We start from the raw sequence: 71,886 nt of genomic DNA on the forward strand, positions 1-71,886 counted from the left end.
ATCATAAAAGAGGACCTGATCTGGGGCACTCACATTGCAGCACTGATCAAAAGGACCCAGCAGAGATTACACTACCTGAGATTTCTCAGGAAACAACAACTGAATGCAAAACTGCTGGTGACCTTCTACCGCTGCACCATAGAGAGTATTTTAACTTACTGAATCTGTGTATGGTTTGCCAATTGCACAGTGGCAGATAGGACAGCACTCCAGAGGGTTTACGTCATTGCCCAGAGGATCATTGGTTGCCCTCTCCCCTCTTTGGAAGAGCTTTATAGCTCCCGCTGCCTTAAGAAAGTTCAAAACATTCTTAAAGTTCCATCTCATCCTGGGCACCCTTTTTTTTGGACTTTTACCATCTGGCAGACATACAGGATAATAAAAACAAGGACAAATAGGCTGAAAATCAGCTGCTATCCCAGGGCAGTAACTATATTGAATTCTACTGTATAGTGCAATACTAATGCAATATCAGATTTTCAGTTCAATTGTATAGAATGTGAAGGATGTGTGTTTGTTTTTTAATTTTTTTATAGTTATAATGTACACTGAAGATGGCATTTAATTTCGTTGTACGAGGTGCAATGACCTTAAAGTAAACTTAACTTGTCAGGTTGAGAAAATGTTGGAAAGACTACTAGATCCTAGCCTGGCTGATAACTACAAATAAAGAGAGTTCATTAAAAGATTATGATGGATTTAGAGGCCTTGAATTAAACCCTGAACTGAAAAATGACTCAGTTTTCCAATATAGAAGCTGGAGAGTTACAATAAATTTATAAAACAGAGGTAGAGTACTGATATTTTTTTCTCGCAAGACTGTTTCTACCAGGCCATCTTTCAATCTTTCCCTATCCTGCATTTTCTATCTAACAGTGTTAAGGAACCCCATCTTTATTTCTGCTTAGTTTGTTTTTCAGAGGGTTTGAACAATGACACTTTTAGAGATTACTATATTTCCTCTGCCAAGAGCTGGCCGATCTTGAAAAAGCTGAGCAAATTAGTATTCAAGTTACCAGGAAACTTCTGATTTAAGGGCAAGACTGAGCAGTTCTGGAAAAGGTGATGTCACAACGTTAACTTACTGTTGCCATGAAAAATGATTTTTTCTTGTTTCCTGTTATAAGAAACAGGTCTCTCTACCCTCTGACTAATTATGCATAAGGGTTAAGCATGCAGCACAGGAATTCCTGCAAGTATTTCATATTCAAATGAGAAATTACAGATATTTTAAGGTAGTAACATTCTGTTTTTCATGCTTTGTTTGGTACATAGGGAAGGAATTCTTCCTTTTTTATGAAGGACAGGTAGACCACAACTATTGATTATTTTGGGGTGGTTCCTTTTTATCAACAAAAGAACTGGCTTTCACAGATGTATTCATAAAGTCACCAGGAGTTGAGTTCAACTAAAGAGTTCATGTTTAAATATATTTCCCAGTGTGTTGATGCCAATGAGCTGTATTCAAATGCGGCCACACTATGCCACAAATCAGTTACTGTATTACTGAGTTAGTCTAAAAGGAATGTTTCTTCAAATGTGATCCAAGGATGTGGGGGTAGTGGGAATTGGAATCCTCCAAGTCCCTCCCCGGGTTCCCCATAATCAAATGCCAGTTTACATTGAAAAATAGCACAATATTAAAATTCGATCAAACAATAATGAGAAGCAGTGCCTCTGTTTTACTTCTTAATATGGTAAATATCAATAAATATAATCCATACAAACAAAAGCTCTTTGAGGGTCTTCCATAATTTTTACAAGTGGGTTGCAAGAGGAACAAAAAGTTTAAGAAACTTTGGACAAAGCAATATCATGTTAAGTGCTGTTAAGTAACACCAGCTGCCTGCAATTACTGCAAGTTCAAATCTCACCAGGCTAAAGGTTGACTCAGCCTTCCATCCTTCCAAGGTAGGTAAAATGAGGACCTGGTTTGTGGGGGCTATAAGCTGACTTTGTATAAAAAAGAACACCGCTTGGGGGGGGGGGAAAGCCCTACTAAGCAGGTATATACAAAAGTATGAAGGCTATTGCTTAACGCATTGTAAGCCGCCCTGAGTCTCCAGAAAAGGGTGGCATATAAATCGAACCAATAAATAAATAATAAATTAATAAATAATAAATAAATCAAGCCAGCTCTAGACACCTTTGATTTGCTAGATTTCAACACTCATATTGATAGGGGCATAATCAGGGGGGTCCAAAGGAGGCAGGAGGAGCTCAGCTCCTTAGGCGGCTCTGGTATGTGTGTGGTGTGTGTGTACATACGTGTGCTCGCAGGTGTGTACGTCCACACCTCTTCCCCTTGGTCCAGGTACTCTCCTCCTTTCTCTCCTTATAGCAAAGAAGATGGCAGAACTCCTTATAAGCATGGAGTTGTGTTGGTTTTATGTTGTGTTGTTTTGATGATTTTTATATTTTCTAACTGTTTGGGAGCTGCCAGAGACTAAATTTAGCAAGCACAGTTCTGTTGTAGTCCATCATATGAATCCAGTTGAAGGATGAAGAACAGAAAAACTGAGTCCAGATTTCTTATATTCACCAATACTGGCTGAGTGATGACAAAATGGTGATTCCCTCAATCATGCGATGAACATATTTGCACACAACTAAGGGAGAAGGGACACAAATAAGGAATGCGGTGGCTCAGTGGCTAAGATGCTGAGCTTGTCGATCGAAAGGTTGGCAGTTCAGTGGTTCGAATCCCTAGTGCTACATAACGGGGTGAGCTCCCGTTACTTATTCCAGCTTCTGCCAACCTAGCAATTCGAAAGCATGTAAAAAATGGAAGTAGAAAAATAGGGACCACCTTTGGTGGGAAGGTAACAGCATTCCGTGTGCCTTTGGCATTTAGTCATGCCGGCCACATGACCATGGAGACGTCTTCGGACAGCGCTGGGTCTTCAGCTTTGAAATGGAGATGAGCACCGCCCCCTAGAGTCGGGAACGATTAGCACATATGTGCGAGGGGAATCTTTACTTTTACCTAAGGGAGAAGCAGGCCACCTTTTATAATCCAATAATTTCAAGAAATGGAGTGAGTATAGGCCCCAAACTGCTGCCAGAACAGGCAGAGCTATTGGTAAATTGAGATAAACTGGTAGTCTGCCCAGGACGTTTACTACCCCAAAGGGATATTTTGGGGACTTAAAAGCATCACTGCAAATAAATGTACTAGAAGCTTGGATTTTACTTTGCAGCATACCAACTTCAGATTTTTTAAAAATAGAACCTTTTAAAAAGTCAGGGCAATGAATTACCAACTAATAAGCATCCTAGCACCGCTCTTCTAGCCACCACAGAAATTCTCAGGCTGTAAAGTCCTTTATTCTCGAGTTCCTACTGCCACCTAGCTTCCAAAGGGAAACACTAAAGATTTAAGAAATCTCCGAATCGCATTTAATGTCAGTGCAGCGCTGGCATTCCTAGGATTATGAACCCAGCATCCCTTGGATGCAGAATATTTACTGTCATGGATAAGAGACGTCTCCCTTTCCCTGGTTTTAAATTACAACAGTGATTTGAGCATCTTAATGCATTTGTATTGAATACCAATTCTGTTGTTGAAAATAATTCTCAAACTACAGGAAGAAGTGAGGTTGCTGGGCCAAGTGGTCCTTAAAATGGGGGCGTTCTCATCTTCCAGAATGCCCCTAGGCCAAGATGCTTCAGAGGCAAAATAAAAGATAGCTGTAGCAGAAAATGGACAGAATGCAACCTTGCAGCTCTTTTATAGTCCTGCAAACGATTGCCATTTCTCCTTTTCTCCTCCAATAAGTCTCTGCCTCTCCCCTTCATTCACTGGTCCCTTGTGTTTGGCTGACTTCAGTTGATGTTGAAAAGGCAAGCAGAGATTGGCTGGGTTTCACCTTGGATGGGTAACCACTAGAAAATCCTCAGGTTGTGATCCAAGAGTTGAAAGAATGCAGCAATAAAAACACAAGCTCACACCCTGTGTGTGAAAGAAACAACAACTACAGGGAGTTTCTTGAGAAGTCACCAGGAGGTCAGCTTGATTCCAAGGAGACTTGACCTTGAACCTTCCTCTGCAGGTCATTTCCTCCTTTCTCAAAAGACACTGTCCCCCTTCCCATGCTTTTGGCCCCCAAGACCTGGAACGCTTGCAGGAAGTCATCTCAGTTGCCGCTGCCAGATTCTTCCTGACTCACCTTTTCCCATAGCAAAACCACATATCTTATCCTGGATGGACCTGATGGGAATGAATAACCCAAAGATCTGGTGGGCATCATTCTCATCCAAGTGGTGCCTGTCTCTTTAGGATAGGTCCATCTTGTCCAAAAAGGGTTCCAAGCTCCTCATGGTCTAATCCCCCAGGTGCACCACCATGGTCTAGCCCTCCATGGCTGCACCTGAGTTCTGCCAGCAAGTCTGCCACCATGTGCCACCAGTACTTCCGCATTTGTCCTAGCTGAACTTCTCTAGGTTCCCAGACACAAAATTTGCCTTCCAGGCTAAGCTGGTGACATTCATCCATCTCTTGGCTATCAGTGCACCACAACCTCTGCCTGGCACCCAGTCTTCACACCATCCAGGACCAGGCTTTGTAATGCTCGTGACCTCTCCAAGGAGGAGCAACTTCAGCATGGCTGTGTCACCCAGAATTGGGACAGAAACAGCAACACAGATGTCATCTGAGTGCAAAAAGACCTACAAAAGGATCAGTTATCTTTGCAGCTCTTACAAAGGAATCAGCTATCTTTGCCAGGGACTCAAATGGGTGTCAAAAAGTCAGGATGGAGGCCATGATCTTCTGATTAAATAGAAGATAACCCGCCCATCCATTATATACCTCTCCCCATCTTAGTACTGTTCTGCTTATCTTAATGTGATATTATTTGCCCTAGCCTAGTGTTTTAATCTTTAATGATATTGTTTTATCGGATTTTAAGCCGCCTAGGTTCACATGATGGGGAAATGGGTGGCATATAAATGTAAGAAATCAATAAAAAATACTTCTGAAGGACACTGTGTTCTGTGCTGCGGGGGGAGGGAGTTTTGCGGGGTCTCACACACATATACACACACCCCAATCTTGTTTGCGCCCACCAGCGATTCTGCCGCCCTTCCACTGAGAGGGAGACGCTCCCTCCATCCCCCAAGGAGGGTCGCCCGGTTCCCACAAAGCACAAACCCGCAACTTGACCCTCGAGGGGCATTTGGCCAACACCCCGAGCAGCGTTTTCTTGCCGCTGCCTGTCCAAGTGGTGGTTTTCTTTCGATTGGCCCCGAAATGAGCGCTTCCTTTCCCGATTCGAAGGAAAAGGCTCGCTTTCTGCTCGCGCCTGGCGCTCCAGTCCCAGGAGTGAGAAAGAACAGAGGCGGCGAAAGCTCTTTGGGCCTCTCTCGCTCGGCTTCCTCGCTCTCGGCTACCGCGACGGCCTCGGGAGTCCGAACTGGGCGCCAAGACGAGCCCGGCTGGGTGCTTGGCGCTCCTCTTCCCGCGTTGGACGGTGAAGGTAGGCAGAGGGCGGCTGAGCGGCTAAGTAGAGCGATTCCTGCTGGAGAAAGTGGGGAATCGGCGGCGGCGGGAGCAGCGATTGGCGTCCGCTTCCGCTAGGAGGTGCTGCGGGAGTGGCGAAATGCAATGCGGGAAACAGGGCGAACCGAACGGGGAACCCGGCTGGTGGGAGGGGGGGGCAACCTTGGCGACCCCCATCGCCCCCCACCCCTAAAAAAAAAAGGGGGAAAAGGGTCGTAAAAGGTGCTTTTGTGGGAGGGGGGTGCAAAAGAGTCTGGGTCTCGCTGTCTTGCTCAGGCTACGCTGCAGCGGCTATTCACAGGCGCTATCCCACTACTGATCGGCACGGGAGTTTTGACCTGCTCCGTCTCCGACCTGGGCCGATTCACCCCTCCTTAGGCAACCTGGTGGCCCTCGGCTCCCCGGGGATCACCATATTGATGCCGAACTTAGTGCGGACACCCGATCGGCATAGCCCACTGCAGCCCAGAACTCCTGAGCTCAAGCGATCCGCCAGCCTCAGCCTCCGGAGTAGCTGGATTACAGGCTCGCGCCACCGCGCCCGGCTGCTGCTGCCGCCCGCCCGAGTTTACTTAGAGAGGATTCGCTCCGTGACGTCACCCGAGGGTGGGAGGGCAGCGCCCGCCTCGCTCCTCCCCCTCCCTTTCTCTGCGCCTGCGCCGTTCGCCCTTTCCTTTCTTCTCCCCCCTTTCGGCGTCCGAGACACGCGACTGCCGCCATGGGACACCAGCAGCTCTACTGGAGCCACCCCAGGAAGTTCGGCCAGGGATCGCGCTCCTGGTAGGGCTCCCGACCTCCTCGCTCGCCCCCTGCTCGGCCTCCGACGGGCCCGGCGACAACCCCGCCTGGCCCACCCCGGACTCTCTGCCCCGGGGACCGCCGGGCCTGGCAGCCGCAGGAAGTGAGGAAGCGCCCGGCACCCGCGAGGGAGGGGAGAGGAGAGGGGAGGGAGGGGAGAGGGAGGGGAGAGGGAGAGGGAGGGGAGAGGGAGAAGGGGGCGCCCGGGAGCAGAGAGGGGAGAGTGCGGGAGGTTGGTGCTTCTGGGACGAGGGGAGCCGGGAAGCGTCTGGGCCCGCCTCACCCGGCCTCTCTCCCTCTCTTCCGCAGCCGCGTGTGCTCCAACCGGCACGGACTCATCCGCAAGTACGGCCTCAACATGTGTCGCCAGTGCTTCCGCCAGTACGCCAAGGACATCGGCTTCATTAAGGTGAGTATTCAATGGAACAGCTTTCCTCCCTGAGCTGTGGCTTCTCCCGACACTGGAGGCTTTCAGAAATACCGTAGATTGCACAGCCACTTGACCGGCATGGTATCAGGTCTCTTGCTTTGAACAGGGGCTGGACTAGATGACTTCCGAGGCCCCTTCAAGCTCTGGGATTTTATGCTAATGCACTTCTGGAAGGGTCCGCTGTTGTCGGTTGCAATGCCCAGGATTCCTCATCACTATCCTGACTCCCAAGGGCTGTTAAAAATACGATGGAAAAAGTAATGTACAGGTAGTCCTCGACATACAACAGTTCGTCTACTGACCGTTCAGTTGCAAAGCCATAGAAAAATGTGATTTATGATCATTTTTCAGTTAATGATCTTTGCAGCATCCCCCATGATCATCTGATCAAAATTCATATGCTTCACAGCTGCCTAATATTTACCATTGCTGTGTCCCAAGGTCATGTGATTCCCCTTTGCAGCCTTCTGACAAGCAGTGTAAATGGGGAAGCCAGATTCACTTAACAACCGGGTTACCTACTTACCAACTGTAGTGATTGAGTTAACAACTGTTTGGAGAACGGTTGTAAAATAGGGCAAAACTCATTTAACAAATGTCTCAATGCCAGAAATTTTGGACTCGGTTGTGGTTGTAAGTCGAGGACTGCCTGTATTGTAAAAGTTCAAGTGAGCACAGATAACAAGGAAAGATGTAGAATTGTAACCTCCGAAGAAGGAATATTAAATGTGATTATTTCTTTTATCTCCTTTTAGTTGGATTAATTCTACAGTAATAGTTGAAGATGGCTTGAAAAGACATAGCAAGAGGTTGGCACACCTGAGGACTGGACTGGATAAGAGCCGTCAAAACTTCTACTGTGCAACTGTATACAATAGAAGTACTGGGCTTTGTTTTATTCCAATTATGGTAGTGTTTCCTATTAATAAGTTACAATCACCATAATTCTAGCCATGTTGACATGTCATCTGTAGCATATGTATGAGAATCTATTTTTTGGAGTTCTTAAATAAAAAAAAAAGAGTTAAAATCCAAAGTTGTGTTGCTGAATGAATCTGTGACCTAAGGGGCATAAAATAAAGATAACTGGATATAGTAGTATTAGAAGTTTTTAAAATCAAAATCTGAAAATCAAGTGTAAACTCACTATCCCCATTGGTTTATCCCTAAAAGTTTGCTTCAGAATGAAATGTCACTGCATTGGGTTGAATTCCTTATGTACAAATATTTGTAACTTTTACTTGTCTCATAACTAATAATTCTTCCAGAGATAATGCACCATTTTTTCCTGTTGTTTTGTTTTTGTTCATGGCCATTATCAATTTAAACTGTCTTAATAATGATGAACTGTATACTTGTCCACCATGTTTCGATTTAGCGTAGTATGAGTATCTAACATGTATGGTTAATGTATGGTTTAGTAAGTGTATTGCACCAGTACTTATAAACTCTAGGGACTTTTGTGTCATCTGCACCCTATTGCTAACCTATGGATAGAAGTTTATCCTACTCACTGTCAGCCTATTTAATGTTTTTATACAACCTGGTAGACCTCTTTATTTCTCCTGAGGATGTTACTTGAGTTCAGGTAATTGGCTGCTGTGTTGGAAATAGAGTATTGTTCAGCCAGGATGAAAGAAACAAAGCCATACTCCAATTCTTTAAAAAAGGAACAAATGATAATGGTTCACTACTTGCATTAATCTGATTTCAAATGACATATTGGAATGTAGTTCAACTAACAAAAATTAAACCATGGTTATATGGTGCCATGACATGCTAACTCAGGATTAATTTAAACTGTTATACAAACCCTGCAAATTGAGTTAAGTATAAACTAACCCTCCTGCATAGGGTTGCAGAACATGTCAGATGTGGTTTGTTGGTGGGTTGGTACATCTTGTGAACCCAGCCATTGATTTAAGTTCTCAGCTTAGTCTGACTTATGATTTGGATTTAAACACTACAGTAAGCAAATCACAGTATGATTTAGTGCAAAGTTGATGAATTTAAGATTTCAGGGCTATGCACAACCCCCCGATCTTCTAATGGTTATTATCAAAATGCACCTGTTATTGTGAACTATTTCTCTTAGCTTTTGATTTTTAAAATTGATATTTTTTTATGCTTTTACATAATGCATTCAAGCAGTGATACTTTAAGATGGAGCCCCACAATGAACAGGAAGATGATTTGGCTGGCAAAATGACCGTTTCCTTTCAATTTCATGCTCCCTTAAATGTTTGTTCCTGTGTCATACCAGCTGCACACACAATATAAACTAACTGAAAAATGTGCAAGAGATTCTCAACTTCCTATTTATATTATCTGCTGATGAATCATTCATGACAATAAAGAAACCTGTGGGCATTATTTATCAAACGACAACTGCATCTAATTTTGCCACTCCTGTCACTGTTCAGGCTTTTAGTATATATTGTATCCCTTTTATCTCAAAAAATGCAAATGAACTTGGACATATTTCTGGAGTGGAGAAAAAGAAAGAGCATAAATATCTTAAAATTTGTGTAAGCAGGAATGATGCCACTAATTCCAAATAAGTTCTATTTATAATTATTTTATTTTTTATACCCATGAGCTTTCACAGCATCATCATAAAACAACCCATTTAAAATAATGTTCCTCCTTAAATAATGAACATCCTAGAGTTTTGCATCCAGAGCAAGGTCATGTTCCATAATGGAGTGAGGCAGCTAATTGTGAATGTCTTTGTACAGAAAGTCATGACAAAGTTACGAGAATTCTATATTTTCCCAGTCCAAACATTCAATCATTGAAAACCTGTCAGTACCAGACCAGAGAGTTGTGGCTTTAGAAGCCTCCATCTCCTGCAATCCTTCACTTCATCAAAACCATCAGAAGCCCAAAGAGATTCTTATGGCTGGCACATCAATTGAGTACTCCCAATTTCCCCCAAGTGCCCTTTCATAATCCAGTTGTTTACCTGGTTTTCTCTCGTGACATTGTAGTGAGGCTTCAGCTCATACTAAAATGCTCCCCACTTTTCCCTTTTACAGAATGAATTTTATGATGCTTATTAAGGGCCCCCTTCTGAATAAAGCTTTTCCCACAATCTGAGCATTCAAATGGTTTCTCCCCAGTGTGGATCTTCTGATGTCGGTTAAGATTTGAACTGCTACTGAATCTTCTCCCGCAGACAGGACATTTGTGCGGTTTCTCTCCTGTGTGGACTCTTTGATGACGGTAAAGTAATGAACTGGACTGGAAGGTTTTGCCACAAGCTGCACATTCATATGGCTTCTCCCCGGTGTGGGTCCTCTGGTGAATGATGAGCTTCGAGCTAGAAAGAAAGAATTTCCCACAGACCAAGCACTTATGTGCTTTTCCTCCTGTATGACGGTTCTTAACCATTGTGGAACCCCGATTCAAATTTCTACCATAAGCTCGGGAGGTATTTTGCTTCTTACCAGTGTCATTTCCTGCCTGGATTGTGGCTACAATGATAGCTTTGTAGTCTCCCACATATGGGACAGATGCATCAACTTGACCTGCCAAGGTGCTCTGTTGACATTCCAGTCTCTCCTGATTAGTTGAAGCCTTTTCCTGCACACAACAGCTCGGAGGAACAATCTCTTCTGCTTTCCAGAGGGACACCTCACAAGGCCCTTCTTTTGTAGGCTCTTCAGCCACATCTGGCTCTATCTTGTGTATAGTCATCCAGTCCTTACCTGCTGGAGAAATTAAGAAAACTCCAATGACTCACTCATTGAACTTGAGAAAAATCTAACTTGAAAACGAAAATTATAGAAAGTTAAGAAAAACTAGCTTCTCTCTAAGATCTCATTCAGAAGGAAAAATGGAAAGACATCACTGAAGAAGCCTGGTGTTTGCTTATTTCTAACAACCTCCTATTGAGCAAAATCGAACAGACAGTGCTAGGATCCTAGTTTAACGCATATATTTATGAGCCAAATTTAATATCTCACAATGCTTCTCCCATAGAACCATGTTTCCCTGATTCCTTGTCATGTTTCAACTTCTCATGTTCAAATCCAAGGCAACCCATGCTCTCCTGGGGGGCAGGTATTGAGAGGGACTTGCTGGCATCCTATATGAGGAAGAATCTCACAATTGACATGTTTACCTTTACTGAGTCCAAGTGAGAAGCCTGTTGGGTCACATGCAGCCTCAATTCTTTTTTTAATGACCCCAGAGGCTCCTTGGATCACACCACTGAATAAATCACTGTGGCTTCCTACTTTTTGAGGCATGAAGGACTCATGCAAGTAGCCAATAAACCTGAAAAATGCTGAACACTTAAAATCAAAACGAAGAATCCTCTCAATAAGGAAAAACAAAAAGACAGAAAAACCTCTGTTTATGTGCATGGTACATCACTATCCTGCCCAAGAGTACATCTGCCAGAAAAAATAAAATTCAGTTGTTGAACATTTTGTAACTACTGTGTTTACCTGAAAATAAGACCAGGTCTTATATTAATTTTTGCTTCAAAAGATGCATTAGGGCTCATTTTCTGGTTAGGTCTTATTTTCAGGGAAATACAGTACTAAACGCATCCATCTGGCTGACAATCTTAACTGGGGCTTATTTTGGGGGTAGGGCTTATATTACAAGCATCCTGAAAAATCATGCTAGGACTTATTTTCCGGTTGGGTCTTACTTTTGGGGAAACAATATAAGGAACTGGATTAAGAAACAAGGCTTTCCAGGACTTCAGGGTTTCTACCTCCAAATGTTGAGACCCACTTCCTCTGACAGGCAACTTTGACTATCTCCCCAATTCTTTTTCACAGTGGTCAAACCTCCCTCTATTCCATATCAGCCTATGGCCTCTCAGTACTGATGGAAGATGGTACCATTGAAGACTAACAGCCAAGTTGGGTAGGAATCTATTTAATGCAGAGTGGAAAGTATTCAGAACAATCTGGTGCTCTTAAGGCCACACAGAATGCTTTGAAGTGTGTTTCCAACCTCATTTGGAAGACTGCGTAGAAAAGGAAACAATTCCAAGAGAAAAAAGTTGTAGGATCATCTGCCAAACCTCAAGACCATTCCTTAGCTTTTCTCCTACATCATCCTTTTCTGAGAAAGTGATATACAAGTCACTAAATGTCAAATCTTTATAGTAACAGGACTGGAGAAGGACAGCCAAGGAACAATCTCTATAATCTCAAATTAATATGGTTTATTAGGAAGAGGTTGAAATAGGAGCACAATAATTCTGGCAAGTAACCTTGCTGTCAAATATGGAGGGTAAATATAGGCAATTCAAAGATGTTAGATTCTCCCAGTGTAACAAGGAAGGCACCACTCTCTTCTGAGAAGACAGGCCAGGCTATACTTTAGTTCAATATACTTAGTAGTTCCTAGCTATATTATCAGTGTGGGAATCTTCTCTTACATCACGCTCTCTGAAAAGAAACATTATCAGAAAGTACTCCAGCAGAGATTCAGATTCAAGACATTCTTCCTTACCAAATGGGCCAGCATCATACTCATTTTCCTGCTTAGATGCTTTGTAGAGCTGCTTCTGTTCAGTATCAGCTGCAGCACATTCTGCCTCAGAGAAATTCACAGCCACTTTCGCAAAAGCGTCCTGCAACAAAAACAATTTGTGTAGGACCAATATTTTTCAACCTGTTGTGGTCCGCCAGCAGCTTGCAGAGCTGGCAGCGGAGTCGGACAGCGATGAGGCTGAGGAAGAACATGGGCCAGTCCTGGAGGCTGGGGAAGGCCCAGATGAGGGTTCTGCGTCAGAGGCAGAGATGGGGCCAGGGCCATCGGGGAGTGAGGTGCAGAGTCCAGAGCCTCCAGAGACTGATAGGAGTGAGGCAGAGGAACAGGAGGAGCCTGTTCCTAATGCACACATGAGAAGAGCTGCCAGAAGGCAAGAGCAGCTCAAGCAAAGAGGACAACTCGGGACTAGGGCCAAGAGATGATTGGCCCCTCCCATAAGGCTTAAAACAGACCAGCAATGGCGTTTGGGCTTTGTTGGAAAACAACGTTGGTAGCTTTGTCTTCTTCGTTTACGTCTTGTATTTATTTTTGTATCTGGGATTTCTGAACGCTGGTGGCGCAGTGGACTAAAGTAATGTTAAGTAGCACTTAGCTGCCAGCTGCCTGCAATTTCTGCAAGTTCAAATCTCACCAGATTCAAGGTTGACTCAGTCTTCCATCCTTCCAAGGTAGATAAAATGAGAACCCGGATTGTGGGGGCAATAAACTGACTTTGTATAAAAAGAACACCGCTTAGGGGGGGCCAAAAGCCCTACTAAGCAGGTATATACAAAAGTATGAAGGCTATTGTAAGCCACCCTGAGTCTCCGGAGAAGGGCGGCATATAAATCGAACCAATAAATAAATAAATAAATAAAGGCCTTTGGCAGTTTGCCTAATTGGACAAGGTTTGAGATAGGACTGAGGAATTTGTGTTGGGAAGAATTTGCTTTAATTTAGTTGAATGACGCTGGGAATGAAGTAATTCTCAGCTGTTCGAATAAAGTTTGTTTGTTTTTTCACTGACTGATTTTCCTACTACTTACTTGGGCCTGGGTCACAACACAACTGTTTTTGCCACTGTTAAGCAAACCACTGCAGTTACTAAGTGAATCATGCAGTCGTTAAGTGAATCCAACTTCCCCCATTGGTTCTGCTTATCGGAAGCCAGCTGAGAAAGTTGCAAATGGCGATCACATGACCCTGGGACACTGCAGCCATCCTATGTACATTCTGATAGCTAAGCACCCAAATTTTGATCACAATAACTATGGGGATGCTGCAACCAGGCATAAGTCACTTTTTTCAGTGAGATTGTAACTGAATGGTCACTTAATAGTTGTAAGTCAAGGATGGCCTCTACAACCAAGTTAAAAAGCACCAGTTCCAAGACAGGATTTAAGAAATTCTACTCTTACTCCTCCCCACTGAGAAAACTGCCATTTTATTCCTGCTCTTTCTTTTCTTGTCAACAATCAATGAAAGGACAGTCCTCTTAATCCATAAAAGTTATGATACAGAACTTTTTCAAAGTTTTTTTTTTGAAAATCAAGGTTCACAATATCAACAGTCATTTCCATCTACATTCTCCAGGCTCATTGGAAGCTCAGGATACTTCCAATAAAATCAGAACAATAGTTTTAAACTTAAAACAGAGTGTTTCGAATTCAAAACATTTTGTGTACCATTAGGGACTATTACAAATTCACACTGGAGCCTATAGAGCAAGGGTGTTCAAACTCGAATTCATTGAGGGCCGCATCAGGGTTGTGTTTGATCTCAGGGGGTCAGATGGGCCGTGCGCGGCCCTCCCAGTCTCCGTTTTCGGCCACAATGGCTTCCTGCACCCCTCTCCATTTTTGCTGGCAGAGGCACTACACGCCGGTCCTTTGCTATTTCCAGAGCAGCTCTGCAGGTCAGATCTAAGCACCCCGCGGGCCAGATCCAGCCTTGAGTTTGACACTCTTGCTATAGAGGGATATTGACAACTTTGACAAAGTTATGTAAGAACCATGAAAAAAAATACAACTCAATTCTAGGGAAGAAAGTGAAAAAACTGAACATAACCTCAACTCTTAATCTTGATTGCTATATGAGGGGAAGGAGGATACTCTGGCAGACTTTAAAGATGCTATGATGTACGTACAATTCCTGAAATCCTTGCTCTGTTCTCTGACCTGGCCTCCATTGAAGAACTGACACAGCTATAAAGGTAGTAAAATTCTTCAGTTAAAATTGATGTCTATTTCCTGAAGCTTCCTTTCTCTCCCCTGAGATGAAAAAAAATCAAGATCTCAAACAGGATTTGTGCCACACAAGAGATTTATAAAGAAAAGGCCTCACCTGGTTTGCTTGTCTTTTAGACTCCTGCTGTTTACACATAAAATCTTCGGCAAGATTTACAGCCCGAGCACAAGTTTCTGGGCTATGCTGCCTCACCCAGCTTTGGATCTCTGCAGGCAGGATCATCAGGAACTGCTCCAGGACCAGCAGTTCTAAGATCTGCTCCTTTGTGTGTCTCTCAACCTTCAGCCATTGACGGCAAAGTTCTTGGAGTTGGCCATAAACTGCCCTTGGACCCTTGGCCTCCAAGTAGCAGAAACATCTGAAGTGCTGGCGACTTTTCTCTCTACTGACAGCATCTCCTCTCAATAGAGCTGCTTTGACCTTTCCATAATCACTTCTGTCTTTGCCTTCCAATGTATTGAAGGCCATCTCAGCTTCTCCACTGAGAGCTGGCAGGAGTTGAGTCACCCATTCTTCTTTGGGCCACTTACAGGCTTTGGCCACTTGCTCAAAGGAGACTAAAAAAGCTTTGGTATCATTCCAAGGTGTGGATGCTTCGGACAATTGAAGGCTTTTCAACCCAGAGGAAGGAAATTCCACTGTTTGCAGAAACTCTTGCCACTGGGCTTCCCAGTGATAGGCCAAATAGTCTTCTGGTTCTTCTTTTACTTGATGAGGAATTGTCCTTGTGGCACATCCTCCATTACTTACAGACCAAATGGCTTCTGGGCACTGATTTCCTCTCTCCATGCTCGGTTTGCAATCTAGAGCATCCTGGAGGATATTAAAGGCTTTTTCTGTTCCTGTGGATTCCATCCTTTGTGGGTTGCCTGTGGGTTGCTGCTCCATTTTCATCCTTGAACACGCTTACAAAAATGACACTGAGCTGTGGAATGGTGGAAAACAAGCCTTCTATGGTAAATGTAGTAATCTGGGCAGTTATGCTAAACTTTTGCCCAGAAATAAAGCTGTAAACAATAAGAAAAAATGAATGGCCCAGGTGCTACTATTGTTGATTAAATATACTGACTATAGAATAAATACATTTTAAAATTATATAAAAAATTATTTTTATTTAAAATTTGTAGAACAGTGATTGTGTGACCTCTACAGATGCCATATGCTAAATAAAATCAAAGAATGGGTAAAAAGTGTAAGAAATTTTATCGTCAGTATACCAATCCAGTTCCAGGCTATTACATGACATATTAGCAGTGTGATAAAATATTACCATCACCTTCTATAGACTGCCCTTAGCAGTCTTAGTGTAAATACAGTAATTTAAAACATTAAAATCAACAGAAACTCACAGTAAAACCATTCAACACCCATGAAACCACCTTAAAAGCTCAATGAAGTCAGTAACCAGGAATGCATGAAAAGAATACGGGGGAAAAAAGCATTACTGTACGTTTAGACGCCATATAGCAGTTTTTCTCAATCTTAGTAAGTTTAAGGTGGGTGGACTTCAACTCCCAGGATTCCCCAGTCAGTCCATCCATCTTAAACTTGTTGAAAAATACTGCGCTAGATAGACAGACATCGTCGGTCCTCCTCACCCCAGCCCAGCCCTCTCACTGGAAACCGCCCCCGTCATGCTCTCCTTTTCGCCCCTCCTTCTCTCGGAAGGCAATTCTTCCAGCTCACCTCTCCGCGCTACCGTCTCATTCAGATTTTCCTCGTCTGTTGCTCATTTTCAGACAAGACCCTGACAGCTCTTTGAAGCTTTTTTTCCCCCAATGAAACGGCATTCATTGGTGAACATAGAGATAGGGAAAATATAGTGTCACTGAATGCAGAGCTTGCCATTAAATTTCCGGTTTTCTATACACGTCTTTTCCTTAACTTCATCAAGGGCGGAAGTAGAGGCTGCATATTGAATCCCAGGGGGGAAAAGTGGATCTAACAGACCTTTTTCGTTGGTGGTGGGTTAAAATTAAAACAGGTTCTCCTGTACTGTTATCGCGTTAATCTTAATTTTCCTTATGGTGAATTAAGACCTTCATAATTGTGTTTGATTTTATCACCTGATATTCTAGAGTTTGATTTTCCAATAATTAAAATAATTTGCCTTTTTAACCGGTGAAGTCCTTGGTGCTCTCTGAGATTGGTTGTTTGCTTGCAGAGATTTCATTGCCCAACTAGGTAACAGCATCAGTGCCTATGTAACTAATCAGTACGCTTATTTTTTATGTTGCAGGGATTTGGATTGTACAGCATCACTGACTGGGCTACAGCATGCTTACAGGAACTCAAAAGTACGGGGAAAATAAGTTAATGCTTTCAGTAACCAAGGCCTCCTTGCATATTAGTTTTACCAGAAATTTATCAACAATTATTGATCATTATTAAGGATAATTAACAATTTTATTGATAGCAAATGGTTAATAATTGGTTCATATTAATGTTATTTGCTTAGCTCGAAGATTAAAACACGACACACGAATGAATAGGCTTTCATCAAAAGCTTCAGATTAAGAAGTGAAATGAGAAATACCAAGTAAAACTAACAGTATTAGAATGGCCACATTGAATTCTACTCAGCAGCTAATGTACTTTGGGAGAAAAAATAAAAGTGGTCTTAGCTGAGCCAGATGTATGCACCATACAGGTCCTGAGACTAACACAATGCAGTTTGTAAAGCATTCTGTATACTAATCTGAAGACAATTTAACAGTGTAGCCTACAAAAAGTGATTATGGGGAGAGTTTTGATCACCATGTTGTGGAGAAAATCGTCACTTTACCACTTTACACAAGGAATTGAAATGGAGATAAATTAAATGCAATGTTTTTAATTGACATGCACTTGATCATTGGGCTTCTGGCCACAAAAATAAGAGACCTGATATAAACAGATTATGGACTATATAACTCTCTGAGTTGTTACATGAGAAATTAAAAAAAGGCTTTGTAAATCACATTGAGCTTTATAGTGGGAATGCAGCATCTAATAAAAACATAGGGTGACCTTACTATGGTCTGAAGCATTGCCTTTAAATGCTGTGTAAGAGCTCCAAATCATCCACTTTTTCTGATATTAGCAACTTCTAAGAGTTTTCTTTATTGTACCCATGTATTCTCTCATTTCACATCTGGGGAAGGGCAGCTATCTGGTTTCTGTTATTTAGCCTGTTCCTTTTCAGATCATCAAGCTATTTTAGTTCTGCTTTGTCTACATTTCAGAACCCAAAGAAAGGGTGAAAAGCTAGTTATTGCCCACCATCCTGAGCAGAATGCAAGTTTCATTCACTACAGCATACCACCAAGAATATCCAATTGAGCAAAGTGAACTGGATCACTCAGTGTTCTTGGTCCACCTAGTTTTCTGAATCTCCATAATGTACCCAGCTATAAACTAATCCACCAGGGTAGGTTCACACAGCATGCTAGGCTATAATGTGGATAAAGAGTTATGATTAAACACAACCAATCACCCAAGAGTTTTGAGAAATGTTTTATCCCAGACCCTTGTTGATCCAAGGTTCAACAAGCCCTGGGATAAAACATTTCTCTATACTCTTTTGCAAGTATTTAATATGTTTATAAATGGCTATATTCAAAAGATACGACCAAGGGGTGCAAATGGGTATAGAAAATATTGCCCTAATATTTCTTGAAAAAAATGCATTTATTGTAGGTAACCTAGCCATGTATGCATTTTCATCCATAGCTACCAAATAAACTAATGGCTTATACTAGTGTGTCAACTTCTTTTATTGACCCCTCAAAACGAAGTTTCAAAAGAGGCAGCCAGTCAAAAGACAATCAATATGTATTATAAGAAAGGAACTAGAATCTGTCCCATCTATTTCAAGATCTGAGTTAAATTATTTATAAATGGATGCTAAAAGGTGTTTCTTATATGACTAAGTTCCCATAATCATTTCTGTAAAGCTTTCTAAAATATTAAGCTTGTTCTACAGCGAATATACTTTTTAAATGGAATGACCATACAGTATTTGCTGTTCAAAAATAAGAGCGTACTTCCTCCATGGTCACTAGATATTTACATTGAGTGTCAATGTAAATGTAGAGGAGCATTTAATGTTAGTTCAATAAAAAAAAGGTCTCCGAAAATATTTTACTCTTCTGTTTCTGTGCTCTACTATACAAAGACTACACTGGTTTCTTCTCAAATACATTTGAGGATGACTGCTTTTTATTAAAGAATCAAAGGAAACCAAATAAGCTTTACATATCAAGCTGTATTAAATATGACTGTCACATAATTAACACATCAGCATTAACAAACATAAATTACAATATTTGAGAGTCAGAGTGGACAACTCTCTACAATGGTAAGGATAGTAAGAACAGTTCATCCAGCCACATATTCCAGCTTGCCAGATGCCTCAAACCACTTCTGTAGACAGGTATTTAATCCAACTGAAATGAGAAAAAAAAGCTGTCAAAATGACATGTGATAGGCTTACCAACATAACTCACTCAGAACTTACACCTTCTCCTCTTTAATATCACAGCTATTTTGCATAAATAAGCATTTTCAGTTGTTCATTCCACTTTCGTAACAGCTCCATCCCTTTTTAAGCTACAATGGCTGTAATTGCACTCTCATCTGTGAAAGCCTGTCAGTATGCCAATCTTTCCCCACCTCAGCACACATTTCCTAGAATTCCACAGGCACCACTAGCATTATTGAGAGTATTGGGAGTTGAAGTCCTGATCTATGGATCTTTCTCAATCGCTGTTAAAATGCAAGCCCCAGCAGCAAAAGTAATATAATTCACCATTATGCAGACCATTATCAAGAACGGTTTTTCATGATGGGTGGGGGAAGTCCTTTCAAGTTAATTTATTAAGACCAGTGGTTTAGCAAACACGGGAATCATGGCTTCAAACAATATGAACAAACACTAAAAAAAGTGATAATTTCTATTCTTTACTATTTTTAGACACATGAAGTTGTCTTTTTCTTTCCTCCCTCACAGATCATTCCCCTATTTATTTATCCAAACATCCAAAATACACTATTTAATCATATCTATCTATATATCTATATATGTGCCATGTGTACATACATATTACATAGTATAGTGTATGTATAAGCACACAAAAAGATTATGTACTATATATACTGTACGTGTATACACACACACACACACACACACACACACTTCTACAACTTTACACATTCAATCTCTTACTTGGAAAAACACACCCGGAGTCCACTTTCTGCCAGACATTTAACTATAACTGCTGTACATTAGAACACCACAAACACCATCAGATTTACTTCCCTAGCCTGCACATGACTGTTAGAGCCAGATGTTGTGAGCATTGCCAGGGAACTCTGGGCAACAAAGAGGGCATCAGCTGGCAATGGGCAACCAAAATCGCATGGCATGGCAGGGAACTACACTGTAAGTTGAGGACTATCTGTACATTACTTTTTCCATCGTATTTTTAACAGCCCTTGGGAGTCAGGCTAGTGATGAGGAGTCCTGGGCATTGCGGGGCAACCGACAACAGCAGACCCTTCCAGAAGTGCATTAGCATAAAATCCCAGAGCTTGAAGGGGCCTCGGAAGTCATCTAGTCCAGCCCCTGTTCAAAGCAAGAGACCTGATACCATGCCGGTCAAGTGGCTGTGCAATCTACGGTATTTCTGAAAGCCTCCAGTGTCGGGAGAAGCCACAGCTCAGGGAGGAAAGCTGTTCCATTGAATACTCACCTTAATGAAGCCGATGTCCTTGGCGTACTGGCGGAAGCACTGGCGACACATGTTGAGGCCGTACTTGCGGATGAGTCCGTGCCGGTTGGAGCACACGCGGCTGCGGAAGAGAGGGAGAGAGGCCGGGTGAGGCGGGCCCAGACGCTTCCCGGCTCCCCTCGTCCCAGAAGCACCAACCTCCCGCACTCTCCCCTCTCTGCTCCCGGGCGCCCCCTTCTCCCTCCCTCCCCTCTCTCCCTCCCCTCTCCCCTCCCTCTTCCCTCTCCCCTCCCTCTCCCCTCTCCCCTCCCCTCTCCCCTCCCTCTCCCCTCTCCCCTCCCTCTCCCCTCCCTCGCGGGTGCCGGGCGCTTCCCCACTTCCTGCGGCTGCCAGGCCCGGCGGCCCCCGGGGCAGAGAGTCCGGGGTGGGCCAGGCGGGGTTGTCGCCGGGCCCGTCGGAGGCCGAGCAGGGGGCGAGCGGGGAGGTCGGGAGCCCTACCAGGAGCGCGATCCCTGGCCGAACTTCCTGGGGTGGCTCCAGTAGAGCTGCTGGTGTCCCATGGCAGCAGTCGCGTGTCTCGGACTGCCGAGAAGAAAGGAAAGGGCGAACGGCGCAGGCGCAGAGAGAGGGAGGGAAAAGAGCGGGGCGGGCGCTGCCCTCCCACCCTCGGGTGACGTCACGGAGCGAATCCTCTCTAAGTAAACTCGGGCGGGCGGCAGCAGCAGCCGGGCGCGGTGGCGCGAGCCTGTAATCCAGCTACTCCGGAGGCTGAGGCTGGCGGATCGCTTGAGCTCAGGAGTTCTGGGCTGCAGTGGGCTATGCCGATCGGGTGTCCGCACTAAGTTCGGCATCAATATGGTGATCCCCGGGGAGCCGAGGGCCACCAGGTTGCCTAAGGAGGGGTGAATCGGCCCAGGTCGGAGACGGAGCAGGTCAAAACTCCCGTGCCGATCAGTAGTGGGATAGCGCCTGTGAATAGCCGCTGCAGCGTAGCCTGAGCAAGACAGCGAGACCCAGACTCTTTTGCACCCCCCCTCCCACAAAAGCACCTTTTACCACCCTTTTTTTCCCCTTTTTTTTAGGGGTGGGGGGCGATGGGGGTCGCCAAGGTTGCCCCCCCCCCCACCAGCAGGGTTCCCCGTTCGGTTCGCCCTGTTTCCCGCATTGCATTTCGCCACTCCCGCAGCACCTCCTAGCGGAAGCGGGCGCCAATCGCTGCTCCCGCCGCCGCCGATTCCCCACTTTCTCCAGCAGGAATCGCTCTACTCGCCCGCTCAGCCGCTTCGCCGCCCTCTGCCTACCTTCACCGTCCAACGCGGGAAGAGGGTCGCCAAGCACCCAGCCGGGCTCGTCTTGGCGCCCAGTTCGGACTCACGAGGCCGTCGCGGTAGCCGAGAGCGAGGAAGCCGAGCGAGAGAGGCCCAAAAAGCTTTCGCCGCCTCTGTTCTTTCTCACTCCTGGGACTGGAGCGCCAGGCGCGAGCAGAAGGCGAGCCATTTCCTTCGAATCGGGAAAGGAAGCGCTCATTTCAGGGCCAATCGAAAGAAAACCACCACTTGGACAGGCAGCGGCAAGAAAACGCTGCTCGGGGTGTTGGCCAAATGCCCCTTGAGGGTCAAGTTGCGGGTTTGTGCTTTGTGGGAACCGGGCGACCCTCCTTGGGGGATGGAGGGGGCGTCTCCCTCTCAGTCGAAGGGCGGCAGAATCGCCGGTGGGCGCAAACAAGATTGGGGTGTGTGTATATGTGTGTGAGACCCCGCAAAACTCCCTCCCCCCCCCAGCACAGAACACAATGTCCTTCAAAAGTATTTTTTATTGTCTTCGCTGTCACGCGAAGAAGAACACCAGTTGGACAAGTCAGCGGCCAGAAAACCCAGATCGGTATATTGTCCGAGAGTGGCGAATGTGAAGTTGCGGGTTTTCGCTTCGTGGGAACCAGCCGCCTCTCCGCGCGGGATGGAGGGAGCGTTTTACTCCAAGGCAGTTGAATCGCCGGTGGGCGCAAACAAGATTGAGACGGGGTGTGTGTGACCCCGCAATCCATGTTCGGCCTCTTTTTCCTAGTAGCACAAAACACAATATCCTTCAAAAGAGGCGCTTTTTATATTTATTCATTAATTTTGCCGATTTATTAAATTTATATACGGTCCATTTCGCTGTCTTGCTTACAATCCAATAAAACCATATTTATAAACGATTAAACAGTAGGACAATAAATATACTGCTCAAAAAAATAAAGGAAACACAAGCAGAAGACCTCCGAGATCTGAATGAATGAAATAGCCTTATTAAATACTTTGTTCTTTACATACAGTAGTTTATACACTGCTCAAACAACTAAAGGGAACACAAAACTATTGTATGTAACGAACAAAAGTATTTAATAAGGCTATTTCATTCATTCAGATCTCGGAGGTCTTCTGCTTGTGTTCCCTTTATTTTTTTGAGCAGTATATAACCTTAGTTAAATGGTGGGGTATACAATGGAGTGGAGATGGTATCTTCTATTTAATCGAAGATCCAGCCTCCATCTCTGCTTTTTGATGCCAGTGGAAGTCCCTGCAAAGGTAGCACTCAGGTGACATCCATGTTGCTGATTCTGTCCCAATTCTGGGTGGCACAGCAATGCAGAAGCTGCTCCTACCAGGAGGGATGAGGGGGAGTGACTCTTATCATTAGAAAACAAAGAGATGGGGATGGCCTGCCTTCCTGGTCTGAAAGTTGTCCAACGGACAGAGGTTGTGGTGCACACTGATAGCCAAGAGATGGAGGAATATCACAAGCCTAGCTGGGAAGGTAAATTTTGGTGTCTGGGAAGCTAAAGAAGTTCAGGTAGGAAAAATTCTATTTCTCCTACTTGCTGGCAGAACTCTGGTGCGGTCATGTGGGGGGTTAGACAATCTGAATGGTTGTTGCAGCAAGCCTGGGGGTTTAGACCATAAGAGGCTTGTACCAGAGATGTCTTCAGCAGGTTCTGACCAATTCTGGAGAACCGGTAGTGGAAATTTTGAATCGTTCGGAGAACCGGTAAATACTACCTCTGACTGGCCCCGCCCCCAACTATTCTCTGCCTCTCGAGTCCCAGCTGATCAGGAGGAAATGGGAATTTTGCAGTAACCTTCCCCTGCCACGCCCACCAAGCCACGCCCACCAAGCCATGCAACACCCACCAAGCCACGCCCACAGAACTGGTAGTAAAAAAATTTGAATCCCACCACTGGCTTGTACCCTTTTTGGACCTGTCCTAAAGAGTTAGGGCCCAGTTGAATGAGAATGATTCCCACCAGGTTTTGGGGGCATTAATTCATTTATTCCGTTCCAACCAGGATAAGCTATATGTGGTTTACTAATGGGAAAAGGTGAATTGGGAAGGATCTGGCATTGAGATGACTTCCTGCAAATGTTCCGGGTCTTGTGAGGCCAAAAGCGAGGGAAGGAGAAGAGCGTCTTTTGAGAAAGCAGGAGATGAAAGCAGGAAAGTTCAAGGTCGAGTTTCCTTGGAATCAAGCTGACCTCCTGGTGACTTCCCAAGCAGCTCCTTGTAGTTTTCTTCACAACAATACAGGTGTGTGTCTCTATTTCTATTGCTGCTTCCTTCCAACTTTGGGATCACAACTTGGGGATTTTCTAATAGTCTCCCATCCAAGGTAGAACCCAGCCAATCTCTGCTTGATTTTTCAACATCAGTTGTGGTCAGCCAAATGCAAGGGACCAGTGAGCGAAGGGGAGGGGTAGAAGAAAGGGGGAAGCGGGAATTGTTTGCAGGATTGTAAAAAAGCTACAAGGTTCCATTCTGTCCATTTTCTAGCATCATTCTTTTTCCTTTTGCCACTCAAGCATTGGAGCCAAGGGACACTTCAGGAGATGCAGAACATAAGAGTGCCCCCCCCCACAATTTTAAGGACCATTTGGCTTAGCAGCCTCACCACTTCCTGTGCTTTGTGAATTATTTTCAACTGTGGAACTGATATTCAGTGCAAATAGATTCAGAGATGATGCTCAAATCGCTATTTTAAATTTAAAACAGGAGGAAAAAGTCGCTTATCCATTGCAATAAATATCCTGCAACCATGGCGTGCGCTGAAATTAAATGAGATTTGGAGTTTTCTTAAATCTTTTGTGTTTCTCCTTGGAAGCTAGGTGGCAGAAGGAGCCTAGGGTTAAGAGAATTTGCAGCCTGAGAATTTGGATGGTGGCTGGGAATGTTAGGTGGGGGGATGCTCCAGTTTCATGACTGATGTTTTGTGGCAATTCCATGCCTGCTAAAGAAGCAGTCATGAAATTGCAACCTGACGGGTCCCCTGAAAAGGTTCCTTCGATGCATTTATTTATTACATACATAATGTTGTCATGTACAGTTGTCCCCTGGTAGTTTGCAATAAAGAAATAAAAGGGAAGCTAAAACCAGTAGTAGGACAAACAATTCAAAATTAAAACCATCAATGCAGGGGTGAAATCCAGCAGGTTCTGACAGGTTCTGGAGAACCGGTAGTGGAAATTATGAGCAGTTCGGAGAACCGGCAGCAGAAATTTTGATTAGTTCGGAGAACCAGCAAATACCACCTCTGGCTGGCCCCAGAGTGGGGTGGGAATGGAGATTTTGCAGTATCCTTCCCCTGCCACGCCCACCAAGCCACCCCACCCCACCAAGCCACTGCCACAGAACTGGTAGCAAAAATTTTTGGATTTCACCACTGCATCAATGGTAAAAGCATGGTTAAGAAGTTGTTATAAAGCTAAGTTATAAAGATCTGGAGTGCCTGCAGGTAAATGCCAGTTGTTGATCTTGCTAGGGGTTTGAGGGATGGGGTGTCCCACAGGAAGAGATCTTGATCATCTTCAGAACTGACCTGCCTGCTGAATTAGATACTAACTGAAGTTTCCAGACTAGGGCCAAAGGCGACCGAATGCAGAATGTATGATAATCCTTTTGGGAAGGAAATTATAACCTATAAGAAGTTAGCCTGGGAAGTTGAGAAATATATGTTGGAAGAACCCAACCCACCCATTTCTATTTTTTCCTCCCCAACATGGTGATATATGCGATGCTATCAGCAATTGAGTTTTGCCTGAAGGAAATTCTTGCTTGCCATTGGGGGCACCTGCGTACTCCTTGCTGTCACGTTGTAGGAGTACCAAGTAGTCTTCTCATCTCTGGACTTGCTCCTCTTTTCCTATGAAAAATAAGATGCTTTCCTGTATAGGGCCAATCCAGAGTCTCCCCTGCCATTGGTTATCATACCAGGCAGCGATTCTGGTTAATTGAGCAGCTTCTGAAAGGCCTCTATCCTTTGCATGTCCTTCTCACCTGTTCACTCTTAGCCACAGCCCAGTCATCTGTTGCTGTGCTCTTCCAATTCTTATTCCCATCAATGTCTTTTTACACACCAAAGATGCCACTGGACAAAATATTTTAGCTGGACAGTGGTGCTGATACTGCATTCGAGGGCAGTGTTTGTCAACCTCAGCAACTTTAAGATGTGTGGACTTCAACTCCTGAAATTCCTCAATCACCATGAAATAAAGACATGGCTTTCTGATACTGCAGATATGTTTGGGATTGGCTTTACCTCTCTCTTATCAACTGATTGCCACATGGGCTCTGGGTGCAATTCCAGGTGAGGGTTATTATTTATAAAGATAATATATGCTCTCAGTATACATAAAAAGGCAAGATACATTATGATTCTTGACGAATGTATCTTGTCTTTTTATGTACACTGAGAGCATATGCACCAAAGACAAATTCCTTGTGTGTCCAATCACACGACTAATAAATTATTCTATTCTATTCTATTCTATTCTATTCTATTCTATTCTATTCTATTCTATTCTATTCTATTCTATTCTATTCTATTCTTTTCTATCCTATCCTATCCTATCCTATCCTATCCTATCCTATCCTATCCTATCCTATCCTATCCTATCCTATCCTATCCTATCCTATTTGCTGCGACATATAGCTTGGTTATTATTTGAGGGATTCCCTATGTTTGTCTACTATTGTGGCCAAAACCTGATTTACCTAAAACAGCCAAAAAATTTGAAGGTACAACATATAGGAAATGTATTAAACATGCAAATAACAATAGTGCATAGTTCCCAGCAAAGCATGGACTGTTTGCTGAACAGTCCTGAACAAAAGCAGAATCATAACTTATACCTTTGGCCAGTGGTGAAATGTAAAATTTGTTACTACCGGTTCTGTGGGCATGGCTTGGGGGGGGGGGTAATGTGATTGGGTGGGCGTGGCCAACTTTTTTTTTTTTTTTTCTTTGCCTGGCTGCTTGCCCCGGCATCCGCAGGGCTGCTGCCTACTCAGCGGGGCCCTGACTGTAACTGGCTACTTGAAAAAAAGCTGATTGTTAGCTTGTGGAAACAGCTGATTGTCGGAGCATGGGAGGAAGCAGGAAACCAAGTAGGATGGGCCGGAATGGGCGGCTAGGGGTATGGCTGGACTGCGGCAGCTGTATTAGTGGCAAGCAGTCAGTGGGAGGGGCTGGGTGTGCACACAAGGGAGGTGGAGCACATATAAGGGATGGGTAAACTAACCACAGTAGCACAAACTTTGATTCCTTTTGGATGGTCGCTTTGTGCCAGGTCCATGTTTGTTCCAGATAAACAATCTAACATCAACTTCTGTTGCTGGCTTTTGTTACGTGGGACACCGGAACATGACAGTGTGTGTGTGTGGGTACATGCATCCCCACTTGAGTGAGCAGTTAGCTAGCACGTGTCAACGCACTCCATTTCCATGAGTGGTGGGCACTGGAACAGTGTCCCCTGAAGAGAGATCTGTAGGGTTTCTGTCCTTCAGTTGTTTTGTAGATCTCTTCCAGGCCTAGTTGCTGAACCCCTGACAATTCCTTCTGGGGTGTTTTTGTGTGTATGTGTGTGTTGTGTTTTTTTCCTGATATGCATTATGTTTTGTTATTGTTTCTTGTCCTTGGATGTAAACCTGCCGGAGTCAAATGGGAGTTGGGCAGCCTCCAAATCTAATAAAATTATCATTATTATAATCAAACCTGCCCCTTTCAGTCTTTTCCCAGGAAAGAAACCTTGCCTTGAAGGACCTGGATAAGAAGCTGAGAGCAAGATTCGAAAATGCCAAGCTGTCTTTTGTCTCTCTGTGTGGGCAATGTAGAATGCATTTTGCTTTTCGTATTATCAGCAGACATTATTGGGTCTTTAGTGCGTGCTGGTAGCTTGAAAGAATGTGTTCATCTCCAACATTTATTTATGGCATGTATGAAAATCTACTTAAAATCTCATTATTACCATAACTGAATATTTATGGCAGTTTTGAATGGATGCTGCTCCTTGATTAAACTGAAAAAGAAAAGCTTCACTCCCTTTATGTAAATGTTTATTTGTCAGGGATTGAAATTGTCTTTAAACAAACTGGAAATCAAATTGATGCAGTAAATTCTGCAGCCAAAAGGGAGTCAGGAAGGAAAAGAATGTGCTCCGTGATGTGCGCAAATTGGTCATATTTGCTCCATTGTATTTTGTCTTTGGTAGAACGTCCATATTTTAGAGTTGTCTACCTTTAGGTACCCAATTTCATTGCCTCCATTTCTGCTGAGGAATTTAGGTCTAATCTTGAGAAGGGTTGGGAGAGGATAAACAGTTACCTAGTAGGAGGCATGGGAAAAAGACTTAGAACATAAAGTCAACATTAAGCAAAACATTTTCTGTGTATCTTCTCCCAGAGGCCTGTTTAACAAATGCCTTTGAACCACTGATTTATTTTTCAGTTTTTGGAGAAATTCCTAACATCTCATCTATCCACATGGAAGAACCTGGGTATAGAAAGTGGAAAGTAGAAAGTGTCCCTGCACTCTGTTCAACTTGCAACACAAAGATGGAAAAAGCAAAAAATATATATATATCACCAAGTTTAACATGGCAGCAAAAAGCAAGATACAAACAAAATCTAAGCAGCAGAGTCAAATGTTTGTTTAAAAAGTTTCAACTTGCAGGTAGTATTTTGATCCTAACTCATTGAAATGTTTTCTCAATCCTTCAGTGTGCTGCAGTGGTGTTGTTCATTTGATGATATGCTTGAGTGCTCTCTGTATTGTTTATTACACTTCAGCTCGGTCCAAGAAAAAACAATTTTTTGAGATGGAAACAGCACACTTTTGCCAAAGCATCCTGCTTATAGGTAAAGAAACAAGATAATGAGAGGAAACAAAGGATTAGTGAAGAGCCGTGGTGGCACAGTGGTTAGAATGCCGTATTGCAGGCTAATTCTGCTGTCTGCCAAGAGTTCGATCCTGATTGGCTCAAGGTTGACTCAGCCTTTCATCCTTCCAAAGTTGGTAAAATGAGGACCGATAGGTAAAAAATGAGGTAAAATGAGGACCCAGATTGTTGGGGAAATATGCCAACTCTGTTAATCGCTTAAACACTGTAAAACACTATGGAGCGGTATATATATCTAAGACTAAGTGGTATTGCTATTAGATTGGACCCACTGGTAACATGCTGCCATGATGCTCACCCATTCACTTTCCTTCCTTGGAATTGGCATGCAGGAAAGCATCAGATCAGTGGATTAGAAAATGGGCTTGAAGTATTAATTCTCATGCAGCCAGTGAAGGATGACACAACAACCAATGATAGCATTTTTAAAGCATGGAACAAATATAGACAAGGACTTAATTTCTCCAAAGTAAGGACCAGGTAGTCATGTAGGACAGACAAAAGAAAATGTGCAAAAGGGTTCAAATACTGAATCTATAAATAGGATTAATGCTTGTAATGACTTGGATTCTGTCATTATAGCTTGTAACTTTTTAATAATAAAAGTACATCAGGAGTTCTTGGATTCTTGTGAACTTGACTCATTAGTTCTGATCCTGAAGCCTTAAAACAATAAGCTATAGGACATGAATCTCCAACATGTGACAGGCTCATAGATAAAGAACCTCTGATCTCGAGAGGCAAGAAAATTCACACATGTCGTGGTGCCATTGAGAAAGACTAATAAAATATAAAAGTCATATGGAGAGGAGTCCTTACCCCAGACAAACATCATCATACTCATTGCATAAAATTTCAAAGTGGTTTCCAGTATAGATTTACATTGTATCTTTAGAGTAATCCAACTGAAATGTCATTAATGCAGAAAAATGATGGTCAAGTCTAATCACACTATTTTTTTAATTTTGATTTTGGAATAATCACTTAACCATTATTTTTCATGCATTAGAGGGATGGTAGCCTGGATCACATGGTGAATTATACCATAATCCGATTTGCTTGGTGTTGGCTTGGCATGTTGTATGAACTCCGCTAATCACAGTTTGTTCAATATAGCATCATTAAAACAAACTGCCACATATTTTAGCTGGGGAAGTTGGGAGGGGGTTGTTGTTGGAGTGATAGAAAGTTAGTCATAACAACATTCCATATTCAAGGACTTTTGCCTGCGTCTGATGGAGACTGCCTGAAGATTGTATCCGGTGGAGTGTGAAGAGTTGGTTGGACAATGTAAAGAACTTGTGGGTGTGAGGCAGGGCTGTGAACTGCTATCTGGGTGGGGAAAACCTGGAAGCTTTCAGATTCGGGTTTTCCCAGATGTGCCAACATGTCATCTCTAATACATTGGAATTTTGAGGAACCTCAGGCCTCAGAGCTTTATTTTGTTGGGGGTGTTCCTTGGAACCCTGATATTAGCATATGATCCCAATCAAGGAGTACACAATAGTATGGCTAGATGTTCCTAGCAAACAACATTATTTCAATGTATACTTGAAATTATGCATTAAATATTCCTTCAGATTCTCAGTCACTTAGGGCTCTTATTTATTATTATTAGATTTTTATCCTACCTTTATTATTTTATACATAACTCAAAGCAACAAACCTATACTATACTCCTTCCTCCTCCTGTTTTCCCCACAATAACAACCTTGTGAGATGGTTTGTGCTGAGACACAGAGTAATTGGCCCAAAATCACCCAGCTGGCTTTCATGCCTAATGCAAGGCTAGAATTCACAGTCTCGTAGCACCTTAACAACTATATCAAACTGTTATACCTCAGCTATCATTGGATGTAGCTTAAAATCTATTTGCCAAGTATTGTGTGGTTTCCATTAATCACCATCTTAATTTTATGTTTCATTTCACTTAGTTTGGAGTAATATTATAAAGTGTAATTAATTCTAATTAACATAGACAAGACTAAAGGAATTATTTGCTTCTGATTATTTGAATTATTCATCTATCTCATCAAAATAATGATGCCATTATAGTCTTTTCCTGACCTTTGTAGGAACCAAAGATAAACTAGTACCAATAACTTGAAAATGATTATTTAGATAATAAATAATAAAAATAAATGCAAAATATAATTCAGACATTCATGACCCTGAGGATGTGTTTCATAGAGAATGAAGTAAGCAATATATGTATTATTCAAAAGCCTGTTTAGACTAGGTAGTGATGTTTATAGTGTATTCCTCACTGGGATTCAGGCAATTTTTAGTTTTAATCTAATTCATCTTACAGTTCAGTTTTTCACTGAGAATGGCTAGAAATGGTCTAGAGTAGCTGTCCCAACTTAGTACCTTCTGGAGGAGTTCCCTACAAGTCCCATCATCCCCAGCTAGTATGAATAGTTGCTTCATGCAGATTGAAGGATAGCACTGCAGAAATTTCATCATAAGGGCAGCAGGGTGAGCTAGATATAGAATATAAATTCCTGTAACATCAGGTTGAGGAGTCCAGATATCTAGCCAAGCCAACAAGACAATGAGGTACAGTTCAGGGGTGAAATCCAGCAGATTCTGACAGGTTCTGGAGAACCGGTAGTGGAAATTTTGAGTAGTTCGGAGAACTGACAAATACCACCTCTGGCTGGCCCCGGAGTGAGGAGGGAATGGGGATTTTGCAGTATCCTTCCCCTGGAGTGGGGTGGGAATGGAGATTTTGCAGTATCCTTCCCCTGCCATGCCGACCAAGCCACGCCCACCAAGCCACACCACACCACGCCTACCAAGCCACGCCCACAGAACTGGTAGTAAAAAAATTTGGATTTCACCACTGCAACAGTTCATTTAGTGATCATACAAAATTATGACACTGTCAAATGTGACTTACGAGTATTTTTCATAGTTACAAGCTTTGCAGCCTCCCTATGATCATGTGAACTAAGTTCAGATGTTTGGCAAGTAATTCATAGTTATGACCTTTGCCGTGTCCCAGAGTCATGTGGTCACCTTTTGTGACCTTCTGACAAGCAAAGTCAATGGGGAAGTCAGATTCACTGAACAACCTGGTTGCTAACTTATCAACTGCAGCAATTCACTTAACAACTGTGGCAAGAAAAGTCATAAAATGGGTCAAAACTCACTTAACAAATGTCTCTCTTAACAACAGAAAGTTTGGGCTCTGTGGTCATATGTTGAGGACTACCTGCATTTGAATAAATTATTAAATAAACAGCAATTCTATAAATATATAAATTCTGATGAATTTTATCATCATGCAGAAAACCAGGAATAAATTCCATAATGATTTTCCATAGAAAAAAAAGAAAGGAGCATCTTGACATTCATTCAACATCAAGTGTTGAATTCATATAGATGAATTTTTTACCTTCTGCACATGCGCAGAGGGTAAAAAACAGATTACTTCCTGTTTTCCTGGTGGGTGGGCGGAGCCTCACACTGCCATTGCTACCAGTTCTCCGAACCACCCGCAGCCATCGCTACTGGTTCGGCTGAACCAGTCCGAACCGGTAGCATTTCACCCCTTCTTAGACCATAATGAGCATAGAACCATGGTGAGGCTGTACTATATACTTTACAACAGACCACAAAGAAAACCTAACAGTAGGCAAAGCCCAACATTCATTATAACACTGTAAACCAGGGATGTCAAACTCAAGACCCATGGCCCGCTTCAGGGCCGTGGGGTGCTTAAATATGGCCCATGGAGCCGGCCTGGAAATAGCAAAGGACCGGTCCCATTTTCGGCCTTGATGGTGTCCTGCACCACTCTGCAGTCCAAAACAGAGCACGGGGGAGCCGTGTGAACCTCCCCTGCACCCCATTTTGGCCAGCAGGGTGCTACAGGAGTCATCCATCCTATCTTCCCCCCTTTCCTTCCTGGCTGGCCCGCGGAGAACTACCATGCTGATCCAGCCCTTGAAGAAATGCAGTTTGACACCCCTGCTGTAAACTACTAACTGTTCAATGGAGATATCCCAGGAAAGTAAGTCACCTAGATTTTCATATCCCACTCGAGGACCATCCTGCTCTGCTATTCTCCTGTTCCTGTGATTCTACTCCTTATGGACAACTCTTAAGTTTGAGGAACATTTCTTCTGGTACTTGCTTCTAGCACTTTTGACTTTTCCCCCTAGGCATATTTGGCAGAAATGGACTGATGCTCAGTGAGAAATCAGTTGCTTAATCAGTTGCTTCTCAGTGAGAAATCAGTGCTGTAATTATTGTTCTCTTCTGCATTGATTCCAATTCTAAAGGAAATCAACCCTGATTATTCTTTGGAAGGAGAGATACTTCCAAAGAATAGCTGAAGCTCAAATACTTTGGCCATCAAATGAGAAGAGAGGACTCCCTGAAAAATGAGACCCTGAGATTGATGTTGGGAAAGATTGAAGGCAAAAGGAGAAGGGAATGGCAGGAGATGCTTATATTGTGTCATTAACCTAGTTGGCATGAGATTGGGAGGACATGAGAGCCTGATGTGCTGTGGTCTATGAGATTGTGCAGAGTTGGGCAACGACTTAGCAACTGAACAAGAACAACAATTCCAGGACATCTTTGTAGTTCATGAATATAACAGCTACTCATCTGATGAGTAAAATGAGGCCTACAATTCTGTTTCCTGAGCAACAATTGTCAATCACAGAAATTAATGCTGTCTGGCCATAACAACATGATTCAGCTATGACAGGGGTGTCAAACTCAATTTCATTGAGGGTCACATCAGGTTTGTGTTTGACCTTGGGGAAGACAGGGGGGCCGGTGCCAGGGTGGGCGTGGCCAGCTCAACATCACTCGCTGAGGCCCCGTTTTCAGCCGCAAAGGCCTCCTGCAGCCTTCTGCCAGAGAAAACGGAGTTCGGGGGGGGGTGCTGCATGCGTCCCCCCAGGCTCCATTTTTGCTGGCAGAGGCACTGCAGGCCAATCCATCGCTGTTTCCAGGGTGGCCCCATGGGCCACATCTAAGCTCCCCCCGGGCCACATCTAAGCGCCCTGCTGGCTGGATCCGGCCTGCTGACCTTGTGTTTGACACCCCTGAGCTTTGAGACGATATATCAGAGATAGCATATTGACGATGATGGCCATTATATATTTCCTTGGCGTCTTTTCTCCCAGGCAGTTGAGGCATTTTGCCCCCCTAGAGCAAATCAGGCAGTATGAAGCTCTGGAACCCACATAGCAATTGGGCCAACATGAAGTCATGTGAATCACTATTCGCACAGCAACTCCCAAGAGGTCTGAGCTGTCATAAATATTCATGCAGATGGACGTGATAAGAGTTAACCATAAGGAATTTTCAGGAGAATGCTACCTCAATTTTTGTTTTTAAAAATCAGCTTCATTCACAAAAAGTGCTTTATCAAATAAATCTCCAGGCTTTTTACATAAGCTTTCATTAATAATGAGTACAATAATATGGAAAAATAAAATCCCTGCCTCAAAGTGCTTCTAATAGAAAATGCAGTGATGAGAGAAAAAAGGGGGAAGAAAATCACAAGAACCTGATATATATGCAAAGCTGTATAGTTACTCATGCTTAATCTTTGCTTCGAAGAAAAGTAAGTGCATTTCAAGAGGACATATACAATATGAAGTCAATTTGCAGTGTGCTTCTTTAAAAAATATATGTGACCATTGCTTTTATATGCCTTTTATCTGCTTTACTGTAAATCCAATAATTCTTTAGAGAAACCAACTCCTTGAGAGATTTAAGTGATCAGCTTTTTATTCTAAAGCATCCTGTAAATATGACACATTTTTTCTCCTTTAAAATAATCATAAATGTCTGTCTGTCTGTCTGTCTGTCTGTCTGTCTGTCTGTCTGTATCTATCTATCTATCTATCTATCTATCTATCTATCTATCTATCTATCTATCTTTTAATTTCTCATACATAAGAGCAGGTGAAGAAATTCCAGTTAATTGTTAATACTTTTAAAAACATTAGTGGCAAATGATCAACAATGATTGGAAATGAGAAACTATATTTCAAGAGTATAAAGAACTAGAAAATTGTCATATTCCTTTTGGGAAAGAGTTAGTTATAGACATATTGACCCTAATGTTACTTCGGATAAACCTGTGAGTAAATTTTTGGCTTCGTTTACTATGATCAATTTTCTTCTTCACATTAGCGTGCTGGTTTGAAAGCATAAGTAGCAGTGGAGGGTTTCTACCAGTTCGCCCCGGTTTGGACGAAACGGTAGCAGCGGCGATGGGAGGCTCCACCCACCCACCCACCCACCCGGATGTCATCACGGATGCTTTGCGCATGCGCAGAAGGTTCTGTGCATATGCAGAAGCGCCACGCGCAAGCAAAGCAAAGCAAGCGCACACATGCGCACACTCATAGTTCCAAACTGATAGCGAAGGTAAGTGAAACCCGCTACTGATGAGCAGGGAATAAAAAAATCCTTTTTGGCCTTAAGAATCTACATGCAATGAACCCTGCAATACAGTTAATATCGATACATCATTCAAATGAACATTGAGTAGAGTAAAATAAAGTATCTTTTGAACTGAATGCTGTGCAGAATTGGAGATTGCTCATTGATTAAATAAATTTAATTTGCGCAATCATCTCATTCTTAAATGATCTACCTTCCACCTTCATTTTAGATATTAAAATGCCACCTGTCACCTTTGATCGAATATTTGCACATATTAAATAGAAAACAAATAAAGTCGGATTTCATTTGTCTTTTCATGCTTAAGTATATTCCACCCTATTTCTTTTGTCAGTTTCCATTAATAGAAAATAAATGTTAGCAGAAATGATCTTGCATATTTCTTTTATTGTTTTAGAGGGTTTTTTTGTTTCTCTTTACAAGCATTTTCTCAAGCGATTTCCTCTAAGACTTCTTAAATATTCTTTTTACCAATTTATACATTTGTTTCCTGCATTTCCCAAATATACACACACAGTATTGTTTTTCTTTGGGAATTGCATTGCATATAAAAAAGGGAAAAGGTAGAAAGATGATTGCATTTTGGTTTCTATATAGAGTAGGCATGTAAATTGGAAAGGTTCAACTCCAACCAATGAACTATTTCTAATTCATAGAGAGGAAAATTACAAAATGGAAACTGCACAGAGCCTACTGTGCTTTCAGGACTGGTAGTTCTGAGTTCTTACTATATATAAATGTGGCTAGAGTCAAATTCAAATTCAGAATAGAGCTTGAAGGGACACTGGAGATCTTTTAGTCTAACCCCTTGCTCAAGCAGGAAACCCTATATCATTTCACACAAGTGGCTGTCCAGTCTCTTCTTAAAAACCTCCAGTGATGACGCACCCACAACATTTGAAGGTAAGCTGTTCCACTGGGTTATTGTCCTCACTGTTAGGAAGTTTTTCCTTAATTCCAGCTTGCCTCTCTCCTCAATTAGTTACCATCCATTGTTTCTTATCCTGCTCTCTGGTGCTTTGGAAAATTAGGTGACCCCCTTTTTTGTGTCTTGAGCAGGGATGAAATCCAGCAGGTTCTGACAGGTTCTGAAGAACTGGTAGCGGAAATTTTGAGTAGTTCAGAGAACCGATGGCGGAAATTTTGAGTAGTTTGGAGAACTGGGAAATACCACCTCTGGCTGGCTCCAGAGTGGGGTGGGAATGGAGATTTTGCAATATCCTTCCCTCAGGAATTGAGTGGGAATGGGGATTTTGCAGTATCCTTCCCCTGCCACGCCCACCAAGCCACGCCCACCAAGCCACACCACACCCACCAAGCCACACCCACAGAACCAATAGTAAAAAAATTTGGATTTCACCACTGGTCTTGAGTCTTGTGGAAACTGATAGTAGCAGTTGTGAGATGGACAACATAGACTTGCATTCCTGTGAGGAAAATTTTTTTTCCAAAAATTCTTACATGAATTCAGCTTTTACTTAATGCACACGAGAATAAGCCAGAATGAAAAAAAGAGCTTGGGATAGGGTTGGGAGTTAGGAAAGGAAATCTGAGTGTGTTTTAAGCAGGGTTGGCACATTTTGTCTTCTCTGGTGTTTGTGGGTACCACTTTGCCGTAAGGGTCATAAGACAAATGAAGTCTGTACTTGTAAACATACATACAGCAAGCTGGAGGCAGTTTTGAAAGATCCTTTGTGGGATTTACATGCTTTGAGAAGAGTTTGGAATGTGCTAGCATGCACTATGAAGCTTTCCTTTTGAATCTAGATAGGATTAGAATTGTCAAGATGGTGGCATCAGTACTGGCTTTTAAAAGAGAGGAAAAGGTAAGGGGTTGTTTGAGGTGAGGACTTTAAGAAAAAGATTTATTTTTCCTTAAAGGTTTTCCTAAAATCTTTCCTAAATTTTTTCCTTAAATCTTTTCCTAAAATATTTCTTTTTCCTTAAAGGTAGCAAAGAGAATAGGGCAATGTGGTGGCTCAGCAGTTAAGACGTTGGGCTTGTCAGCTGGGACAGTCCAGGTTCAAGACCCTGGAGCATCCATGATGGGATGAGCTCCCATTACTTGCCATCAGTGATGGCTAACCTTTTGCCATTGCATGCCAAAAGTGGGTGAAGCGCAGGGGGGGGGATCACCTGCGCGCATGCCCACACCCATAATTCTATGCGCCCCAACCCTGCACATGCGCGCATGACACACCTGCGCTCCCCCCACTTTTGGCACATTTTTCACCCTCCCCAGGCTCCCCAGAGATTTTCTAGGAGCCTGGGGAGGGTGAAAACAGCCTTCCCCACCCTCCCGGAGGTTGGAAACGGCTCGTTTCCCGACTTCTGGTGGGCCTAGAAGGCCTGAAAATCAGCTGGCCAGCATGCACATGTGCACTGGAGCTGAGCTCGCGTGCCCACTGATATGGCTCCATGTGCCACCTGTGGCACGCGTGCCATAGGTTCCCCATCATGGCCCTAGGTCCTGCCCCTCTATCAGTTCAAAAGCATGCAAATGCGAGTAGATTAATAGGTACCACTTTGGTGGGAAGATAAGAGAGCTCCGTGATGTCATGCTGGCCATATGACCATAGAAATGTCTTTGGACAGTGCAGACTCAAGGGTCTGGAAACAGATGAGCACTGCCACCTATAGTCAGCAACAATTAGTAGGATAAAATCTGCAGGGATTCCTTTAATAAGAATAGGATTTCCCCATTCCCCTTTTTTCTTCTGCAACAAAGTAGTAGGCTATAATAGTGAATTTAACATTCCCCTTTTATTCTGTCCATGGTATCATAACACTGCTATTTTCTCCTTCTCTCAACAGTCTCAAATCATGGATAAATACATTCAGGGGAATTAAATTAATTTCCTTATTCTTGTACTGGTTGTTTTGTTCGATATTTTCTCTGTCATTGTTAGAGCTTTACTTCTGGAAGGGGAAAGATTCTCCAAATCTCTCAACAAGATTTATATGACCCATATAAACCTTAACTAATTTGTAGTTGCTTTCTGAATGCAACCAATATATAGGGATCTCTCAAGTGAACAGCACAGATACAGACAATACAGATGATTACAGTAGCAATTTGGGTGGATTGTAAAATGTTCTGTTCTGCTGCAAACAACTTCAAATTACTGGTAGATGCATTGCAACAGGGAATCTGTGACTAAAAGGTTCCAGCAAAGCCTCTGTTGCATCATACCAAGAAATTAAAAATCAAAACAAACACAAAAAGATTATATATCAGGGCCTCTCATACATGTTTACAAATTTTGCACACATTTCAATAAATGATGACCATATTTCATTATATTGTTCATACACAATCCTGTACACAATATGTAACTTGTTCAGATGCCGCAAGTAACACAGATCTTCAAGCCACCAAGGAATTAGGACCTAAATTTATTTTTTGAATTACGTTCCTTAGCAATAAAAAGGGTGCAGAGCATCCATTGTGTTGTTAAATTGTCAATTTCCATGTAATAGGTCAAAGTTTATAATACAAATAACTATGGGTGCCTGAAAATATTAAACTCTGTCTCAATAATTGAGTATAGACTTCTTCCCAAAATACAACAATCTAAGGATGTCACAAAAACATTTGTTTTGATTAACCATTATTCTTATTGAAGATCTTTATGACTCTTCATTATTATTATTATTATTATTATTATTATTATTATTATTATTATTATTATTATTATTTGCTTTAATTTATATGCCGCCCTTCTCCAGAGACTCAGGGCGGCTTACAATGTGCTAAGCAATAGCCTTCATCCTTTTTGTATATTTATACAAAGTCAGTTTATTGCCCCCACAACTGGGTCCTCAATTTACCTACCTTATTGTTTTCCTTTTTTCTGTTGTTGTTTTTTTTTGCTGTTATTTTTCATTATAAAAAGTAATTTTTAATGAAAAATAGTTAAGCCAGACCAGGATGCTACAATAACAGCAAAACTCTTAGATACAATTTTAGCCTGGAAGGGCAATAAAGGCAGTCCTCAACTTATGACCACAATTGAGCCTAATATTTCTGTTGCTAAATGAGACATTTGTTAAGTGAGTTTTGCCCCATTTTATGGCTTTTCTTGCCACAGTTAAGTGATTTCCTGCAAAGGAAATTAGTAGTTAGTAACATAAATTAAGTTGTTAAGTTAGTAACACAATTGTTAAGTGAATCTGGCTTCATCATTGACTTGTCAGAAGTAGGCAAAAAGTGATTACATGATCCTGGGACATGGCAACTATCATAAATATGGGTCAGGTGCCAAATATCTGAATTTTGATCACATGAACACGGGGATGTTGCAATGGTTATAAGTGTGAAAAATGGTCATAAGTCACTTTTTTCAGTGCTGTTGTAACTTCGAATGGTCACTAAATGAAATTGTAAGTCAAGGACTACCTGCAATTCAAATATTTTGTCATTTACCGGTAATTCTAAAAAAAGACCAGCACAGGTTTACTACAGATTGGACTGAAAGGAAGAAGACATCCTCCCATAGAGAGAAATGCAATGTGTTACAGTCAGTCAATATCTAAATATTGACTAACTGTAGATTAAACTAGACACAATACCTACAATACATATTGGAGAACAGCCGTTCTGGATTTGGATAGATGTGGATCAGAGCCATAGGATGGAACAAACCTAATCCTTTCCCTCCTTTCCTTTGCTTAGAATTTTTTTTTAAAAGAAAAATTCATTGGTAGCAATGAATTTTATTTTGTTTTTTAAAACTCTATGTTGGTATAGAATTGATTTCTTTTCCTTAACAAAAGAACTGGGGAAAGGATTAATTTTTCAATTCTCTAGGTATAGTTTCTTATCTAATTTAAGGTGGGGTACCATGCTTTTATCAGTGGCTAAGATGCTGAGCTTGTCGATCGAAAGGTCGGCAGTTCAGCGGTTCGAATCCCTAGTGCCGCATAACGGGGTGAGCTCCCGTTACTTGTCCCAGCTTTTGCCAATTTAGCAGTTCGAAAGCACATAAAAAATGCAAGTAGAAAAATAGGGGCCACCTTTGGTGGGAAGATAACAGCGTTCCGTGTGCCTTTGGCGTTTAGTCATGCCAGCCACATGACCACAGAGATGTCTTCGGAGAGCAAAGATGAGCACCGCCCCCTAGAGTCGGGAACGACTAGCACATATGCGCAAGGGGAACCTTTACCTTTACCTATATACTGTATAAAACAGAAGGGTAAATGTATAGGATGTTGGCTAAAAAGCCCAGGAGATGGAATTTCAACATATCTATCGAGCAACAGAATGGAAAATCTGCTTTAAAGCACAATTACAGTCAAACACAAATTGTAAGCTACCGTACTTCAAAATGATACATTCCAAGTTTACTTATAATGTACCTGCCTCCACCACTTGGTGGCGTAGGTTCTCCACAATTTTACATGTCAACCATCTCCTTCAGACTGATCTCCACACGCACTAAAAAGAAAGTTCTACGGTTGTAGGGGCTAGTGGGGCTAGAGCTGCTTGATTTGCATTTTAAACAAGCATGGGTAAGTAAAGGAATCATGTCAATATGAACTAAGAGAAATGAGAAGGTATTCATTGTAAATAAAGTGCTTGAGCTACACGTCTGAGGCTTAGATAGGTCACTGCAGAATTAGGGGAAATAATAGTGCAGATACTTGAAGGAAAATCTGGCCATAACATCTATTTAAAGCCATATGATAAGGACAGGATTGGTACTAGAGTGAATGGGGAATCATAGAGATCAGTTTTGAAGGATCAGGGAATTATCACTCTTGACTCCACTCTGTGGATGGTTCTTTATAGGAAGATATATAGTGAAGAAAAATGGGCTCTGCTTGGTATCTCCGGTGAGACTTCACAAAGGACAGGATACCAAGAAAAAAGAAGTACTGCAGGGGAGAATTCCAGAATGATAATATTAGTATAGCCTTGAGGCAACATAAGGCTTGGAGGCCTCCTTTCAGTCCCATGCTAGCTCATAACTAATTGTAGACATTATAGAACATTTTCATTGACCATGCTTTCAGTAACTGAAAGACTCCTACCCTAGTGCCTCTGCTGTTTTGCCTCTTATGCTACTGAGGATGTGTGATACAAATTCTAAACAAGAGGGACACATGTGTTACTTTTATTAGACCCCCCTCATAAAGGAACTGTCAGGTACAGATGATGGCTGAAACATCTCTTTCCTTCTGGAAAACCATTCTTTCCCTCAAAGTGGCCAAATTTTTCCTAGCAATGCTGAGAAATTAGGAGAAAATATTATCCAACACAGCTGAACTCCTTTAAAACTCTGGAAAAAGAGTTAATATTAACATAGATCAATTGTGCTGCCTCTTGGCTCCTTTGCGGATATATTTATGAATTTTGAGTGATTTTGCTCATGCTAAGGAAGGCAGAAAGAAAAGGACAACCAGCAGCAAGGTGGACAGACTCAGTTATGATGATGGTGGGAGCCTTGGTAGTACAGTGGTCTAAAGCACCCTGTTATTAAGACCAGCTGCCTGCAATTACTGCAGGTTCGAATCTCGCCAGGCTCAAGGTTGACTCAGCCTTCCATCCTTTCTAAGGTAGGTAAATTGAGGACCCAGATTGTGGGGGCAATAAGCTGACTTTGTATAAATATACAAAAGGATGAAGGCTATTGCTTAGCGCATTGTAAGCCACCCTGAGTCTTCGGAGAAGGGCGGCATATAAATCAAATTAAAAAAGAAAAAATGATGGAACACATGAACGATTAAGTTCGGGACAAATCATCATGGAGAAAATCTACTCATATGGTTGCTAGAAGATGACAACAACTTGATGGCAGATAATTTTATTTTTACTCATTACAAATTTGAGAGTTGACTTATCTACAAAAGGAGTTATATGCAAATATATACAGTATTCCTTGTGATGCACCTTTTGCTTGAATATGGGTGACATGATAGCAGTATTGCAGTATTTGAGGGACTGACACAAAGAAGAGGGGGTCAAATTATTCTCCAAAGCACCAGAGGGCAGGACAAGAAACAATGGTTGGAAACTAATAAAAGAGAGAAACAACCTGGAATTAAGGAAAAACTTCCTAACAGTGAGGACAATTAACCAGTGGAAGAGCTTGCCTTCAGAATCATGGGTGCTCTATCACTGAATGATTTTAAGAAGAGACTGGGCAGCCACCAGTCTGGAATGGTATAAGGTCTCCTGCTCGAGCAGGGGGCTGGACTAGAAGACCTCCAAGGTCCTTTCCAGCTCATTCTGTTCTATTATATATGTTGCAGCTTGACTCTAATATAGAAAGATGCATATATATATATATATATATATATATATATGAATTTATATTGCCACTTATTCGCATATGGCGATTCAAAGCAGCTTACAGAATATAAAATCTCATTTAAAACAATAAAACTAATAAAAAAGAATCAAATAAATTATCATAATAAAATATAATGAAATCACACTCCCGCACAGCAGATCACAGGAGCCATTTAATGCGCTTCAGCCTGCTCTGGGTTCCTATATCTTAGGAAGAAAGACCAGTATCCAGCCATTCCAAGTGGAAAAGGCAAGATTGTTATTTAGTCCTTCCAGTATCCAGACATTCAAAGGAGGACAACTGAGGTAGGGGTAGTAAAATCTTGAGCAGAGAATATATCTATTGTTTGATAGTTATTCTAACATGACTTACGTTTATAAACAGCAGTGCAGATATTATATGAAACGAGAATAAACCCTTGACATTGAATGTGGCCCTGAAGGCTAACCAAGGTTCCATATGCTTCAAACACCTGAGGGGAGGCAGAAGGATAAAGAGTTTATAAAGCACATTTGGTTCCTGGAGGCTTTCCAATATCAGCTGATAGCATTTGAATGTTATAATGATATGTTAAAGCTGATAAAACCTTGCCTTGCGGGCAATTCATTAAATCAGCACATAAACAGGGAGATAATTCCAACTGACAATGCCATGGAATGAGGCAGTCTGGGTAGTGTGTGGGATCATCACACGCTCTTTTCAGTATTTCTTTCTTGGGGTGTGTGTGTGTGGGGAAGCAGGGAGGAGATACAGAGCTGTCCTTGAAATCAGTATGAATTATAATTAAAGGGTTATCATACTGTATAAAAGGAGTAGATTTGTTTTATAGTGCTTCAAAGGCAGGGGTGAAATGCTACCGGTTTGGCCAGACCGGTAGCGATGGCGGCGGGTGGTTTGGAGAACCGGTAGTGACGGTAGTGCAAGGCTCCGCCCACCTGCCTGGTTGTCGTTACTTCCTGGTTTTAACCAGGAAGTAACCTGTTTTTTACCCTCTGCGCATGCACATGACGCGCACCGGGTGCGTGCACTTCCGAACCGGTAGGGAAGATAAGAAGATTTCACCCCTGCTCAAAGGGCAGGCCTATGACCAATGGATTGAAATTGTAGGAAAGATATTAAGGAGAGGGGTTGTGGTTTTTTTTTTTTTTTGATGATCACATCTCAATCAACGGAATAGCTGCCTCATAATTGCTCCCTTTCACTGTAGATCTTTACACAGAGGCTGTGTGAAGTGCTTTAACAAATCTTACATCTGCCAGGAAGCTTCTGAGTACCCTCCAGTTATATAATTCTATGATTGGAAAAGGGGTGTTTTGTGATTTTCTCAGACTGACTCTTTCAGTCATGTGTCTTCTTTATCACCCTGTAATTGGTATCTATCAGCTGAAAGGCAGCTATCAAGGAAATAAGGGTTTCCTCAACCTTCTGCCTCCTTCATGTTGCAACTGACAGGGCCACATCTTATCTTAACCTGAATAGCTTTGACCCGGATGTGGCTCTGATTCAGAATTTAGTACAGATGGGGACAATATTTTTACTGACCAAGGGCCATGCTTAGTCTTTTTCTTCCCTTTCCTGCTTGTGTGCTGATGGCCAGTAGGTCCCAGGGAACCAGTGGATAGGGCATGACACAAGCATTGAGGATTATGGAGAGGAAATTTAAAAAAAAAACAACCCCTTCATGCCTTAAAAGAAAGCAAAAGAAAAACAACAACAGCACTTTTTAAAAATGAATTACAGAGGTGTTCTGAGAATGCAAAATGCACGTTCTAGTCAAGACTGACTGAATGATGGAGGATCATAGGTTGTTCTCCTGGTTTGATAAAGTTGCAATGGATATATTTTTTTCTCTTATATCCTGGAAACTGCCTGGGGCACAGCTTTGCACATTTGGCTTTTTGCCTTTATGGTATTTGCCAGTGGAGCTTTGGCTGCCCCCTTTCCTTACCAGCCCCATTTCACAATCTTATGTGCCCTAAAGTGTCCAGGTCCAATGTGTCTATGGGCCTGCATTTTACTGTATGAAAGATCATGTTGTGATGGACCACTTGGAACTAAGCACTACAAAGGTTAGGTTGGTGCCTTGCACTAAGCTGCGGCTTTAAACAACCTCTATTGGCTGGCTTCACATAACATATTAGACCAAAGGAGCAGGGGTGGAATCCACTTACCTTTACTACCAGTTCGCAACGGAAGCGCGTGCGCACTTGCTTAGCTCCTGCGCATGTGTGCGCTTCTGCGCATGTGCAGATAGTCAGTGATGACGTTGGGACGTGTGGGTGGAGTCTCCTGCTGCCATTACTACCGGTTCGCAAGAACTGGACCGAACCGGGAAGCAATCCACCACTGCAAAGCAGGCAACTCACATTATGGTTTAGCATTATGCGTGAGCCCAACCAATGTGGTTTATGCCTCGGGCCTTGGCAGAGAAATAACGTCATGTTGTAAAGTTAGGTGGCTTGTGGCTGCTGGACTGAAGTCCTAACATTTTTCTATGAGAGGTTTAAAGCTATTTTAAAAACAACTTTGCTTTGAACTTTCAGAGAAGTAGTTGGGGACATCCACTGCAGCAAAGATTAACTAATAGTCTTAAGCTAATACACATTTATTACCTCATGATGCTAATATAGACTGAGGTGTACTTCATCCAATTGGCGAAGTCTGTCTGTGTCTCTCTGTGCATAAATGAAGTGCCAAAAATATAAACTGCTTTGATTAGGTTAAGGTTTAACTAAAAGGAGAAAAAAGATGTATGAAGATTGTGGTTGTGGATAAGCAAACTGAGTTTCCAGTTTTAATTACATATCAGCTATTTCTGCTAGAAGACTGAGTTGGAAGGATTTTTGTTTGTTTGTTTGAGACTGCTCATTTTGCGGGTAGAAAATTTGTTCTGAGAGATCAAAATGTTTTTTCCTGTCTTGATGCCAATTCTACCCTCTTACCTGTGTAGGCAGTAATGATATGCACTCTAATATTGTTAGCAATAGCACCATAATAATTCAGTTGCATATCTTCTGATATAATGTAAACCACCATATGCCAGTAACATCTGTCATAGTGGAAACAAAATGGTGCTATCTGCTTCACTGGATTTGCATTGTGACAGGACTAGATAGCAATGAACAGTGGCCTATTTATTAGTGGCCTCATTTGCTGCTCAAAATTTGCACAAATACTATTTATTTAGGAAAGGGATGAACTTTGGGAAGTTTCATATAAAAGAGGCTGTGTTGGAGATATTTTATCTAGATAGAAAAAAACCCCATATTTTAGCGTTGCATTTTAAAAAATGCACAATCAGGAATTATAGAGGGGACAATTGAAACTCCCGAATGAAACCGCCTGCTCAGTGCTGGAATCCAAATGAAAGTATTCCAGAGAAATGGCTGTAGTGGAATGTAGTCTGGATTCCCAGGAGGGAGGAGCTACTTTCCTGAAGGCAAGAGGCAGCAGAGCATGGAAATTTGGTCAGCAAAAAGAGGCTCCTCTCTAGCTTTTCCCAGAATATATCTATAGTTATGCAAATTGTTTCTTTAGTCTGGCAAGATTCTGTCCATGGGTAAAGAACAATACAGGAAACTAGTCTTATGTAATGCCATATGTGGCTCTTGGTTCTTAAGGGCTTCACACCAGTGGTGGTATTCACTTACCTTTGCTACTGGTTCGCAAATGTAAGTGCGCGCTTGTGCACGCTCGCTTCACTCGCTTCTGTGCATGCACAGAGCATCAAAAACGTGACATGATGACATCAGGACGGGTGGGCGGAGCCTCCCACAGCAGCCCTACCAGTTCGCCCAAACCGAATAGAACCGGCTGAATACCACCACTGCCTCACACTGCCTGAACATATCCAATGAAGGAGAACCAAGTACTTTTTTAATGTAATTTGTTATTCTGCCAAACAGTTCTAGTGAGAAGTTCTTTCTAACGTTCACTGGGAATCTGCCTTTCTGTAACTTAAATGCATCATTCTGGATCCCGCAATCTGAGATAACAAAGAACGTTTCTTCTGTATGAGACTCTTCCAGGTATTTGAAAAGCACGATTAGCTTCCCCTTTAGTCTTTCTGCTTGGAGTGGTAAAGATTCCCAATTTTTTCAATCTCTATTCAGAGTTTTTAATCTACCAATCATCTTTATTGTTCTCCCTCTGAACCTGTTACAACTGGTCTGAATCCTTTTTAAAATGCGTAGTCTAGACTATGTTATATTTCTTAGCCCTAAGGATAACAATGATTCCCTAGGACATGGGAACTGTATTTCTGTTGATGCAACCTGCAATTGCATTGGCATTTTTGCAGGCACATCATATTGTGCACTCATATTTGATATGCAAACCCAAGATCTTTTCCATAAATTGTTATCAAGCCATTATCATCTTTTCTATTCCTGGACACTTGATTTCTATTTACTAAGCAAAGAACACTGAATTGTTCATTTTTCCATTTTCAGTCCATTTCCCTGACCTATCCAGAAGATTTTGAATTTTATATCTATATTTTAGAATACCTGCTATCTTACAGCTTTCCATTCCACTGCTTCATTCCATTTTGAACAGGAACACTTGATGAATAATCCCTGATTACATTTTCTGCATTTAATAGTCCTCCCACCCAACCCACAATTATTAGTTTCCTAAGTATGTATAAGTTTGCGTAGAAAATTGCATATAATAGGGAAAGTTGTAAACTGCAACAAATGTGGTTTTTCTAACTTTTTGTTTTATATCTAATGGAACAACATATATATGACTTCTGTATGAATGAACTTAGATTCTTGCAAGTATTTGTGGCATTATGCATTAGTTGTTAGGTAAATAAACAATCAAACAGGCCAGGGTTGTTGGGAGATGGAATAGGAGTAGTAGTGGGCTGGAGATGTTTGCTGCCATTTCATGGATATTTATTTATTACACATGTATAATGCTAGATCTGGACTGACCTGACCCATTCACTCAAGATATAGGACAGTGATGGCTAACCTTTTTGCCGTCATGTGCCAAAAATGGGGGTAGCATAGGGGGGTCGTGCCCTCGTGTGCCCACACCCATAATTCAATGCCCCCCAGCGCCCCCCGTGCATGCGCGCGTGACCCCACTGTGCTTCCCTGCTTTTGGCATGCGACGGCGAAAAGGTTACTGTGGGCCCTCCTCAGGCTCAAGAGGCTTTCTTGGAGCCTGGGGAGGGCGAAAACGGCCTTCCCTGTCCCCCCGAACGCCCTCCGGAGGCTGGAAGTGGCCTGTTTCCTGACTTCCGGTGGGCCCAGAAAGCCTGAAAATCAGCTGGCCGGCACACATGTGTGCTGGAGCTGAGGTAGGACAATGCTCATGTGCCCATAGATATGGCTCCGTGTGCCACCTGTGGCACGGGTGCCATAGGTTTGCCATCACGGATATAGGGCATATGGGGCAGCCTCTTTTCTTACTATCCTTCCAAATACTCCCACCTTTCAAAAACTGGCTCAGTCTTGATGTATTAATACTCTGGTTGGGAATGACACAAATCCTCCATTAAATGAGACATAAATGACAAGTGCCTGTTAACATCAGTGGTCACAACTAATCCAGGATAATAGAAATGTCAAATTCAATTTATTTGTAAGGAGCAAACTATTTACAGCTGCCATAGACACATTCACTGTGATCAGGCTTTGTAAAATTTCCCTCACAATTTCCTTCTTCTGGAGAAGTGATGCTGGGTGTGTTTAGGTGCTACTGTTTATTTCTCTGTAAAGGTTAGTGGGTGGGTGGGTGGGGGGACGGGGACTGCTGTCTGGACCAAAGGCAGAAACTACAAGGCTGGAATAATTCTTTTGTCTCATACATGGTGCCCACAGGTAGCAGGCCTTCCATAGAGATTTCCCTTAGTGCTTTGTTGTATCAGTTAAAAATATATATAATTTTGAAGTTAATTATTCACAGTGATTTTGTGGTTGCTAGGCTAAATTCTTTCTTCTCTTCCTCTTGAAAACTGATCTGGTTGCTTCTTCATCAGTTGCAGACATGCCATTGGCCAGTGCATGTCAAAACTAATACAAATAAAAGCTTTAATTAAAGAGCTGGCATTCAAGAGTTGTTCTGTACATCTTTTGTTGTACTTACAGCTATTAGCGTTCTCAATTTTGGCAACTTTAAGATGCATGGACTTCAACTCCTAGAATTCCCCAGTCAGCATGGCTGGCCAAGGAATTCTGGGAGTTGAAGTCCATACAACGTATCAAGGTTAAGGAACACTGAATTCATTGCAACAGGTTTGTCCTATACCCCAGCCTTCTGTCTGCTATGCTGACATTTCTTCAGCTTTGGTGTTCCCTCTGGATGGGAATTATAGTAACCCCCAGCTAGTAGAACTGCTAACTCTTCATTGCTTTCCTCTATGCCAGAGAAGTATCTGTAAGCCCCAATCATTTACTTTTCCATGGATGGGTTTTGAGGACAAGTGCTTTTCACTGGTAGACTCTTTGTTTGTGTCCTTCTGGATGCCTAGGAAAAAACAGTAGCTGCACCAGGGGTGGGTTCTACTTACCTTTACTACCGGTTCGCAATGGGGCTGCATGCGCTTGCTTGCTTCACTCACGCGCTCTTCTGCACATGCGCAGAAGCATTTGATGACATCGGGATCAGTGGGTGAAGCCTCCTGCCGGTTTTACTACCAGTTCTATAGAACTGATGCGAACTGGGGGCAACCCACCACTGAGCTGCACATAGGGCTTTGTTTAAAAGTGTGCCCATCTGCACAGGAAAACAGGTAGGTCAAGAAAGTAGACAGCATCCTGCCAAGCTAGAGGAGTGATGTAGCCAGGAATCCATGTTGTGAGAGCATCTGTAGGAGGCCCTTAATAAGCCCCATGTGCCCATTGGAGATACTCTTTGCATGTTTTATCTACAACTTATCTGCATTTGCAATTTTTAAAACCAAACTGCAACAGTATTTTGATGCAACACTTCTTAAAGAAACCCTCAAAATACAAATAGGATTGTTTAATCTAAAGTCAGCCATCTAGGAAGTGAAAAGGCTTGCCGGGAATTGAACTCTTCACAGTCATACTTAGGTGAGCAAAGCCAGTGAAGATACTTTTATAATTAACAGATTGTATTAAAATTTAGCTATAAAATCTGCCTGAGAATAACAGTTGATAGGTTAGAATAATGGGCAGAAAATAACAGAATGAAATTTAATAGAGGGAAATGCACAGCTTTGCACTTGGAGGGAAAAACCAATCATACAGGTATAGAATGAAGAATCGGATAATGGTATTTGTAAAAAGGATCTTGGAATAGTAGTTGATTGCACATTGGAAATGAGTCTGGACTGTGCTGTGGTTGAAAAAAAGCAAACACAAATTTATGATGCAATTGAACAGTTTCCAAATCACAGAGAGTAATTGTTTTATTTATTCTGCTTTGATAAGTCAGTTCCTTCCTTGTGTATTGTGTCCAGTCCTGTGCACCGGGAGAATAATTTAAAAAATGGAACTGAGTCAAAGAAGGACAATTGAAATCACCAACGGTCTACTGTAGAAAATAAGTCCTCTGAAGACAGAGTGAGACTTCATCAACATACCTTCCTTGCCTCTGTCAACCTTTTGTTGAAGACTTGTCCTCACAACACCACCTTCATTTCGCAGTAGACTCCAGCCAATTTAAAGTGATCTTGAATTGGAAAGTGGATTTTTCCATCAGACACAACATAATCTCCCATGAAACATTGTGATTCATTGACTTGCATCAATGGGAGGCACTGTTTTGTGGTGGCTCTTCTGCTTTTTCATGGCCAGTTTCAGTTGGTGCTGGGGGTAAGAGGTCATATACAGTACACGAAAACACTGTGTGACATCATTCACCAGTATGGGGTACAGTATCATCAGTATGCTGATGATACCCAGTTATACATCTCCATCCCAGATAGGTGGGGACCATTAGTTATAGTTTAGATTCCTAAACTGATCAGGAAGTTGGTATAGTTGTATCACTGGCCTTTGCAATTCCAGGAATCTGGAGTTTTATTTCCCCCTTTTCAGTGGTGGAATGTGGGGCAGTGGATTGGCTCAGCAGTTAAGATGCTGGGTTTCTTGGCTGGAAAGCCAACAGCCCAGGTTTGACACCTGAGCATTGCACGACGGAATGAGTGCCCATGTTCGCCCAGCTCCTGCCCAGCTAGCAGTTTGAAAACATGCAAATGCAAGCAGAAAAATAGATACTTCAGTGCAGTGGTGAAATATGAACCGGTTTGCTACTGGTTCGCTGGCTGTGCATGCGCACTGTGTGCCAAGTGCGTGCTGCATGCACCCATGTGCACCAAACATACACTGTGTGCACATGCCCACTGCACATCAAACACACGCTGCACATTTAAAAAGCTACCGGTTCAATCGAACCGGTAGTTAAAAAAAGCTACGATCCGACGATCAGCTGTGCCGCGCCGTTTAGCTTTGCTAGAAAGCAGGATTTCCTGCTTTCTAGCGAAGCTAAACCGCGCGGCACAGCTGATTGTCGAATTGTAGCTTTTTTTTACTACCGGTTCACCCGAACCAGTAGTTTTTATCACTACTGGTTTGCCCGAACTGGAGCGAACCAGTATCATTTCACCCCTGCTTCAGTGGGAAAGTAATAGCACTCTGTGACATCATGCTGACCACATGACCATGGAAATGTCTTCAGACAGCGCTGACTCAACGGCCCTTGAAACGGAGATGAGCATTGCCTCCTATAGTCAGCAATGACTAGAGGAGTAAAATCTGCAGGGACTCCTTTACCTTTACCAATGGTGGAAGGAGCACTTCCCTTGTAATAAAGATGTCGGTTCAGGCATTCAAATTCTCTCTTGCTATGCCTCCAGGATGTCTAGTCTCGCTTGGTGCTGAATTTGAAATTTTACCTTTTGAGGGACCAATCTTAGTCTGGACTAGAGAATCCATGTTGACGAAGAAAGCTTCAGCATTTTCTCAAACTGTATTTTGTCCAGATTCCTTTTTGTGTAACCAATCTGTTACCTCCTAGATAGCGGGCAAAAGAAATATGGGAGATCAAATTAACCATCCCACACTTCACAATAAAACTGCACAAATGCACGATGATTTCTACCCTCATATTCTTGTTTCTTCTCTGAAGCCCGGGAGGATTAATGCTGCCTAATAATGCATCAGGTGACTTATTTTCATATCTTAGCAGATATACAGCCACTCAAATGGCTAATTTCTCCCATAAAATTTAGTGACAGCCAACAAACAGTTTCCAATTAATCAGAGTAGGGAAGACTCTGGCTTGCAAGGTATGCTTTATCTGGTCTTTTCAGCTAGATGCTAGCCTCATTTTTTGTCCCTGGATGCTTTTCTATTTTAAATGAAACCCTTCCCTGCAGTTTAAAACTCCAGGCTTCTTCCTGAATGGAGCTTGGAAAAATAAATTTTTTTGAGCTGTGTGTATTCATATTTGTGTGTGAGTGTGTATGTGCTCTGAACACCGCTATGAATATAGAGGGTAGAGATGGACAACCTTGGACAGAATGTACATGCTCAGAATTTGTAGGAGTTTTTGAAGGCAACACCCCTCTAAAGATTTATAGGGTCTCCTAGTATTACCCAGCCATTGATGGGTTTCAAAATTTTTTACTACCGGTTCTGTGGGTGTGGCTTGGTGGGCATGCCATGGCTTGGTGGGCGTGGCTTGGTGGGCGTGGCAGGGGAAGGATACTGGAAAATCCCCATTTCCTCCCAATCAGCTGGGACTTGGGAGGCAAAGAACAGATGGGGGCAAGGCCAGTCAGAATTTTTACTACCGGTTCTCCGAACTACTCAAAATTTCCGCTACCGGTTCTCCAGAACTGGTCAGAACCTGCTGAAACCCACCTCTGGCTGAGATGATATAAAACCTATCCACGTTACAGTTAGTTCTTGATTTATGACCACAATTGAGCCCAAATTTCTGCATCTAAGCGAGACAGTTGTTAAGTGAGTTTTGCCCCATCTTACCACCTTTCTTGCCATGGTTGTTAAGTGAATCACTGCAGTGTTTAGTAGCATGGTTGTTAAGTGAATCTGACTTCCTAATTGACTTTGCTTGTCAAAAGGTTGCAATAAGTGAACACATGACCTTGGGACCCTGCAAATCATCATAAATACAGGCCTGTTGCTAAGCGTCTGAATTTTGATCATGTGACCATGGGGGACGCTGCAATGTATAAGTGTAAAAAATGGTCATAAGTCATTTTTTTCAGTGCTGTTGTAACTTCAAATGTTTACTAAACAAAAGGTTGTAAGTCAAGGACTTACCTTTACTGTTTACTGTTTACCTTTACTGATCTAACGATCAGCATGCAATTGTTGGAAAACAGTAAAAGATGTTATAAGCAACCGGTGAGATGCAGTCTTAGTGGAGTTTATTTTGTTTGTTGTGTTCTGGAAACAAGACTAAAAACAAAGTAACTGTATAATTTACAGAAAATCTGGACAGCATCATGCAATCTGTTTTTCCTTAGGTGGGTTTAAATTTCAAACTAATCACATTTTTATGGCCCTGGAGATCTCTTTAGTCTTCATTCCTAAAATATAAGGTGTTCTGAAAGGGCTTTCTTCCAGGCTTGGTGCAGAAACACATTCAAACAAGTGTATTAGCTGTGAAATAAGCTTAATATATCTGGAAAACAAACAAAAACTTTGAAATGCCTCCTGAAATTCTGGAAAACAAAAGCCAACAAGAGTTGGAAATAAGAAACCAACAGACGCAAATACATTTGGGACAACTTGACTTTCCAGCCTCCCAGCAAAATGGATTCTTCCAGCTTTAAGTGGCAAAGTAAGCTGAATAAATATAAATAATATAAATATAAATATAAATATAAATATAAATATAAATATAAATATATATCTATATTTTATTTATTTATTTATTTTATTTCGTCAAGCGTGTATTTTAGGACAGGTACAAGTGTAAACCTAATTATAAATACATGAAAAGGATATGAATAAAAGAAAACATTAGGACAGGGACGGCAGGCACACTGGTGCGCTTATGCACGCCCCTTACAGACCTCTTAGGAATGGGGTGAGGTCTACAGTAGACAGTCTAAGGTTAAAGTTTTGGGGGTTTGGGGAAGAAATCACAGAGTCAGGTAGTGCATTCCGGGCGTTGATAACTCTGTTACTGAAGTCGTATTTTCTGCAGTCTAGTTTGGATCGGTTTACCATGAGTTTGTATCTATTGTGTGCTCTTGTATTGTTTTGGTTGAAGCTGAAGTATTCATTAGCTGGTAGGACATTGTAGCAGATGATTTTATATACTATGCCTAGGTCAGACCGAAGACGGCAAAGTTCTAAGTTGTCTAAGCCCAAAATTTCAAGTCTGGTGACATAAGGTATTTTGTTGCGAGCAGAGAAGTAGAGGGCTCTTCTTGTGAAATATCTCTGGACTTGTTCGATTGTATTAATGTCCAATATGCAGTGCGGGTTCCAGACAGATGAGCTGTATTCAAGAATTGGTCTGGCAAAAGTTTTGTATGCCCTAGTTTGCAGTTCAATATCACCAAAGAAGAAGCTACGCAAGATTAGGTTAACAACTCTTAATGCTTTTTTAGCAATGCTGTTACAGTGACCTCTGGCATTTAGATCATTTGAGATGAGATAATCTAAGATTATCACTTGAAAAATGATTCCATCCCAGTCTGGGGCTGCCACATTGGAAGTCTACGGTTCAATAAAGAGATAATTGCTTTCTCCTGCCATGAAAAATCCTGAATTTCGCTTCCCCACCATCTTTTCTCATACAAGTGGTTTTCTTAAAAATATATATTTATGTTACATGCAAATTTATCTTTTCTGCCAAGGAAGCATGACTTCTCTAAAATGGTAAGAATGCTGAAAATAGCAGAATGTTTAATGACACAGTTTTATAGGAAAGAAATAACCATGAAGACAAATTAATTATGCATTGCAAATGTGTGATTCTTGAAAATCATTATTGGGCAGGAAATTATGCAATGGCTTGCTAGAGTTGATGGTAACATAAGGAAAACCCTGTGGTTGGATTTAATGTTCTGCTTTCCACAAAGGCCACTAACAGAAGTAGGATTTCTGCGCCCATATTCCTCATCAAACTTATTTAAATTAAAAGCAACTCCTTCCAAAAGTGAAGCTAATTTTGGCAATTTTGGTTTCTCTAAAGTTTCTTTTGTATGTATATCTTGCCAAGCTGGGTGTATCAGATTTAAGAATTAAAAAAAAAAATTCTCACAGAAATTGTACTTTGATGCATACACTATTTATTTTTCCTTGCAAATTTGTCTTATGTACTGTTTGTAAATAGGTTCCCTATATAAGGGGTCCCCCTGGTTGGTGGACTGGCACCAGTTTGTGGCATGCCAGAATCTGGGCTGCGCAAACAAGCAAAGCCCCTCCATGAGAAGCAGGCAGCACATTAAATCACGCCCCCTCTGGTTCGTGGAAAAACCTCTCTTGGTCCCTGGTGCCCAAAAGTTTGGGGGCAAAAGAATGAAGGCTATTGCTTAACGCATTGTAAGCCGCCCTGAGTCTCCGGAGAAGGGCGGCATATAAATCAAAATTAAAAAAAAAAAAAGACGCTGAAATATTTATAGAAAGTTAAACAGGTCTCATGTTATACAGTGAGGTGGGAAGTTAAGCAGTAGGCATGGTGTGCAGCAGTGGTGGGTTTCAAAATTTGTTACTACCGGTTCTGTGGGTGTGGCTTGGTGGGCATGGCAGGGGAAGGTTACTGCAAAATCCCCATTTCCTCCCAATCAGCTGGGACTTGAGAGGCAGAAAATAGATTGAGGCAGGGCCAGTCAGAATTTTTACTACTGGTTCTGCAAACTACTCAAAATTTCCGCTACTGGTTCTCCAGAACTGGTCAGAACCTGCTGAAACCCACCTCTGGTGTGCAGGGAATTTAGCATCTGGAGTTGTATATTTTAATAAAAGATACCTGATTTTAAAAATCTGCTGGGTTTTTTTATGGAAATAAAGCAAATCCAATTGCTCCCCCATTACAACCAAACTGGTGATGTAGATCCCATAAACATATTCTCCAAAAGTCTGTCATCTGTTTTCTAAATCTTCTAATGCCTCAATATCTTTCTTTATGGGTTCTGAACAATATTAAATGTCTTTGAAAGCAGTGATTATGGAAATGTTTCTTCGTGTTTCGTCTACATAGAAAGGTAAGCATCTGGCTCCATTCTTCAGTCATTCGTTTCTTGTCTTATAAAAACGTCAGCTTTATTCCTTTTCAGAAGATAAGCCACAATGTTTATTACAGAAATCTTGATTATATTTGTCATAATTTAATTAAAATTTTAATTAACAGAAGGAAAAAGGGAAAAAAAAGGAAAAGGAAAACACAAGATAATTCTTTCTATCCAGATTGAATGTCATTGCTTCTTCATTTATTATAGGATGCCTTGGGTCCCGTCAAGTCAACAGTGCTATCTGGTGAGACCTAAAAAGGAGGCTGCTGGAGCAAAATTCCTCCTGGGATTCATATGGCCCTACCTTGACCCTATTTAAATGAGCCCTCAAATTCTGGCTCTTCCACCATATATCAGTAGGGTGTTGCAGGGGTGAAATCCAGCAGGTTCTGACAGGTTCTGGAGAACCGGTAGCGGAAATTTTGAGTAGTTCGGAGAACCGGCAAATACCACCTCTGGCTGGTACCAGAGTGGGGTGTGAATGGAGATTTTGCAATATCCTTCCCCCAGGAGTGGGGAGGGAATGGGGATTTTGCAGTATCCTTCCCCTGCCATGCCCACCAAGCCACACCCACAGAACTGGTAGTAAAAATATTTAGATTTCACCACTGGGGTGTTGTCAAAAAAGTCCAGATGGCAGCTGTGACAGTGCGATATACATAAACAAATTTAACACATAAATACACATAAACAAATTTCAGAAATTCGATTGCACCAACATGGCCCACCATCTTGACTTCTTAAATTACACTCTGTGCATATTCCTAGATTAGAGTGGGTGACATTTTCACTTTTTAGTTGGTGCTGTTTCTCTGGATTTTTCTTGTTTAGGTTGTGTACTTTGTATTTTGCTTTGTTCATTTTGTAAGCACTCAGCTTATACATTTTATAAATAAATACATACATTCCAATTCTGTTCACATTTCTGAAGCTGTGCGTCTGTCACCTACTATATGGGTGATGTTTTAAACTTGTGGTCACTGTATTTTCATCCTTCTTATGTATTTCTATAGTATCATAAATCTAGAAGAAAATCAAATGAGCGAAACAATCTAAAAGCACCCTGAGTAAGCAAGGTTGGCAATTCCGTTTATTGGATTCTTACTCCTGGATATCTTTTTCCAAGCCTCAAAATACTTTTTAAAAACATATATGACATGCCTGAAAATTAGCTCAGGTCACAACCAGTGGTGGTATTCAGCCGATTCAGGCCAGTTTGGGTGCATGCTCACATTTTCGGTGTGCGGTGAACCCGTGGTATCATTATGTGAAACCCATCTCTGGTCACAACATTTAGGGAATGTGGTTCTATGAACCTCTGTTATCTTGCCTGTTCTTGCCTGATCTTTTAGGAACACAATAAGAAGTGATGTTTTAATTATTCTTTGCCACCCAGTGTCACGAATTTAATATAAATTTACTCACATAAGTTGAGTAAATAAACAAGTAAATAATAATCCAACAATACTCTAAAGGTATTTCCTTTCCACTCCAGTAGTATATGTTTGGAAGAAGGAATGTCATATCAATTATGGATTATGGTATGAAGGAAGTGATGTGAAACTTTTCAGTTCCTGTGATTAGTATAGCTGGCTGGGGAATTCTGGGAGTTGAAATCCACAAGTCTTAAAGTTCCCAAGGTTGGACACACCTTTTTTTAAAGATTAAATGAAACATGGAAGAGCTTTGGTCCTCCATCTTGGTTGACCTGGTTGGTTCAATCAGTCAGAATCAGTCAACAAGGCTGCAATTGCAGTTGCAAGGCTTCATTGCTCTGGATATACTGTATTTGCTTTGCTCCTGTTGAAGGAACATCACCTATTTTATAGATGAATAATGGGCTATTCATTTTTTCCTTTCAGCTCACAAAGAAAAGTGCTTTGTGACTGCTCTAAATTTTAACTTGAACCCCTTTTTAACAAGATTCCTAAGCTACTTTCTGACATTCTTCTTCTTCTTCTTGCGCCATATCTGTCATTGGACATTGGCAATCATGTTGGTGATCCTATTTTTATCAGCAGCCGCAAGAAAAAGTGCTGTTGAGTTTTGTCGAAACCAGTCCCTTAGATTTTGAAGCCATGATGTTCTTCTTCTGCCTGGACCTCGTTTGTCTTCAATCTCTCCTTGGAGGATTACCGGTAAGTGAAGTATGCCATATTTTTCCGGGTGTCTCATCACATGTCTGAAATATCCTAACATTATTAATACATATTTAAAAAAAAAATCTCTGGGATTATCCAGAAGTAATTCTTGTGAATAATAATGTTGTCTTGTACCATCAATCTCTTATTGTAAAAATAGCTGAAAGGCCTCTCCGAGCATTTAACAGTATGTATTTCTTAATATTTGCATATTGCATCTCATTGAAATGGGATAGTTCTTTGGAGGTTTTGTGATTGTGAGGTTTTGTGACTGTGATTTAACAAACACTGTAAAAAAAGTAACTTTTAAAAGCTCATCTTAGTATGATTCCCTTATCAGGAACAAGTTGGTAAACTGATCAATAGAGCCTATTTGATCTTCTATCATGTACCCTCCAAATGACCAAAACTGAAATACAAACACATCTGGAAGGAACCAGAGTGCTGTAGAATTAGAAATGTGAAACTTTAATGCTAACTGTCACGCCTTTCTATAGCCTATTTTTACATAATTCATGTTGAATGATGTAATAATTAGTAGAATTTGTAATTCTATACAAGATTAAGAATGAAAGAACACAACAAAGATTCTATGATGTCATATCAATGGTCCATCTACCCCAGCATTCTTCCCACAGAATCAGCTCTCATTCACATCATTGGCCTGTGAATTTTGAGACATGATTCCACATCTTGCTAATGACTGTTCAAATATGAGCAGGTTGGCTTGTGTTTGACATCTCCAAGAATAGCAGGTGGTGGAAAGAGATTTTGGAATTTAAGCATAAACTCCACCCAGAGCAGAAAGGCTGAAGGAACTCAATAAGATCTTGCCAAACTGGGGGATTAGTTGCAGCAACTTTAGAACCAGGATTGATTCAAAGCATTTAGGCAAAGATCAAGATGATGTCTCCTTATTTATCTACAAAAGCTGGGTAGATCTTACTTCAAACTGAAGAACATTCTTCAGTGCACCTCTGGCCAATATGTTTGCTTAGGAATTTTTCCAGTAGTGTCAGCCCTTCAAAGTAGATCACGCCAGGAGACGGACTCCACAAGAACCATTGGAATTCTACTTGATTTTTAAAGGGTATAGTAACAATATCTTAAAAGACCGACAGAGAGTCTCTCCATCACTGAAATCTGAAATAGAATCAAGGGAGGGCAATCATGAGTTTCTTCCATGGCCAAGTTGGAAATCACTTAAGAGTGAATTACTTCTTTCAAGCCATCTCTATATTCTGTGTTGCAATATTTTCAGGATCAGACTCAATAAAGATAATAGAAGTTATAGGTTTAAATATAATTCTCTTTAATCATAATAGGCATTCTATATTCGCTGAATATTCAAGATAGAAGCGAGGAAAAATGGTGAGGATGGCTCCTTTTATATACAAGGGGCGGAGCCAGGAATGGGAGTGGTAAAATATGAATACATTAAAGCTCAAGTAATAAGTTAACCCCTGATGTTCCATATATACATTATTTACACATTAGAGAATAAGGCATTTACATCTGACAAATCCCCCTCTAAATGCCGGTTCGTTATACAACACCAGTTACATTCAGATTCAGGACAATATAATACATATAATTTAGAAGTTAAATATTTGTGTTGTTTAGAAGGTAAAGGTTTTGTTAATATGTCAGCTAATTGTTCAGAAGTATCACAATGTATTGCTTTGATGAATCCGTCTTGAGATAGTTGTCTCACGTGCTTAAATTTTATATCAATATGCCTGGACCTTTGTCCAATTGCATCAGATCTAGAAATTTCAATGGCCGCTTTATTATCTTCATGCATAATAAATGGTAAAGTAGGTTTCTTCCAAACATCTGTGATCAAATCATTGAACCATACAAGGTTATTTGCAGCTTTAGACAAGCAAACATATTCTGCTTCTGTGGTAGAGGTGGCTACCAGTTCTTGTTTACCAGTATACCAGTAAACTGGACAATCGTTCAATAGAAAAACATAACCAGAGGTACTCTTTCTGCATGATGTATCACCAGCCCAATCTGCATCAGCATAACAAGTAATTTTTGGTTCTTTGTCATTATTGGGTTCCAATATTAAACAAAAATCTAATGTACTTTTCAGGTATCTTAAAATTCTTTTGACAGCTTCCCAATGATACAAGGTTGGTTTGCTAACATATCTTGACAATAAATTGAGAGGTAATGCAATATCTGGCCTAGTCCAATTAGATATATAAAGGAGTGAACCTATAACTGATCTGTAAAATGTGTTGTCTTTAAACTCAGGGGAAGATTCATCATTGTTTCTGAGAAAATCAGTTTGCATAGGTGTGTCACATGTTTTGGCATTATTTAAGTTACATTTGTTTAGGAGTTCAATGATTTTATCTTTTTGAGTAAGTTTGAATCCCCTTTTTGTTTTGTTAATTTGTACACCAAGGTATTTATTCACTCTACCTAGTGATTTCAATGAGAAGTGTTCGTTTAACTTATTTACAAAGATTTCCCTGCTCTCTTTATGCTTTCCAATATATAAAATATCATCCACATAAATTAATACAAATTCAATATGATCATTACTCTTTTTTACAAAGAAACAGTTATCAGCAGTGGTGGCGTTGAAATCCATGGTCTTTAGTACTTTTACCAAACAATCGTACCATCTTTTGCCAGATTGCTTCAATCCGTACAGACTCTTATTTAGTAACCAAATTTCGTTCTTATTAGTGTATTGACTGTGTGGTGCTCTTACATATATTTCCTTATCTAATTTTGCATGTAAGTATGCAGTCTGTATGTCATATTGAAACACGTCTAGATTGAGTGCAGATGCTACTACAAGAGCTGTTTTGACACTCTCTGTTCTCACTGTGGGTGAATATGTGTCAGTATAGTCTTCTGGATATTTTTGTGCATAACCTTGTGCAACTAGTCTGGCCTTGTATAAGGTATTACCTCCTTCTAAATTCTTAATTTTATAAATCCACCTGGTACCTATAATTGTTTTATCCTTAGGTGCGATCGCAGGTGTGAATACATTTAATCCTTGTAAACTTTTCATTTCTTTTTCCATAGCTAGTTCCCATTTTTCTCTTTCTTCACGGGGAAGTTTCAATACTTCCTCATATGTATTAGGTGTTATTTGTTCTCCATCCATATGCATAATATAATCTTTATATTTATTTGGTATTTGGTTTCTATTATTTCTAATATTTCTTTCAGGTTTGCTATGGTTGTCATGCAAATATCTGGCTTCCTTTTTTGTTAATGTGTCTGTCTTTATTTTATGCTGACTATTTGTCCAAGTTTTGGTTTTGTTCTTACTTTTGTTAATATTTTGATTTTCTGTTGTTCCTTCCTCGCAAGATATATTATCTTTGCTTTTATTAGGAAAAATTTCATTAAGGTGCAACTTAGACCAATTGGCCTGCTCATGAAACACAGCTGTTCTGGATACTATAAATTTGTTATTATTATCGATGAATCTGTACCCTTTGGTTCCAGTTTCGTATCCCATGAATCTTAATCTCCTGGATACGTTTTCTCCCTTTCTCCTCAATTGTTTAGGTATGTGCACGTCTGCAGTAACTCCAAATATGTGCATGTGTGCTAACTTAGGTTTTCTATTGTACATCACCTCATATGGTGTCTTATTCACAATACTGGACCATGTTCTATTTTGAGTGTAATTTGAATAATGTAAGGCTTCTGACCAAAAATGTTTGCCTAAACCAGCATCCTCTAATGTGCATCTAATCATGGTTTGTAGTGTGGAGTTCTTTCTCTCTGCAATCCCATTTTGAAAGGCAGAAAATGGATTGGACGTGAAATGTAGCATCCCTCTATCCTTTAACCATTGGGAGAATTCTTTAGACATGAATTCACATCCCCTATCTGTCATAATTTGTTTTATTCTGATATTATGTTGTGTTTCTATGCGTTTGTAGAATTCCTTAAATTTCTGAAAGGTTTCATCCTTGTGCTTTAATGTGTAAACAAAACCATAGCGACTGTAATCATCCACTATTGTTAGGAAGTAACGTTTTCTATAGGTAATTGATGGAGTTAATGGACCAACTAAGTCCATATGTACCAAATCAAAAATATTGTTAGTTGATCTGTTAGATTTTTTTGGTCTAGGACTGGTTTTTAGTTTGGTGGATTTACATACTGAGCATTCTAAATAATTTTCACAATTTTTTATTTTTACACCTTCTGCGTGTTCAGTCATTTTTTGTACTACAGGAAAGCTTGCATGTCCTAACTTCCTATGTAAGATATGAGCACACTCATCATGAATTGGTTTACCTATTTTTGGTTTCTTCTCATTGTGTGTATTTTTGTTATCATGAGTTATTTTACATTCATCATTGTCACTGTTACTGACATTTTCATCATCTGCTTCAATACAATCTTCCATATTTGAATCAATGTTATGAAACCATCTTTCTTTGGTTATCAGATAGGGTAGACCCCCTTTTATCATCACAGTGCCTACATTTGTTTTGTTCTTTTCTATAGTTGCTTTCCCCTTTGAGAAAACTATATTGATGTCAGATTCTCTGCTTAGTTTTATAGCACTTAGTATGTTGTGAGGTATTTCTGGGATTAATAATACCCCCTCTATTTTCCCTAAACCAGGCAAGGTCACATTTCCTCTGCCTAATACTTGAACCTTTTCTTGATTAGCTACCTTTATCACAAACTTATCTTCTGTAAATGAAGATAATATACTTTTGTTATTAGTGGTGTGATTTGTTGCACCAGAATCAATAAGCCAATTATTGTTCTCATCTTGTTGTGTTTTGGTGCTGTCTTGTTTATTTAGCCCATTTAGTGACCCAGATTTTCTCTCTTTTGAATTTTCTCTACCCCCTCTACTTTCTCTGTAGTTTGGTGGACTTCTATATTTGTGTCTATCTGTGGAAGAATGTCTGTAATTGTATTTGCTCCTATATTCTGGCCTATGTCTCTCCCTTGGGACTTTGGGACAGTCTCTTCTACTGTGTTCCCTGGATCCACAATTGTGGCATCTAAAGGCCTCATTATATTTATCTTGAAAGACTACTTTCCTAAAAGATTTGTGTTCTGTTTGGTTACTGGAACGATTTTTTCTTGAATTGTCTTCTGCTATCAATTTGTTAGATAGACTTTCTATTGATAAATATCCCAAATTAATGGTATCTAAGTGTGACATAAAGCTATCCCATGATGGATCAAGTGAATTGATAATAACACTTTTCATAGTTTGATCTGAAATCACTTCCCCCCTCAATTGCAGCTCAGCTCTTATTTTGTTTAGATTTATCAAATGTTCACTTATAGAAACCCCTGGTTTCACTCTAGAAGAAAAGAAATCCTTAGACATTCTTGTGGTTGTGGCTACGCTATCGCTGTGAAATAGATTAAACATGCATTGAATTATTTCTGATACAGTTAGGTTTGGTTTGATGCTATGATACATTGCAGGAGACACGCTAGAAATTATTATGAAAAATGCTCTATGATGTAAACAGTCTATTTTTAAAGTCCAAGGTCTTCTTGGAGGACTAGTTATAAAGAATAGTAAATTTTCTTTCATAAAAATAACCTGAAGCTGTTGGTACCACTCTTGTAAATTAATGCCATCAACTCTAAGTTTTGGGAAGTCACTGGGTAAGTTCCCCACATTATTTTGTCCATTACTTACAACCTGAGGCAGTCCGTGGTCTCTCAAGTGCAGGAAATTACAGAACGGCATTGGGATGCTTGTAACGAGTCTGCGCGGTTCTCTGGCCAGTTCAAGTCTTTCGGGGCCGTCTACGTAGTTTTGCACATGCGCGTTGCTCATTTCTTCTTTGGCGCCGTTGTGGAAGGTTCTCTCCATTTCAGCTCTCTCGATCCGCTCCTCTTCAGATGAGTCGGTCTCTGGCTCGGTTTTTGGGGCTTTGGTGATGGCGGCGGTTCTTCTCTTTCTCTTGTGTGTGCTGGCACTCGATTCTGTCTGCGGTGTAGGACGGAATCGGCATGGCTCTCTGGGCTCGGGTGTCGTCGTTTTCGAAGTCAGGATGGGAGCGTGCAGGTCTTGAGTTGTCGGTTTGATTGCTTGCTTCTTCGTTGATGTCTTAGAAATTTTCAATCTTGGCCCAAAAGCAGCAAAAAGTGTTTTCATTGCTGACTCTACTTGAGACTTTGTTAAATCGTCTTCACTTTCTGATTTTGATTCATCTGAAGAGTTTGAGACTTCTTTTTCACTTTCTTCGTCTGATAGCGTTTTTCGCGCCAGAAATTTTGAACTGAGCGTTTTGATTGGCTCTGCTTCACTCTCTTTTGAAGTTCGTTGAAACCAAGATGGCTGCCGTTCAAAATTTCGCGCGGGGTCACATCTTTTCTTTTTTACAACTATTTTCTCAGTAGTCATTTCACTCACAGTTTTTTGATCTTTGGGTTTTTCTTTAATGATGTTTTTCTCTCTCGCTGCTCCGCTGTTCCTCAGCATCTCCTGGAGGTCCGCGATGAGGCTTTCATCATTCTTTTGGCTTTTTAGTATTTTTAATATTTCTGACCTGAGTTCGTTATTTTCTATCTCGATTTCTTCCTGGTCGTTATTTTCACTCATCAGTTCTTCTTCTTCAGTGGTGTATTCTTCGGATTCTCTCGAAATCGCATTAGTGGATTCGTTGATCATCTCTTGATCAGTTTCTATTTCTTTGCTGTAGGCCCTGGTGTTGGGCCTATCTTTCTTGAACATTTTTAATTACTTATTGAGTCAATTAACCATCCTCTGCTACCAGCTTGTTGCAATATTTTCAGGATCAGACTCAATAAAGATAATAGAAGTTATAGGTTTAAATATAATTCTCTTTAATCATAATAGGCATTCTATATTCGCTGAATATTCAAGATAGAAGCGAGGAAAAATGGTGAGGATGGCTCCTTTTATATACAAGGGGCGGAGCCAGGAATGGGAGTGGTAAAATATGAATACATTAAAGCTCAAGTAATAAGTTAACCCCTGATGTTCCATATATACATTATTTACACATTAGAGAATAAGGCATTTACATCTGACATTCTGCTACAACATCCAAAAAGGAGTAGCCTCAAGATTGTGGCCACTATCCACCTATACCATAACATCTGCTCATGAGGTGATAGGTGATGATAGGTCTGGTCTCTTTGAAACATTCCCAGTTAACCCAAAGGTGGGACAACCATGACTTGGATGATTGAGAATCTTTATAGACATTCTCCCAGTTAAATTCTCTTGTATACTAGAATTCACAGAATCAGGCAGATATAAAAGGATTTATAGCAGTGGTGAAATCTAATTTTTTTTACTACTGGTTCTGTAGGCGTGGTTTGGTGGACATGGCAGGGGAAGGATACTGCAAAATTCCCATTCCCTCCCCACTCCTGGGGGAAGGATATTGCAAAATCTTCATTCACACCCCACTCTGGGGCCAGCCAGAGGTGGTATTTGCCGGATCTCCGAACTGCTCAAAATTTCCGCTACTGGTTCTCCAGAACCTGTCAGAACCTGCTAGATTTCACCCCTGATTTATACTTTTTTTTTTCTAAGAATAACCATTATGTGTCTGCAATATTCAATCTTCTCTTGCATCTAACTCATGCAAGGGGATTGGTCAGGATGGGCTTTGGAATGATTCAGCAAAGCCATTCAATCATTTTGAACCTGTGACTCACAACCAAGCCCCAGAGTTATGTGGGATTTGAACCCATTTTTCCCAACCCAGTTCCTGAACTTTTAAAGCCAAGACTGTAGTATGAACTGACAATGGGTTAGTATTAAGGTTAGGACTTCAGAGTTTCACATTTATAGCTCTACAGCATTCTGGTGCCTTCCAGATGTGTTTGTATTTCAGTGTTGGCCATTTGGGGGGTACAACATAACAGATCAAATAGACACTATTGATCTATTTACCAACTTGTTTCTGATAAGGCAATCATACTGAGATGAGCTTTTAAAAGTTTTCTTCTTTACACTATTTGTTAAATCACCACCACAAACCCCCCAAAAGAACTAGAAATAATGAAATCATTTTACTAAAAAGCTGGGATTGCCTTTCAATTAGTCAATACTGGTGCTAAATGAGGTCTTCAGAAAAAAACAACAGGCAAAATTTTTGCTTTGCATGCTGAGAATACATAAAAAGTGCAAGGGAGAGATGCCAGCTGCGGGTCTGATCTAAGTGTGATAAATCAGAAAAGACACTAAAAACTGGAATGCTGAACCAGAATTGATCAGCGCTATCTGTCCCTGCCAGTGTAACAAACCCAGCCCACCTGCTTCCTATTTATCACACAGGAAGAAAACTTCCATGCATGGGAGAAAACGGGCTTGTATGAATTCATTTTGCACACACGCCGAGACATATCTATTTGGGAAGTCTTCAGAAGAGCAGCTGCACTAAATCTGAGTGTTCACTGGCTACATTTGAACTGTAGATAATGAGGTTTTCAACTGTAAACTTTGGGACAAAGGCCTTTCCCAGCTGCAAGGGAATAAATCATGAGCAACCCACAGATCTCTTGTAAAACATTGCTTGAAGCAGAAAGTGGCTTCATTTTGGGCGATCCCCAAGAGGAGGTTTTGGTCTCCGTATCAGATCCAATTGGTGGGTGTCTAAATCCTAATCAGATAAATAAGCTATGTAAACACAGAAATCAAGAACACTAGAAATCTTCTCAACAGGAGAGCGGTTTGCTTCATCTTTGCTAAAATTGTTTCAATTAAGAGTAGGGGAAGGGAAAGCTTGATGGTACATTGATTTGAATTTAATCATGTGCAACTGACAAAGTTGCATATTTTATTTTGATAGCAGGAAAGGTTTTGAAATGGTATAGATATGATTAGCTTGAGGACTGATTACTGATTAATCTTTTATTTAGGTTGAAATAAATTATTTGAAATGACCACTTTGGCATATTAATGGTGGCCCAATTTTAATATTTAGAGAAAATGGGCTGAATACATGTGATTAAGATAGCGTTTCCAGCCTGGTATCCTGGCAAATTGCCCAGTTAATATGGTTACGTAAAATCTCCTTTGCGTTGATCTCAATTTATTTATTTATTTAGGGAATTTATATTGCAGCCTATTTTCACATGGCAGCTCAAGGCGGCTTACAGAATATAAAACCTCATATAAAAACAATAAAACTAATAAAAGAAGAGTCATATAATAAATTAATATAATAAAATCACTCCCAACTCCACCGCCCCTCAACAGTACCTCACAAGAGCCATTTAATGGGCTCCATCCCATTTGGTTAGTTATCTCAAGGACAAGTAGAATAATATGGACACAATTGCTCATTGCTTTCTTTTGAGATGTCCTAGTCCATCTGAATTACTAACCGGCTGCAATCCTGCTTCAGTTTTTTGAAACCAGTCTAGGTTAGTCAGATTACTGTCATCTTGCCCGTGATTATTTTCTGAGAAATAAGCAATATAAGTCAGTAATGCCTATTCACTCCATAGTTAACCTCCTCCTTGACTGTGTTCATAACAACCCTTAATCAAGGCAGGTAAATTCAGATGCTTTGGCACACCTTGGCAGTTTGTTAAATGCTAACAATGAGGGATATTTTTTTAAAAAAGCTAGCATGTTAGGCAAATTTATTCATTTATTCATTCATCACGTTTATATGGCTGTCCATCTCATGAAAAAGAGATTCTGGTTGCATACAACAAGACTATAAAACAGATAACATATAGTTTAGTAATTATTGTTAAAAAAATTAAAATGCACTAAGAGAGGACAGCAGATATTAACAATAATGGAGCCACCTCAGTGCCTCGCTGGGCCCCAAGGCCTGATGGCATAACCATGTTTTGAAAGATTTCCAGTAAATCAACAGGAATGGAGACAGCCTCACTTTGGAAAGGGAGGCTCTTCCCCAAGGCTAGTTTAGTTTATGTTTCAAGCCAGGGCTGTCAAACTCAAGGCCTGGGGGGAAGTCCCGGCCTGCACAGTGCTTAGATCTGGCCCATGAGGCTGTCCTGGAAATAGCAAAGGAGTGGTCTGCAGTGCCTCTGCCAGGGAAAACAGAGCTCGTGAGGGCCGCGTGGGACCTCCCTGAGCTCTATTTTCCCTGGCAGAGGTTGCAGGAGGTCGTCACAGCTGAAAACGGAGCTTGGGAGCCCGTTTTCGCTAGCAGAGTGCTCAGGTTACCACAGGCGCCTCTCCAACACAAGTGACATCATGCTGGCCATTTCCACCCTGGCCATGCCCCCTGGCCCCTCCAAGCTCAAACACAAGCCTGATGTGGCCCTCAATGAATTCAAGTTTGATACCCCTGTTCTAAGCTAAGGTATTGCTCAGACCAGTGGTGGTATTCAGAAGGTTCTATCCAGCTCGGGGGAACCAGTAGCAGCGGCTTTGGGAGGCTCCATCCACAAGCCTGGCCATCATCACGTCCCGTTTTTGATGATCTCCCCATGCAAGGAGGTGATGCATGCAAGTGAAGCGTGAGTGCGTGTGCACCCACTCACATTTGTGAACCGGTAGCGAAGGTAAATGAATACCACCCCTGGATCTGATCCAGAAAATAGTCTGATTGAGTGAGCAGTTTAAATGTAATGTGAGAATCCAGCCTTTGGTTTGGAGGGCAAGGGTGAAGTGGTTCGGGAATAACGAGAGGCACAACCAAGCAAGTGACAACAGCTCTTTAATTTACAGTGAGACTTCAGCAAAAACTCAGAGGCTGCAGCCCTCTTATATACAATCCTGGAGGGACTGTCAGCCAATCAGAAACGTAGGCAGGTTTGAAACTCCCGCTTAAAAGTATCAATACATAACACCCCTCCCTTCCCAGAAGGCACTAACATTCAAAAAATTTACATAAGTACACACAAAATCTCGCAGGTGCCCAGGCCGAGTTCTCGTCCTAATTGACCTGCGCAGTTCAGTGTTTGGTGGGGCGTCGAGCTGGTCGGAGGGACTTTCTGTCTCTCCCGGCTCCGCCAATGGAACCTCCTGGATTTTGTCCGGGGCGTGGTTATCCCCGGTTGGGAGTGGCGACTCGCTGGGGCAGCGCTGGAACCAGGGCTTGTCAGCTAAGTATTCTCGCGAACCCGGGCTTGAGTTAGCTGTTTTGGGAAAGTTGTTATAGTTAGGCTCGGAGATGTCTAAATTTATGTTTGCTTCGCCGACTACCCTTTTTCTCAGTTGGTCTATGTGGCGCTTCCAGAGTCTGTCTACCCCTACGTCTACCGTATAAGATTTCGGGCCTGTTATGCCCACTATGGTTCCTGCAACCCATAGCGGTCCGCTGGCATAGTTTCGAGCGAACACCGGGGACCCAACCTGAAACTGTCTTAGTCCAGAGGTCTCTCCCTTGAAATTTTCATGTGAATAGTTGGGGTGAAGCCTATCTAACACGCACCGAAGCTTCCTGCCCATGAGGAGCTCTGCTGGGCTTCTCCCTGTGGCTGTGCATGGTGTGGCATGCTGGACAGCTAAGAATTGGTCTATCCTGGCCTGCCAGTCTCCGTTATCTAGTCTGGATAGGGCCTCTTTGGCCGTTCTTACAAAACGTTCGGCCAATCCGTTAGAAGCCGGGTGGAACGGGGCCGATAGGGCATGGCGGATGCCCAGTCCGGCCAAATAACCCTCGAACAGGATTGCTGTGAATTGAGGGCCGTTGTCTGATACTAGAGTATCCGGTAGGCCATGTGTGGCAAACAGCTTGTGAAGAGCCTTAATAACTGCCTCGGATGTGGTAGAGGGCATTAGAATTATTTCAAGCCATTTCGAAAAGGCATCTACTACAATTAAAAATGTTTGCCCATGGAAGGGGCCAGCAAAATCAATATGGATCCTCCCCCATGGCCCTTTTGGTTTCTCCCACTCTCGGATGGGTGCTACCGGGGGATCAGGGCGAGACTCCTGGCAGGGTCTGCACTTTCCCACCCACTCGGAGATAACTTGGTCCATGTTGGGCCACCATACATAACTGCGGGCTAAACTTTTCATTCTGACAATGCCCGGATGCCCTTCGTGCAGCAATTCTAAGACCCTTGTTCATAGTTTTGTTGGCACTACCACCCTGTCACCCCACAACAAACAACCACCTTGCGTAAACAGTTCGTTTCGTTTGTTTACAAAACCTTGGTAGTCCCCCCCGTCCACCTTGACCGGCCACCCTTTTAGCACCCACCCCATCACAGTACGAATGATTGGGTCCCTGGCTGAGGCTTTTGCCACTTCGGCAGAGGAAATAGGTCCCAAAGTTAATGTGTCCAGTAGAAGGACGGAGGCCTCTGGTGTTGGATTGGTCAGTAAGTCAGGTAGGGGACAGCGGCTGAGGGCATCCGCGTGACCCAGGGTCCGTCCGGGTCGATGTACCAGCTGATATGAATAGGCCGAAAGAAAAATAGCCCATCTAGTCAAACGTGGGGAAAGAGCAGTGGGGGTGGGCCTGTCGCCTGCCAAAAGTCCTAGCAAGGGCCGGTGATTAGTCACAAGTTCGAATTGCCAGCCAAAAAGGTATTCGTGGAACTTTTTAACCCCCGCAATTGCAGCCAGAGCCTCTCTGTCCAATTGGCTATAGTTTCGCTCTGCGCTTGACAGAGTGCGAGAGTAAAATGCAATGGGCGCCTCTAGGCCGTTCGGCAGTCTATGGCCCAGGACGGCACCAACTCCTACAGGGGAGGCGTCACAAACCAATACAAGCGGTAGCGCTGCGTTGTATTGGATTAGGAAACTGTCTTCTGATAGAAGTCTCTTTACTGCCTCAAAAGCGGCTGCTTGTGGTTTCCCCCAGACCCATGGTACATTCTTCCCCAATAGTTTGTGAAGGGGATCTGCGACGGTAGCTTTGTCTTTCAGGAACATTGAGTAAAAATTGAGCAGTCCAAGGAAGGCTTGGAGCTCTGCTTTGGTCTTGGGGGCAGGTGCGCTCTTAATCGCTCTCACCTTGCTTTCAGTAGGGTGGATGCCTGTGCTGTCCACCCTGTACCCCAAAAATTCAACGGAGGGGACAGCGATCATACATTTATTTTTCTTTAACTTAAGTCCCGCTTCCCTAAATCTAGAAAGGACGTTCCTTACTCTGTCCCCTAACTGACGTTCGTCCTGAGCGCTGACTAGAACGTCATCAAAATAGGGCACCACTCCGGGGAGTCCTTGCAGAAGGCGCTCCATGGTGCTTTGAAACAGGCCGGGTGCAACGCTCACCCCAAACTGGAGCCTGGTGCATTTGAATGCACCCCTATGAGTTACAATCGTTTGCGCCTCTGCCGTGGCATCATCAACTGGTAATTGTTGATAGGCTTGAGCCAGGTCTAATTTGGCAAAAAATTTTCCGGGCCCCAGGGAGTGTAGTAGATGATGCACGATCGGCACCGGATAGGCGCTCGGCTGCAAAGCCTTGTTGATCGTGCACTTGTAGTCGGCGCAGATCCTAATTGAGCCGTCAGACTTTACTGGGGTCACTATAGGGGTTTCCCACTTTGCATGGTCAACGGGAACCAACACCCCTTGTTTAATTAGTTTGTCCAGTTCCGCATCGATCTTTGGTTTCAATGCGAAAGGCACCCGTCTGGCCTTGAGTCTTATTTGGGCTACGTTGGGGTCTAAATTAAGGGAGATAGGGGTCCCCACATACTTGCCCAACGTGTCCCCGAAAACGTCCTGGAACTCGGTCAGGAGACTGTCTTTTAACGATGACTTGAGCATCTGGTGGACGCCGGTGAAGCCCATGCCGAGGGCTCGGAACCACCCCATGCCGAGAAGGCTGGGAAGCTGCATCGTGACGATGGTCAGCGGCAGGTCTCTTTCGTAGTCTCCGTAGGTGACTCGGAACGTGCCCACGCCTTCGAGGGGGACTCGGTTCCCCTGGTAGTCTAGGATGCGCAGTCTCTGTTTGGAGAGCTGGTCCTTCCGGAACGATGGCAGGAGGGTCTTTAGGGTCGCCCAAGACATTATGGAGAGAGCCGATCCGGTGTCGATCTCCATCGAGCATGGCTTGCCATTGATTTCGACCACCGTGCTGACTTTGTCCTCGATTTCCGCGCTGGCCTGGTCTATGTGAATGCTGCGGCCATCTCGAGGTTCAAATTTGCGCCGTTTTTTCGCGCCGCCTTCTCTCGTTGGCTGTTTCTGGCGCGTTGATTCTGGTTGGCTGCGGCGCTCACGTGGTTGGTGTTTTCTGGGCAGAATGGCTCTACAGACTCGCGCCAAGTGCCCTTTTTTCTTGCAACGACTGCAGATAGCCTCCCTGTATTTGCAGGACAGTCTATCATGGTGCCCTCCACAGCTGGGGCAACTTCGCCGAGGGCTGCCTGTGTCTCTTCTCTGGTGCTCCGTTCGGAAAACGTCCTCATCCGACTCGGACTCCGAGCTGGATCCGGCGTCTTCTCTGTGCACCGGGGCAGACTTGGGGTTGTCTTTGCTGGTCAGCGGACGCTGCAGCATTTCTGCGGCTTTTGTGGAGGCTT

At 42.0% G+C, this 71,886-nt stretch overlaps 3 protein-coding genes across 3 annotated transcripts; 1 reads left to right on the forward strand and 2 right to left on the reverse strand.

Annotated features, from left to right (window-relative positions):
• Nucleotides 1–6,165: 6,165 nt before the first annotated feature.
• RPS29 (ribosomal protein S29) lies at nucleotides 6,166–7,764 on the forward strand. Its single transcript, XM_070943138.1, has 3 exons — nucleotides 6,166–6,280; nucleotides 6,608–6,707; nucleotides 7,484–7,764. Exons 1-3 carry the CDS (start codon nucleotides 6,219–6,221, stop codon nucleotides 7,490–7,492), a joined length of 171 nt encoding a protein of 56 aa, XP_070799239.1. The 5' UTR covers nucleotides 6,166–6,218; the 3' UTR covers nucleotides 7,493–7,764.
• A 1,792-nt stretch (nucleotides 7,765–9,556) lies between these two features.
• Nucleotides 9,557–15,368, reverse strand: LOC139308220 (zinc finger and SCAN domain-containing protein 31-like). The gene is made up of 3 exons (XM_070931704.1): nucleotides 14,571–15,368; nucleotides 12,207–12,327; nucleotides 9,557–10,441 (listed from the first exon to the last, which is right to left on the reverse strand). The coding sequence occupies exons 1-3, from the start codon at nucleotides 15,366–15,368 to the stop codon at nucleotides 9,726–9,728; spliced, it is 1,635 nt and encodes a 544-aa protein (XP_070787805.1). The 3' UTR covers nucleotides 9,557–9,725.
• A 3,332-nt stretch (nucleotides 15,369–18,700) lies between these two features.
• Nucleotides 18,701–20,800, reverse strand: LOC139308221 (small ribosomal subunit protein uS14). Its single transcript, XM_070931705.1, has 3 exons — nucleotides 20,684–20,800; nucleotides 20,207–20,306; nucleotides 18,701–18,901 (listed from the first exon to the last, which is right to left on the reverse strand). The coding sequence occupies exons 1-3, from the start codon at nucleotides 20,743–20,745 to the stop codon at nucleotides 18,893–18,895; spliced, it is 171 nt and encodes a 56-aa protein (XP_070787806.1). The 5' UTR covers nucleotides 20,746–20,800; the 3' UTR covers nucleotides 18,701–18,892.
• Between the last annotated feature and the right edge of the window lie 51,086 nt (nucleotides 20,801–71,886).

This window comes from Pituophis catenifer, unplaced genomic scaffold, assembly GCF_029215685.1.
Source record: "Pituophis catenifer annectens isolate HBS135680 unplaced genomic scaffold, rPitCat1.0.hap2 SCAF_1, whole genome shotgun sequence".
NCBI classification, from domain to species: domain Eukaryota; kingdom Metazoa; phylum Chordata; class Lepidosauria; order Squamata; family Colubridae; genus Pituophis; species Pituophis catenifer.

Bases quoted from the DNA above. Each gene is read 5' to 3' on its own strand.
- RPS29 (XM_070943138.1), top strand. From the start codon at position 6,219: ATGGGACACCAGCAGCTCTACTGGAGCCACCCCAGGAAGTTCGGCCAG. The intron at 6,281-6,607 runs GTAGGGCTCCCG...TCTCTTCCGCAG, and splicing joins GGCCAGGGATCGCGCTCCTG to CCGCGTGTGCTCCAACCGGC.
- LOC139308220 (XM_070931704.1), bottom strand. From the start codon at position 15,368: ATGAAAATGGAGCAGCAACCCACAGGCAACCCACAAAGGATGGAATCC. The intron at 12,328-14,570 runs GTGAGGCCTTTT...TTTTTGTTGCAG, and splicing joins CTAAAAGACAAGCAAACCAG to GACGCTTTTGCGAAAGTGGC. The intron at 10,442-12,206 runs GTAAGGAAGAAT...TAATTTCTCCAG, and splicing joins GTATGATGCTGGCCCATTTG to CAGGTAAGGACTGGATGACT.
- LOC139308221 (XM_070931705.1), bottom strand. From the start codon at position 20,745: ATGGGACACCAGCAGCTCTACTGGAGCCACCCCAGGAAGTTCGGCCAG. The intron at 20,307-20,683 runs GTAGGGCTCCCG...TCTCTTCCGCAG, and splicing joins GGCCAGGGATCGCGCTCCTG to CCGCGTGTGCTCCAACCGGC.